This window comes from Coenobita brevimanus, chromosome 45 (genome assembly GCF_032717465.1).
Source record: "Coenobita brevimanus isolate Jiangsu-jjx chromosome 45, ASM3271746v2, whole genome shotgun sequence".
NCBI lineage: Eukaryota > Metazoa > Arthropoda > Malacostraca > Decapoda > Coenobitidae > Coenobita > Coenobita brevimanus.
In genome coordinates, this window is record NC_136998.1 from 26964386 (window position 1) to 27036474 (window position 72089).

The window sequence follows — 72089 nt, forward strand, 5'->3', positions numbered from 1 at the left end:
TGAGACAGCCCTAGCATGTATTCAATATGGACGGTGGGTGTTAGCGCCGAAGTGGTGACATGTAGAGAGGTGTATGGTATGTAGGAGGACTACTGGGCCTTGAGAGCAGGCTGTGAAGCCTATGCCCAGAAGTCGGACACATAAAAAAAAAAAAAAAATGTACCATTTTCTTACTTGTAATCCAACTATTTTGTGAAAAAAAATTTACTCCTCTCTTCCTGTGATCTTTTTTCACTTTTTGTTTTTTTCATCCCTCTTCTCCTTTAGTGACCCCAAGTCCTTCTGAATTAGGCAACATTTTATCCATATTTGTTAAAATTTCCTCTGCAGTGTTCACTCTTTAGAAGGTTACTTTCAGAGGTCTTGGTTTATTTATCTCATTTTTCCCTAGCCTTTTATGTTCCTTTATATCTTTATCACAGATATCCTCCGATACTTCCTTCAATATGTTTATTATAATTACCATCTCCTCTTTGTCTCTCGAGATGCTGTTTCTTATTTCTTCCTCGCCAATACCAGTGAGTACTATAGATTTATTGATCTCAGCTGATTCTTTGACCAGTTTGGGGTTGTTTATTATTATTTCTTTCATTTCTTTACTTATGCTTTTTTCTTCGAGTTTTGTTTGTAAATCTTTCTTTACTTTCACCATTTCAGCATACGTAGTTTCTACTTCATCTTTGCAATTTCTCATCATATCATTCACCTGGGTTATCTTCTCTTCAGTATCACTGCTTTGCTCAGACTGCTTGCTTGCCTAAGTGCCTCTGTATCATTTTTGAACTGCTCCATAATACACTAATGGTTGACAGCTGTACTTCCCATTTCACAAGTCTTCTTTCTCAGTGAAACTACCTCAACTGACAGCTCATCTGTTGTGTCTTTTCTGTTTAGTTCCTTTACTGATTCTTCATTTTGTTCCCTCTGCTTGCGTAATTCCTTGTTAATTTCCTCCATTTCCATTTGAAAAGTTTTCTTTAGTTTATCCACGTTCTCCACTGATTTATTATAAGTTCCCATTTCAACCATCTCTGGGTAGAAGACATAATCCTGTTTTCTACTTTTTCCCTCCTCTTACCATCTTCTAAAGCCACTTTTCCAGAGTAATTCATCTTGCAGGAAGGTAATCTCTACTTACAGTCTGGCATATCTCTTTGCCGCGTCCGCCCGCCTTGGTATGTTTTGTCTGTCAACTTAGCTTATCTCAGCGAATTTCTTGGACGCTGATTTTTGATGTTTACATTTTTTATACTACATTGTTTTGCTATTACCGTACTTGCTGTACTATGCTGAATCATCACTTAATTTAGCCTAATAACGAGCATGATTCATTTAAATAGATGCAACTTAGGTATGCCAAGACTGAAACGAGTCACTATGCGTCCGACCTCTTCCACTGTTCTCTCTCTCTCTCTCTCTCTCTCTCTCTCTCTCTCTCACACACACACACACACACACACACACACACACACACAAGTATGTGTGTGTGTGTGTGTGTGTGTGTGTGAGCGCGTAGGGGCAGACGGAAGGACGGTAATGGAGAGCTTTGGTGAGGAAGGAAGAGAGAAAGGCAGAGGAATTTGGTGCAAGGAAAGGGATTGTTTTGGATCCGAATTCCGTATTATTAATTAGGTGATACAAAGGGCGAGACAGTGATACAGAATACATAAGGGTGAACAACGAAGTAAAGCGAGAACGATTATCACCTTAAGTTCGACGATGTGTTTGTTGTCTTGCTACCCTTCAATGATTATATTCAGCTTCAGAAGAGAAATCAGTCTGTGAAAGGACCATGGACACTGTCTCTAACCCTGTCACCACAAATAAAGTAGATGTGCAGTGTCTTCCTGTTCATTTAGAGACAACATGGAAACTGCACACCCAATCCTGTTCCATGTATGCCTATTTTGTTGAGAGCCATGTGCTCTCCTTCCCGTATTTCTGGTCGTTTTCAATTCTGTTAGGGAAGCTGACCCTTCAAGAATCATTGGGAGTGTTGTGCTTCCCAATTATCGCATTAAATATGAGAGTCCACTTTATCAGAGCTACATTGTCTGCAATCTTTTCACAAATTCTTAGAGTTGTTAATTTCCCGAGGAGGGCTGACTCCCCTAAAACTCATGGTTGGAAAACTGAATATAGTGATAGGCAGTTCCAGTAATCAAACGGACTCATCTGACTAATGTTACTCAAAACTTTCCCCTCTTTCTGATCGTTTTCTAATTTGTATCACATTACGGATAAGACTCCAGCGTAAAACATGTATTAAGATATCAAAGCCATATCTACCCTCCCTTCACTATTTGCGGGAATCTTTTATTTGGTGAGGGGGATTGACCCACCTGAAAATCATGGCTGGAAAAATGTGTATAGTGGAAGACCTTCGAGTAACGAGACGAACTCAGCTGGGTTTATTCAAGTCTTTCTCCTATAGGCCTATCTGATCTTTTTATATACATATTTCAAGTGGCGGCTGACCCCACCATGAATAGTGGGGGAGGGTGTCATACTCCCCACATATAAGCGTACAATTTCTTCTTGTGCATTCAGAGAAAACGTGGAAACTGCATACCTACTCCCTCGATATGTTTGCTGATTTCGTTGATATGCATGTGCTCATTGTCCCTTATTTCTGATCGTTTTTATTTTTGGGAGTGGGCCGACCCATCCAAGAATCACTGGGGGTTCACGCTCTCCAAGTATCGCATTACGAATGAGAGTCCATCATATAGGTACTAAGATATCAGTGCCATATATGCGCTCCTTTCACTCTTTCTGAGAATTTTTTAATTAGGTCAAAGGACCTGACACCATTAAAAGCCAGGGTTGGAAAGTTGTATACAGTGCAAAACCTTTTCAATAACCAAACGAACTCTCCTAGGAAGTTTCATTCTAGTATTCCCCCCATTTCTGACCGTTTTTATTTTGGGGAGGAGGCTGACCCCCAACAATCATGGGGGGGGGGGAGACGACGCTTTCAAAATATCGCATTACGAATATTAGTCCATTGTACAACATGTACTTACATATCAAACTCTTATCTGCCCTACTCTCCCAATTTTACATCCTTGACAAGTTTGGGAGGGGGGCTGACCCCCTGAAAAATTGTGAAAATTTTTATGTAGTTGAGGACATTATCAAGTAACCAGCCAAACTGTCCTGAAAATTTTCACTGAAATCCATCTGCTCACTTTCCCGTATTTCTGATCATATTTATTTTGGGGAGTCGGGTGAATCCCCCCAAGAATCACTGGGGGGGTCACGCTCCCCAAATATCGCATTACGGATAAGAATCCATTGTACAACATATGCTACGACATCAAAACCATATCTGCCTTGTTTTAATTATTCCTGAGAATGTTTTAGTTGGCTAGGTTGCCTGACTCCCCCCTCCCCTAAAATGATGGTTGGAGAATTGTATATAGTGGAAGACATTTCCAGGAACCGGACGAACTCACCTGGGAAGCTTCATTTAACTCCATCAAATAGCCTAGGAGTTAAAGTACACACACACACACACACACACACACACACACACACACACACACACACACACACACACACACACAAGCTGAGTATAGCGCCACGGTATAGGGCGAGTTGCAGAAAAATTAGACCATCTTGCTTCACAGAATTAATGATTCATCCAAAGCTTTTACAAATTTATCTGGATGTTGCAATAATACAATAAACTCTTCAAACTGAACACGTTCATCAGAAAGAGTATCATTAAACTGTCATTAAAACTTGAAGCTGGTCAACATAATTATAAGTTGAAAGAGAGTACTTCACCTCTAAAAGAATAAGCTAAATACATGGCTTTGCCTATAGATTAACGTCCTTAATTGTTTCGCCATGGAGAGGCTTTGGAATTTGATAGGTTAAACGTAGTCTTCAAAACTGTTTTCACTACTAAGGCGGTTTCCCAATCCGAACAGATTTTTCTGGCAGTTGCAAGAATGGAATGAGAAATACATTACTGGACTCATGTCGTTATGACGAATAAAATGAAATAAAGTATATTATCGTAGTGACAGGGTTAATGTGTTTACTGTGATTACTTCTACATAATGCTCTTGATATTTCCAAACGATTTTACCCAGGCTTGGAAATATGTTTCGAACTGTTTGCGTTACTTAAGGTTAGAGTTAACTTTCATTATCTTCATCACTAACAGGAGGAGTGATCAACCGGCTGAGCGCGATTACGTCACCGGTATTCAGTTCTTGTTACCACCTGAGGAAATTACTCAGAGTATAAGACACACCTGGTACTGAAAGCAACGGAAACCAAATTAATTCATCCCTGCTTCTATGCGATATTTTCAAAAAGTTTAATATATTCGTCTAGTGGCAGACGGAATGAAGTACCTGTATAAGGGTGTCATCATGGCGAATGGCATAAAGAGGGAATGCTTGATCCACGAGACTGATGTGCTGAACATGACTGGTGATGCCCCTCCAAGTGCGGCATGCACGGGCATCATTCTTTCCATCACATCCGTGCCGTACAGACTCCCTTTGGGTTTTCAGACACAGATCCTTGACTAAATGTCTGGCGGATCATTCATTCCGTCACTCGCTCTCCTTTGCTGCACGGATCACCCGTGGGTGTTCTGGCGCCGCCCTAAGATAAGAGGATAGGGTCCTTAAGTTCCCGAAAATACGGTCCCTAAGTTCTCGAGAGTACGGTCCCTAAACTTATTAGAGTACAAGTCCTAAGTTTTCATGAATACAGTTCCTAAGCTCTCAAGAACACAGGTCCTAATCTTTCGAGAATATGGGTCCTAAGCTCTGTAGAATTCGGTCCTTAAACTCTCAAGAACACGAGGTCTGAGTTTTCAAAATGCGGATCCTTAGCTCTCGAAAATACAAGCTCCTATCAAAGGTCATCTGGCTGGCTGTGCCCCAACTCACTGTACCGTTCATGTTAGCAGTCTTGCTCACTCTGGTTTGATTGGGAACGGGAGTTCTTGTTGAATCAATAATACTGTAGGAAAACTAGAATATACTCAGACCACTGACTGGTGGGGAGGCGGCAGCCGAAATGGTAGAGAGGTTGTCTGCAGTCCTAATGAGCCCAGGTTCAGATCCTGGCTGGGGATGGGAAAAGTTAAGAGGTTTGAATTTCATTGAAGCAAGCTTTACTGATCTACCACAAGTCCCGCTGACGTGTCATAAATATATCCCTGCTAATACCAACACATCAGTTCTGCATGAGACAGGCCTAGCATGTATTCAATATGTACGGTGGTGGTAATATCAAAATGGTGACACATGATGGTGTATGGCACGTAGGGGGATTGTTGGCATTGGGAACGGGCTGTGACGCCTATTCCAAGAGTCGGACACATGAAAAAAATAAAATTGCCCTCCGGCTGGTGGTGTGCCGGTGCCCATACACATTAGTAGGCTCATTCACTCACCTTTGGCTGGGGACAGGAGGCACTGTTAAACCGATAATACAGTTTGGTAGGAAACTGGAATATGGTACTTAGGCAACTGTTAATACGAAAAGTTTATTGGGAAGTTGGAATATCCGTTAGTAAAACTAAAGAATAACAAGGAAAGGTTTATTATCCGTCTTGTCTGTTCCCTATGTGTGGTATGTGGAGGGGGATGCAGAGGAGGGAAAGGATCATGGGGGGACTGGGGAGGTGAAGAGAGGTGAGGAATGCTGTGAGACTCTCCCTCCTCCTTCATTTTTTTTATCCAAATTCTCTCTCTCTCTCTCTCTCTCTCTCTTTCTCACACACACAATAGTACGTGTGCTGCAGGAATAGTAATAAGGTAAATGCTCAAAAGAAATGGGGAGTAGAGTAATAAAGGAAAGGAAGATTCCTGGTGCTATGAAGATGCTGATATATAGATAACCACAGTAAGAACTGGGAAAGGGGGTTCTGCAACTTCCACCTCCCTTGTCCATAAGAAACAAGGCTTAGAATCAGTGCATGTCAATTTCACGATGGTCGTTACGGATGGCATTCACTTATAGCCAAGTCCCATCCTTCTCTCACACCACGATACGCTCCCGTCCTGTTTTTGCTCTAGATACGAACAGGTTAAGGGAAATAAGACCACGGCCAAAGGTTTCATTGCTGGCATGAGAATCGAACCCGGGACTTCTCGGTTGTGGACTATGTATTCATTGTTTATAATAGCACCAATCCGACCCTCTAGTCCAGTGAGTTCTCTAATTTTTTACTCCACACCTGGACCCAGACTAAGAGGCAGAGGGATTGAGAACTGATATAAATGAACAGTCAGTTATGTCTTTATGGTGACAACGATGTAACTGGAAGAACACTCGACCCTCAACCTAGTCCAGTTTCAATTCCCGATCACGCCTTCAGACCTATGACCACGATCTTCTTTATCTCAACATGTTCTTACCCAGAACTGGACCTCGTATAAGATTTACTAACAAACTTGCGATCAGTCCCGTTACGTAACTCAGGATCTTATTACATTACGAACAAGAGGTGCATAGGAACTTTTTCAACAATTGTACTGTCCTTGTCTTTTCAATAACAATAAACTGTTGCTCATGGTAGTTTCCTCTCACAACTCAGACATATTTCTTCAGGGACAACGAGAGACGTGGGAAGAATCAACACTCTCCTTTCCTTGTCTTTCCTGGAAAAATTAATGCAATTTATGAAAAGAATTGGATAATAAGCTTGTCTGTAAATCCCCCCGCTAGACAAAATTTAATAGCTAGGCGTCGTAGTCTGAGGAAGATGGAGATTTGTCTGCCTTAGTGTCCCTTGCGTGGTCGATAGGCATTACACTAAGCCTTCTTTTCTGCTGATCATGACTGTAACAAGTTGCCAATGATCTAGCTGTGTACGCAGCAAACATGAACGAGACGAAAACCCGTGATTCATAAGATAACCTTTCTTTCTATCCTACTGTGCTTCTTACTGCATTACCACCAGCCTAGATCCAGAGAACTTTCAGGAAAAACTTACCAACAATGGGTCCAAGTCTGTCCATCACAAGCCATCGTTCCTATTCCGTACAGTCAAGGACAAATTCCGCCTACTGTTCTACTGCGCCTACTTCACACGTCAGCATAACCATCACTTTCCTCCTTGGAGTACCAGATCAGAGAGAATCAGTTATAGACAGAGAAACCTACCAAGCTTCTCACAGTTCATGAATAAAGTAGCCAGCAGAGGGAAGTGGGAAGTACAGTTGGGGAGATGAATTATTAAGCAAACTTGTCTCCAGCTACACCACTCCAAGTCGTCTTCCCTCGTGTGTTTTTCTTAATTCTTCCTTCCATCTCGTTTATCGTCTTACTTTCCCCATTACATCGGGGGAAAGAATCTGAAGAAGTGAGGCCATGTGGTGATGTGAGAGACGAAACATGTGGTACGAAAGAAGATAATGTAGCAGTAAATAGAACTCTCTCTCTCTCTCTCTCTCTCTCTCTCTCTCTCCAGCCAACTTAACATCCCCAAACCAATGTCCTTCGCTCTGCTGATTCCACTGAGGATGAGAGTGAAGTGAGGAATGATGAGTGAGAGAAATGTAATGGGGGAGTGACAGGGTAAGACGAGTGAGCAACGTATTGTTAAAACTGATAACTGTAGGGTACTGACAAGCCATCATTTTGTGTCGTAAATTTCTCAAGCACAAGATAACAGAACATGCCTGACGTTTCTGTGTCGATGTTGACAACACTCTATTAAGTATTTTTTTAGCAGAAGATGAACAAAGGAAGGAAAAAGAAATTATAGAAGAAACCTCCATACACTTGATTACAGGTGTCCTCCATTCATAAAACCTCTGTAACAGTTGGACTTGAAATGCTGTAGGTTCAAGTTTAGGGGGAAACTAATCTGAGGAAGTGGTTTATAAAGAGAAGCAGTTCTGGGAATAAAGAAATTCTGATAGACAAAAGTTCCACAGTATGCCAGTGTGACAGTCAAGTCATGGGCGCTACCAGTCTGATCACATCTAATAGCTACAGATATTCGTTAAATGGATGTTACAGAAAGAGCTTGGTAACACTTCCCTTCTGTCATCTGTAGTGAAACGGACTTAACAAATAATAACTGCGAGTACGGGGTGAACTAAAAGGGAGAGTAATATACCAGAATAAGTGACGGAAAGTGGAAGAAGAAGTGCATAAAATTAAAAAAAAAAAATGAGAAAAGAGAATACAGTGAAAGATACATTAATTATTAGTATTCTATCACAATGGCGCGGGACCTCCAGATATCCTACTGATATGAGACTTACAGGTTATTTGCCGTTACCACAGACGCTCGACAGTTTTTTTTTTTCCCTCATTACCTCATCATCGACCAGTCTACTCAATTTAGTTGAAATCGGATGGAAAATGGTGGTTATGTTCAAACACACACAGACACACACACACACACACACACACACACACACACACACACACACACACACACACACACACACACACACACACACACACACACACACACACACACACACAGCCCCTACTCGCGCTCTGCAAGCACTGGTGTAACAAGGAGCACTCAGAGAGGGCAACACCCTCACTAATCTGTTGGTTGAAGGGCCGAAAATTAGACTTTGCCCTGCGACCTTAACTTTCGACTGATTGCTCTCAAATTCGAAGGAGTCATTCATGGCTAACTCTTAATTATTCCTTCAAGTTTTTTTTTTTTTTTTAATGCGAGGAAGAAGGAACCAAAGGCCATGAGCCCGCAGTAACAGTTCCCTCCAAGAGAAAAACAAAATACAATAGAGAGCCAAATTCAAGATCCAATCATTTTGAGATGCCTGGACACACTGCGTTTGAAAGACTGGAGATCATAGGCAGCAGGAAATACAGACAGAGGGAGACAGTTCCAGAGCTCACCTGTTGCATAGATGAAAGACTGGGAGTAACGGTTAACTCTTGCATTAGAGACTTGGACAGAAAAGAGATGAGAGTTTCCTGCCAGACGGGTGCTACGCGCCCGTCGTAGAGGTGGAGGAATGCAAGCAGACAGTTCAGAGGAGCAGTGACCATTAAGGTAGCGATAGAAAAGAGATAAAGATGCAACAGTGCGGCGAAGAGACAGAGGTTGAAAGGAGTCAGTAAGAGGAGGAGAGTTGATGAGACGAAAAGCCTTTGACTCCACCCTATTGAGAAGAGCTGTATGTGGGGAGCCTCCCCACACATGAGAGTTGTACTCCACACAGGGGCGGATAAAACCCCTGTATAGAGTCAACAATTGTGCAGGGGTAAAGAAAGAGCGGAGTCGGCTTAGCACACCCAATCTCTTGGAAGCAGATTTTACAAGAGATGTAATATGATCTTTCCAAGATAAGTCCCGAGTAAATGAAACCCCAAGCATGTTCAAGGATGATGCAGGATTAAGCTGAATATTATTAAACATTAATGGGTATACCTGTGGAAGATTTTTGTGTATTCTACATCGGATCAGAACTGTGTGAGTTGACTTTGCTGTGTGACCATGGCATTTGACCTGTCCCCGTGGCTTTAACGTTTGGCGGAGTGACCTTAAAGTCTAATTACCTAGCCATGAACCCATCCTCAATGTATGATCCACATCGGATGAAAACAGGATAGGTTGGTCCCACCATGTGACCCTGACCATTGACCTTTTGTACTCAAAAATAACAGTCCAATCCATTGGCCGAACCTCAATCCTTTTACGAAGTTTGGTCTGATTCAGACTGACTGTTTCAGTTAGCATGTTCACACTCAGACACACAGGTCGATCTTTGGCCATGCCCTGTGACCGTGAGCATTGACTGATTCATCTCAAAATTGCTCCCATCCATACTTGCATTATTTTCAGCCCCTAACACAAAGTTTAGCGTTAATCAAGTTAACATGTAATAGGCGTCCACACTGAAAGTGTGGAACGTGTTCGAGCGAGCGAGCGAGCGAGTCAGGCAGTGCTGAATATTGTCTCATGTGGCTCATCATCTTCCTGTGATATCCTGACCTAAAAAGACTAAAAAGAACTTATTAGATTACACCAAAAATATTCCGTCACATTTCCTAAAACCAATACTCCACTTGTATTAATTTTAGGTCCAGAGCTTGGGACCTAGCAGGTTAATAATGATTTTGCTTTTTGCTCACTCACAAAAATTACTTTCACCAAATCTCTCGGTTTGCTCCAATTCGAATCAGAAATCAGAAATTCAGAGTTTCTTTCGTAAATCAGGGTATTGTATTAGTCTGACTGGGATTCAGTTAAAAATGTCCCAAAAAAGCCAGACAGAAGGTATTGTTTTGAAAAGGCAAAACCTGGTTGCTCTCAGCAATCGTCGGAAAATACTGCTGCGCTACTCAAGCTACCTTAGACCGTTACTTCTTGTGCAGCCGGCTGTTACGCTAATCTGCCTTTTAAAAAATCGTTTCCTCGATTTACGGAAAAACTATTGGGAATTACGGGTTGTCTATGAAATGAAAATAATTGAGGATTTTTATGCGATTTCCAAATTGGTGTCTATCTTTCTTGTAACTTCAAAATTGGCTGAGATATCCAAAAAAGTTCGCTACTGTACTACAGAGTTTTCCTCCCGACCCCTGCCCCCATTTCTTGCTGATGCGATAAATCTTTCGTTCGGGTACATATGTCGGGGGTCCAAACTGTGACTAAATATCGTGCTATTGTCAGGCCGATTTTTGGCCTCTGTGACCCTGACGTTGTAGTCTATCATTCGAAACATCAACAGGTCAACCCCATGTCTGTCTGAACTCTTACACCGAATTTCGTTAAAATCTGAGAAAAATACCTTTTTTTTTTTTTTAATAACTTTGCTCACACACACACACACACACACACACACACACACACACACACACACACACACACACACACACACAACGGCAACATAATATCTGCTTTTGCTTTGAGAGCGCTGGTATCAGAATATCGGTACACACTGATGTGGGGAAGGCTTCAGAGCGGCCATAAACCTTAATACATAACATCGTTCCAAACTTCCAAATTACAAGATAAGAGTGACTGAAATAATCATTAAAAATAAAAATAAGATTGAGCTAAAACTGGGGGGCATCTAAATAATACAAGAACTTAATGATATGAAAGAGTCTAGTGAAAAATGAGAGATAACGAAAGCAATTAACCCTCTTACGGTCGGGATAGTTCTTGATAAGATTCAGTTAAGTTGTGAGTATAGGAAATGAGGATGCTAATACTGTCACCATTAACGCTTTCCTGGTCGGGACGACTCCAGTGTTTTATTCCAACCAGTACAAAACGACTTTATTGACTTTAATGTAAATCTTCGAACCTGACAGTGGTACTTTAATGGCGTGGGAAATATATAAATGAGAACGTGAATATTATTGAGATGAATAAGAGTAGATAAATTTATACCCTCCTGAGTCGGCCATACTCTTGGTCTTTTTTCCCACCATCAGCATAAATGAGGGCCTGGATTTAAAGTCGATGGTTGCGCATCCTCTTCTTGGGGAAGACTGGAACCTAACAAAAATTTATTATCTGTTTTAATTTCGTCGGTACGGGGACGATAATTCGATTATTTCTTGCTACCGCTACGCAGTTCTGTCCAACAAAAGAGACACTGATCCAAGAGGTTGTACAGTATATAGCCTTTATTAACTCCCTCAGTACAAAAGGTGTTTCTTAAATCTTCTGGAAACAGGACAATAATAACTATATACATACAAAGGAAAAGGGGAAAATAGAGGTGTGTGGTAATCATACGGGCATTTGTCTGCTTAGTGTAACAGGAAAAGTATATGGTATGATACTTATTGACAGAGTTAGGGAAATAACAGAGGAATTAGGTGGAGAACGGCAGGGAAGTTTTAGGAAAGGAAGAGGTTGTGTAGAACAGGTTTTCATCCTTAGATCATTAGTGGAAAGCTTTCTAGAGAAAGGAAAGAAGTTGTGTGGCCTTCATGGATTTGGAGAAGCATATGACAAAGTGGATAGAAAAGGAATGTGGAAAATATTAAGAATATGTGGAGTAAACGGGAAGCTTTTGAATATCATGAAGAGTATGTGTGAGGGTGCTAAGGCTGCAGTGCATGTGGATGGTGAAAGTAATGAAGTTTTCAATCTGAATGTTGGACTGAAAGACGGGTGTGTCTTGCCTCCATGGTTGTGCAATCTGCATATAGATGGAGGTACGTACAAAGAAGGTACTGTACAAGAGAGGACAGCGGATGTTGGAGCGGCACTAATGAGAGAGGACAGCGTTTGGAAGCTCCCTGTACTGTTGTTTGCAGATGATACTGTACTGTTAAGTGAAGACGAAGGGGAACTGAAGGGTTTTGTGAATGAGTTTGGGAAAGTGTGTAAGAAACGGAATCTAAGATGAGTGTAGGAAAGAGTAAAGTAGTCATCGAGAGAAATTATGTCACTGAATGCACAGTGAGGTAGGATGGTGAGGAAATGGAAATGTGAGTGCATTTAAGTACTTGGTTAGTGTGATGAGTAAGGATGGAAGTTAAGAGGATGAAGTGCTTGAAAAGGTATAACAGGGAAGAAAGGCTGCTGATTCTTTGACAGCAGTGATAAGAAATAGGGAAGTGAACATGGAAGTAAAAACGTCGCTGCTTAATGGTATTGTGATAGCAGCTCTAACATATGGAAGCGAAGCTTGGACCTTGTTGGAAGGACACAATTCAAGAGTTAAAGCAGTGGAAACGATTTATTTGAGAGAAGCGTTAGAAATAACATGGAGAGACAGAATGATAAATGAGGAAGTGAAGAAGCACTGTGGTGTTAATGTGCGTGTGACGGAAAGTTTTTCATTCTTTCATTGCCAGACGCCATGTATCCCAAACGGGGTGGCCAAGGGCTTAGAGTTAATTGTTTTACAGGGAGGGGCACTAATCCTCCACCAACCCCACTTGACACGTAGGGAGAACGTTATGCCAACAGCATCTGGTGTTCCCAGGCGGTCACCCATCCAAGTACTAACCAGACCCAACGTTGCTTAACTTCGCTGATCGGACGGGAAGCGGTGTACTCGACGTGGTATGGCCTTGCTGTCCTATATAACACAAACTAAACCAATTTTGAACACATTACCTGGAAAACCAATCCCTAACACATTACAATAATCAAGAGACACAACCATCTTGTGAACCAATGTTTAGAGGCAACCTTTATTCAAAAACTGTCCAAAGTGCATGTTTCTTATGTGCTGATTACAGCTTTTTACAGCCTCATTAAGGTGCTCCTTGTAATTTTGAGTTAAAATATACACCCAAGTTCCAAACAGAATTCATTGGATGAAGTTGTGACTTGCTAATATCAAGAGTACGGGTATTCTCAGAGTCATCACCCTCTCTGTTTCCTCGAATAATGATCATTTCAATTTTGCCTTTTTTTTGTGTGTGTGTGTGTGTGTGTGTGTGTGTGACGGAAAGTGTTAGAAGAAATACTCTGAGGTGGTTTGACCATGTGGAGAGGATGGAAAGTAAGAGACGAACGAGGAGAGTGTATTTGAATGAGTTGGAGGGGGAGAGGGAGGTGGGGGAAACCGTGGATGAGATGGACAGATTGAGTGGAGAGGTTTATGAGAGAGGGGGAGCGTGAGCTGGGGGAAGGGCAGTGAAACAGCAGGGGACAGGACGACATGGAGGTGATTTCTTTGTGGCCATCCTTTATGGGATCAAGACGTCTGGCTATAGATAGACAGAGATATATAAATCCAAGATTATAGTGTCGAAGCTCTTGCGTGGTAGATATTCTTCCTGAATTGAATAAATTAGTCTGATGGAAGCCAGAACAACAGCAAAAACTCGTCATGGCAGTTTAGCCCCTAAATGGTGTGCCACTCCCCTCTCGTAGTCCAGTTAGGTTTAATCCAAAGATGTTGAAAGATGAATAACGGAGATTTATTTAGAGGAGAACTCCACACATGTACTCCGTTCGGTGTCCAGCCCCAGCTGCCCGAGGCGAGGCAGAAGCCGGCTGGTGCTTGCAATGCGATTTATGAAATTAGCTGATACCTGCATTGTTGATATGATCACGTACACAGGTTTAAGACATAATGAATGTATGGTTATATAGTATTGTTAGAGTTATATTGTATGGTTACAATAATACAGTAGTCATAATAATATAGTATGGTTACAATACTCCCCCGGTTAATGAAAATGGTGTCTCCTGATACAATGAGGCATTGTAATACAGTTGATTAATTTATATAATTTATATAACTATTGAAGGGGGGGGGATTTACTAGATATATAAGTACTTGGTGTGATAATGATGATAAGATAGAATTATTCAATAGAAGCTGTAGGAGGGAAAAGGGATACAGTATATACAATACATGGCCATGTGAATAAAGTAAGAAATCTAATAATATGTAAATTGAATAATATGTATACAGTGGCTATATACTCGTATATAGTTGAGACAGTATTACTTGCAAATATATAGTTCAGCAGCTGTTATTACACAAAGAAGTCCATTGTAAATAGACATAATAATAAAAGAAAACTTGGAATAGTGATATTTCTGTTGTGGGGCACACAAGTATTGTCTGGATCAAGTCCATTATATATAGAGATGGCGTCCTTTTCTTTTCTTTATGTCTTTCTCTTGTCTCTCTTATTATTTATTTATTTGTTTCAATATTGTCACACGTGAGTATTGGTCCTCGTTATTTTTACACATTTAGTACTGTTCAAATTATTTTGTATTTGTTTTTCTATGCTACTAGTGCCATAAATGTGTGCTCTTGTTCTTTACTATTGTTCTTTTCTCCTTGTAAATCTGACTATTTCAGTGTAGTCAGTGTACTCTTTTGCTTGTCGTTTCAACTCTTTCGTTTTTTTTTTTTTTTTTTTTTTTGCCAATTTTTCAGTCATCAGATGTTATCTGATTCATTTTGCACTATTAGTCACCATATGTGAGGACACTAAGGACGACCAGCTTCAACCTCTTGTGGAAGCCGCACTGTTCCTGTTGCGATTCTGATCTCGTGCAATCTGCGTTCCATCTTCCTGACACAGCAGTGCACTGCACAGACAGTGAGAATGAAACCTATGAATGAGATAGCCACTGGGGAAAACACAAAAACCAGATGTACCCATGAACGGCTTAAGGCCAAGGAGAACTGATCCATAACCAAGTCACTTTCATTGAGAAACGTCAACACGCAAGTTGGCAGAGGTGATGGAAAGATTATCTAAAGGTAGGTTGGAAATCATGGTGATGGTCTGAAAGATGTCATATGTGTGACTGCGTACTGCCTGGTGGTAACGAGTGACATAGGTGATGACAGACTCAGACTTAACTGGACAATAGTCAGGTGCCTTATAGAGACCATTAACAGGTACTGAACGAACAGAAGAACCAGGACACATGATGCAAACAGAGATGAGGACAGTGAAGAAGAAGTACTGGACGTGGTTCAGATGAGCGTGATGCACTGGAAATTCTGGAGGTGGAACAAAGGAACAGGCAGAGTGTACAGAATGGTTGCGAACTAAGGCAGACTCACAGGGTGCAGTGCTACTAGGGAAAATAGCCAGAAGGTGAGCAGCACAAAGACGAGACTTAGGGGTAAGTTTGTTGTTTGTTAAGATTCGTCCATAAGTCTCAATAGAGTGGACATGGGCAAGTGAAGCCCGTCAGGGGGGAGATTCTAATAAATCAGGGGGGGTAGGGGATGTCTAGTGGGGTGGAAGATAGTAGGACACAATGGAAAGCAGAACTGAGATGGGGGAGAGAGTGACAATCTTGGCGGCAGTGGCGAGACGAGACACTCGTCTGACGAGACAGTCACATAGCGTGAGGCGAAGAGTATCAGTGGAAGGGCAGTCAAGGAGATAATGTAGGAGAGGCCACCCGTCATATTGATGACAGTGAGAGTGTGGGTCTGGGGCTTGCCCAAGAATTTGGGAATAGCAAGGGTACCCCAGTCGTAGGCATCGCAGGTGAATGATGAGTAAGTTAGGGGTGTGCGGGGGTGGAACGAGGGGCTCTTAGTGAGTGGCTCGTGCGTACCAGGTGGCTGATCATGAGCTAGCAGGAACCTGATCCTCATGATCATCAAACATAAGTCTGACAGTGGTGGTGTGAGCTCTACGTTTGATTGGAGCGAGTGTTGGACTGAGGGGGAAGATGACAGATGGGACAGCAGTTGCAGTGCATGCTGCAGTGTCGGCCAGCTCATTGCCTTGTATTCCCACATGGCCTGGTAGCCAGTTGAGAAGGATGTCAGTGTCAGCACATGATATAGCATCAGCCACTGTGGAGATAGAGGTCAGCAGGCCAACGTTGTCTGTGATACGTCGAGACTGGAGACTGTGCAGAGACGTTAGCGAGTCTATGTGTATAATGACGCACCTGTGGTGATGTTGAAAGGTGTCTCTGAGAGCACAGAGGATAGCGACAAGCTCTGTCTCGTACACAGAGGCCCCAGTAGGGAGCCCCCAGGTCTCGACACAGTCTTCATAGTAGAATGCTGCACCTACTGACCGTCAACAGTGACTGAACCATCAGTGTAATACTCGACTGCCCCTGGGACTTGGAGGTTTGCCATCTTCCTGAGCGCATCTTGCCGTAGAAGGGTGGGGATGGATGCTCTCGGGGAGGTGCCAGGAGTGGCAAGACTCCAAATCACAGGGGGCAGTCACAGTGCTGGGGGTGAGTAGTCAGGGTGAGGGAGGTCTGGGCCTTCCTGTAGGGCATCTGTTATGCCGAGGTTGAGACCAATGGAGGCCACAGCGCATGCCCAGTCCTTTCTCGTACAGTCATGATGGGGCCTAGCAAAGGAGTTTTGCAGCAATACAGACACAGGAAGCTGTGGCCTGTGTCTGCAAAACTGGGTGGCAACTGCTGTCGAACGACTCCATACTTGGTGTTTGAGTGATGGCAAGCTTCTCTCCATCCTGAGATTTTCGATATGCTTCCATGGGGGAACTCCTAGCACAACATGTAGTGCAGAATTTTGCAGGACTTCAAGGGACCGTGCTTGCATCTCTGACAGCCCCACAAGACATATCGCACTGTAGTCAACAAGTGACCGGATGGTGTGTGTGTTGAAGGTCCTGAGGATGTGAGGAGAGGTGCCAAGATTGCGGCAGGAGAGGGCTTTTTGTGCTGAGATCCTGGGGATGACCCTCTCTCGTAGGTACCACACTTGCTTGGAAAAGGTCAGATGACTATCAAGCCACATGTCCAAGTACTGATGACTGTGAACGATATCTAGCTGGTGCCCTCCAAGAGAGAGTGGAAACTCAGGGGGCCGTAGACTGAAGGGCATGCATTTTGTTTTCTAAAGATTGATCTTGAGGCCCAGTTTGCGGCATCTGTCATGGAGGCGGGTTAGAGCAGTCAAAGCATGATCGTAGCAATCCCTACGAGAGAAGACGAGTGCAAGATCATCAGCATAGCAGAGCAGCATGATGTCCCTGCCAAAGTCGATTGACAGCAGGTGTTCGACTAGAACGCTGAACGTGAGGGGACTGAGCACACTTCCTTGAGGTGTACCATTGACATGGGGGTAGGGAGGGGAGAGCCACCCCTGAAAGCAGACACTGGTGGAGCAGCCAACAAAGAAGTTATGTAACCAGGAGAGGAGCCTGCCACGAACTCCCTTGGCTAGCGTCAGGGTTGACTAGCTCAAAGGCCAAATTTCCAGGCAAGGCGAGAAAGTATGAGGCATTCAGCTGTCTTTACAATGCAGCTGAGAAGAGAGATAGGGTTCATCGCAGCGGGATTGCATGGCTTGGGGATGGGATGTATAATGACAGTCTTCCATGATGAAGGGAGGCGTCCTTCCACCCATGAATGGTTGTGTAAGTCAAGGATGAGGGATTTCCTCTCTGTACCAATCATGCAAGGAGGGAGTAAGGCCATCAGCTCCAGGAGCTGTGTCTCTCCTGCTGTGAAGGGACGTGTCCAGTTCATTGTCAGTAAAGAGCATGTCAATATAGTTAGGGTGTGAGCAGGCGGCGCCTATAGCAGCACTCCTTGGGCTGCTGAGATGGTCCTGAATGTCCCTGAAGGACTGGGAGAGCATGGTGGGCAAGGTCCTTCTAGCGAAATGGGAGGCGAGGTGAGAGGCCTCTCCTGCAGGATCAGGATGAGAGGGAGGCGTTGGGAGACTGGTTACCTGATATGTTCCTGATTTTCATCCACATCTCCTTCAGGGGGGAGTGTGAATCGAGCGATCAGCACCTCCGTATCCAGGCTTCGTCCCTTAAACGCTGTTTTTCCTGGGAGGCATGGTGCGCTACTGCAGCCAAGAATTTCCTGGTGGTAGAGGAAGGGCATCTCCGATGGGCCTTGGAAGCTGCATTGAGGTGGTGGTTCAGCTCGCATACCCTCTGATCATAGAACCAATGGTCTTTGACAGGAGTGGTAGGAGGCCTGGAGAGCGGGATCCTGTTTGTAGCAGTGCGTCCTAGGGTGGGGGCGACATGTTTGGCATGATGCTCGAAGGATAATGGGGATGTAGCATCACCTATAAGGGGCCCCAACAGTTCGCTCGTTGTCTCGCCAGTGAGCTAGGTGTGTGTCCCAGTGAGGGGGGGGGCCGTGGCAGGGGTGGCAGGGGCGCCGCCTGTAGTTCTGTCACCGTAGCGAAGTGGTTGCTGGTGAGAAATGGATACAGGGACCAAGTCGAGGTACCAGAGAGAAAGGAGATGATCGTGAGTTTCCCACCTCTAAAGTGGGTGGGTTCGGCGAGATCGCTGAGTAATGTGACTCCCGGTATATCCTCGAGGATCATGGCGAGGCGTGCCCTGCCTCATTAGATGGGTGGGGCATGGAGAGGATAGGGTGGTGGGCATTCAGGTCGCCGCCTATGTAGGTGGATTCTGCTTCAGCAAGAGTCAAAATCTCACCCATATCGAGTGTGCTGCCCCAGCTCCTGTACACGTTGAAGACATTAAGGGGGGTGGTGGCGAGTTGTAGGACGACGCCCTACACTTCGACACCCTTCCTGCAGTGTACAGGAGGGACATAGTCAGAGGAGGGGATGTGATTCCTGACTAGGATGGCACATCCCAACGTGAGACCTCGGTCCTGGGGAAGAAAGTGACTCCTAAAGCCACTGAGTCTAAAAGTGGATTCCTGGGGGAGGAGCATCTCCTGCAGGAGGATGACATGGACATCCTCTCTAATGGCCACCTCTCTGAGGTGGGCGAGCTTGCTCCAAGCCCCTAGGCAGTTCCACTGCAAGACTTAGAGGGGGGCTGCGGGGAGAGCATTGGTGGGGGGGGGGAAGGAGGAGAGGCCGTCCCTGAGGGGAGGCTGAGGGTGCACCATTTCTCCTCTATCCCTGCTGTGGCCAGCTCGAGTCCTGGCTGGGTGGCAGGCGGCATTGGCTGGGGGGACGGTGTGGGAGGAGTGGGTGGCTGGGTGTAGAAGGAAGCTACTGGCTGAGATTGGGCGGTGGCAGGTGGGGGGGCATTGAGATGGTGCTTTGCCTGGACCTCCTTCTGGATGATGGCATCCACTGCTTTTATTAAGGGTTTGGTGTCGATCTGGAGACCCAGGGCTTTCCTCAAGTTCTCCGTGACACACACCAGTATCTGCCTCCCGAGATCTTGCAGCTTCTCTAGGGAGTAAAAGTGACTTTGTCCGGGCCCGCCATTTGTTGGGTGGTGAGGGGCAGGTCGTGGGAGAGTGTGGGAGCAGGAGTTTGAGGTGTGGGATTGGTGGTGGTTGTGGCGTGGGCAGGGGTGGGGGGAGCTGCGAGGGGTGGGAAGGCCTCAGGAGCGAGAGTGTTGGGGGGAGGTGCTGAGGATTTGCCCTGGGTTCCCCAGATGAATGTTCCTGCAGGGGTGGGGTGGTAGGTCTGGCACTCCCGGACCCAGGCAACCTGACGGTAGCAGCCCTGATCCACAACGGCTAGCTTTGATGGGCACAGCGGGTGCCAAGCGTGGTGCCAGCAGTTGCAATTTGGGCAGCGGGCCACCACCGCTTCCCCCACCTTGAACTTCGCGAAGCAGACATCGGTGTTGTGGCTTCCACTGCACAAACTGCAAACTACTGGCCGTTTGCAAATGGTTTGGTGGTGCTTGTACCGGTGGCATCTGAAACATCTCAGAGGCTCTGGCGTGTAAGGGCGAAGATGGAAGATGCCCCAATTCCCGAGGGTAAGCTCCGGGATTAGTGGGCCACAGAGTGTGATCACCACCTGCCTGGTCTCTTCCCAGGTCCTGGTTTGGCAGCGGCTAGTGGAAAACACCTGTGGGTGTCGGAGGAGGTCTGGGTCCCAGCTTCTCGTAAAGCCCATCACCACCACCTTGGTGGTGCGGGTGCCTGGGGTGAGTTCGACAGTTCGGATGGGGGAGGACTCATCCTGAGAATCGGCATGGAGAAGCTCATGCAAGCCCTCCTCCAGCGGCTGAATTATCGATCTCCTGTCCGTCACCATGGTGTTGCTGCAGCAGAGATCCTTGAGTGCTGCCTCAATGGTAGTCACTGCCTCATAGCTGCAGTCCTGTCCCTGTTGTAATGGGACTCAGAAGGCTAGGAAGGACGAGGCAGGTGGAGGACAAGTTGCTATGGTGACGGTGGGGCAGGGAGCTTGGGAGGCTTGTTTGGACACCTCTGCGCCCTGTGCTGAGGTGGGGGGTTTCCCTGCCTTGCCCGTTTGTTTCTACCAGTGACGAGCGTGAAGCCTTCTTCGTCGGTATTGTCGGAGGTGGTGGTGTCAGCGGCAGAGGAAGTACTGGGAGTGTCAGTGGCAGAGGAAGTGCTGGGAATGGGGTCGGTATTACTGTCATACCCAGTCTCCATCTGTTTATTAATACGAACAGATTTGGAGGGGTGAGATGCTGTAGTGGCAGAGTTGTGGGCAGCAAGGGAAAGGGATGGTGAGGCCATCAGGATCTCTGCTGGTTGCTGGGGTGGGAGACACATCTGAGGAGTCAGAGCTGGAGTTGGAGTGGCATTGCTTCTGTTTGACACCAGGGGGGCAGCTGTTCGGGGGGGGAGCGGTGGCAGACGACATAGCTGCAACAGCGGGAGTGGTAGTGGGGAACCCAGGTTTGGTGGTGGGGCCTCGGGGCCAGGCCGGGGGCAGCATCGGCAGCAGCAGCGACGGCGGACTGCCTCACATGGACTTTAGGCGCCAGGGTGGTGGCAGGCTGAGGCCGGCTCTGTGGGGCCCTATGATGGGGGCTAGGCATCGACCCGAGGGGTTGACAGGGCCAGGACGACTTGGCTAATTTCATGTCTCAGAACAGCCTGGTCAGCAAAAAAAAAAAAAAAAAAGAAAATGGAGAGAGAGGAGATAGAAGAAAAATAATGAAAAGAAAAGAAATGTAGAAAAATGAACTAAGAAATGGCAAAGGAAAGGAAGGGAAAGGGAGGGAGGAAACACTAGCTTTCCAGCAGTTCCCTACAGTGACAGGGGCCTAACCTCCCCACCCTCTATACAGTGTCAAAAGAGACCACATCACTGCCCCTTGAGTGACTTTCCTAACCTATCCCTAACAGCAAGCCACCCTTGCCACCTTCTGTAACCAGGCCTCTAAGGCCCCCCCTCGGGGAAGTATCCTAAAGGTACCCCTTCAGAGTTTGGCGTCAGAAAGCGGTAGGGACTCTAAACATCAGCCGGAGAGCAACAAAACGAAAAGAAAGTACGAAAGGAGTGAGTAGGCTGACTATACCTCATACCAATTAATCTGGCCAGGCATGTATGGCAACACTGTTCCTGCTGAGATTCTGATTGGCTGGAAGTGTTTGTTCGATATCGTTGTTGCTTAAACCGATACTCTATTATCAGATGTGATAATGAATTTGTCGACAATACAATCGTGAAAAGCAATAAGACATCCGTTATATACTTAACAACAATGAAATTTTCGTAGGAAGATAGAGATATGAGTCAACAAAGTATTATAACAGTCCAAGTCAAGGTCAGCATTCGAACAATTCCTTTAAATCTCTGACACTCCTTAATATAACAGAAAATTAAGGAAACCTGCTTAATCTAAGCGTTGGTATAACACACATTTATATTTTAAGATCAGTCCGCACCCTTAAATCGTGCCACAACTTTGAGTAATTAAAAATTCTAATGAAAACACGAGTTCTGCGGGGAGGGAGGTTTGAAAAAATTGCGAAAATCAAAGTCGGCTAAAGGAAGACTATTTCATTATATATCCTCTAGTGTCACAGTACGGACTGATCTTAAAATTTAAATGTGTGTTATACCAACGCTTAGATTAAGCAGGTTTACTTAATTTTCTGTTATATTAAGGAGTGTCGGAGATTTAAAGGAATTGTTCGAATGCTGACCTTGACTTGGACTGTTATAATACTTTGTTGACTCATATCTATCTTCCTACGAAAATTTCATTGTTGTCAAGTATATAACGGATTTCTTATTGTTTTTCACGATTGTATCGTCGACAAACTCAGTATCACATCTGATATTAAAAGGAATATCGGTTTAAGCAACAACGAAATCGAACAAACACCTCCAGCCAATAAGAATCTCGGAAGGAACAGTGTTGCCATACATGCCTGCCAGATTAATTGGTATGAGGTATAGCTGATGAGGCTGAGAGGGGTGGACAAACTCCAAAAGTCTGGGGGAAATGGAACCCAAGGTTCACTAGTCAGAGAGAAATAGGTGAGAGTGCCACGACAGCCAGACAAGCGCCTAGGAGTAAGGGAAGAACATCTGGCGAGATCACTGGAGGAGATGAAAACAATGGGACGATGATCATGGGATAGGAGGAAATATTCCAAGAGAACAGATGCTTGCAATAAGGAGTTATTGGACTAGAAAGGAAAAGGAATAAGTTGGAAGAGGTTGAAGGTGATGGTAGAACGAAGAGGAATGTGAACTACGGCGTCCTTAGCAAGGAAGGTGGCCTCAAGAACTGGCAAGTAGAATTCTAGAGAGGAGAATGGTAGACTGGAGACAAGTCATATGTAGGGCGAGCCCATTCTAATACAGAGCGAAGAGCAGAGATAGATACTAAGTCTGCAGTGACACAACCATTGACAGCATCGACTAGAATATGAACTAAGGTAGAGACTTGCGAAAGAAGAGAGTCAATGGATAGTTAGAGGTTATCCAAGTGGAGTTTCACATAGAAGAGCTCAGAAACAATGTTAATTTGAGAAATTTGCTTCTTCAGAATTCCTGTGATGTTAAAAGTGTAAGTTACTCCACTGAGGCGAGCTGTGATCTTCTGCAACACAGTGTGTTGTACCTTTATTACTCGATGTTGAGACTCAAGAGCATTGGCTAAGTGAGCTATATCTGACTTCAAACGAGAGAGGTCACGAGCTGTTGTAACTCCAAATAAGCCACTTAGAATTTCACCTCCAGAGTCAAAGAGACCTCGTTTCACACATGAACGACCTACAGGTGTCTGACTGGAATATGTATCATTGAGTTGAGAGAACCTGTCCTTGACATACTCCATTTGCCAAGAAATAAAGAGGGTACCAAAACTGATCCGGGTTGTGTTTCCCCACAGTGGACGACAGGTGGGTCTGGATTTCATTCAATTGGTGTGCCAAGCAAGGTAGGGCGACGGCTACGTCGACCAGGAGCTCAAGATCGTTGTGCAGGGAGACTACATCCTCAATCACCATTACCTCGCCTCCTAAGCCGACTGCAAGGCTCCGAGACATACTCCACCATCGTTCTCACCAATCCCGGACCCTATTAGGGTCAGCATTGCCAGTAGGTAGACCGCAAACATCTTACCTTGAAAATAAGTTTGAATTAATTGGAGAGGTCATGAAGAGGTTTATGTGCAGAACGCAACTTAGATTGATAATCATTGGTTGAAGAAGGGGGAGAAGTTGATGAAGAAAATTCAGACTGAGGAATGGATGAAGAAGGAGAAGGGAAAGGAGAAGTACCAGTAGGTTGTGCAAGTGACTCTTCCAAAACCAGGCCTCCTGGTGCACGCTTAAGATCGTTGGCATGCACCCACTTGGTATCTCTAGTCGATAATTCTTGTATTTCAGACTTGTTACCTTGTCGAGTTATCACATGGTGGGGGCCTGTGAATTTGTCATCCACTTTAGAGGTGCACGTAAATGAACAAGCAAATACTATATCTCCAATGTTGATACTGATAGGAAAGGTAGACTTATGCTGGCATTGCAACATCTTCCCATGAGATGAAGCCAGATTTCTATCTATCTATCTATTGCCTGACGCCTCAATCCCGTTTGGGGTGGCCACAAACAAATCGCCTCCAAGTCGCCCTGTCCCCCGCCATTTCACTGCCCTGCTCCCAACTCACACCCCCCTCTTTTACGTATTGATGGATTTTCTGGAATTTTGCCATTTTCACCTTCATATAATCATCCATAATATAGATGGGATCAGGCCTTGAGGACAAGATGGAATAGGGAGGGTCATTATCGAACCCCTATAAGATAAAGAAGGGAGATTCGCCAATGGATGCATTGATGAAACTACGAGGTGCTACCCATAAGTTCCAGTAATTTGAATATTGTAGGAAAATAAGTTACCTTACCTCCTAGTTCTCACTGTCGCCTACGAAATAGTCCCCATGAGCATGTATACAGTGATCCCAGCGTTTTTTTGACGAGTCCATGCATCCCTGCAAGGCTTCAGGCGTGATGGTCTTGAGCTTCTCCTGTGATTCTATCTGGATCTCCTCAGTTGAGTCAAATCGACACCCTTTCAGTCGTAATTTCAGCTTGGGAAACAGAAAAGTCGCAGGGGGCAAGGTCAGGGGAACAGGGTGGATGGGGAATGACTATCGTGTGTAGTGGAAGCCAAGAACTGCTGGACAACAACTGATGTGTGGGCAGGGGCAGTGTCATGATGCAAGACCCAGTCTTTGTTCTTCCAATGTTCAGGACATTTGCGGCAGATGTTCTCCCTCAGACACTTCAAAATTTCGCAGTAAAACTTTCCGCTGACATATTGACCAGGGGATGAATTCCTTGTGGACAATCCCTTGGATATCGAAGAAAACGATTAACATCGACTTGCCATTGCTGCAAACTTGACGTGCGTTTTTTGGCCTCAGTGAATTGGGACTTTCATTGTGATGACCTCTGCTTTATCTTCGAGTCATAACCATAAAACCATGATTCATCACTAGTTATGACCTTGGAGATGAAGGTGGTGTCATCTCTGACTTGATTCTTGAGCTCCCTGCAAACTGCAACTCGATGTGCCTTCTGCTCGTCACTCGGCAGTCTTGGCACAAATTTTGCACGTCTCATGCCCAACACGTCTGACAAAATGCATTGCACACTCCCGTACGACAGTCCAACGATATCACAAACATCATGGATAGCTCGTCTATGATCTGCAAGGATAGCCTGATGAACATTTCCGACGTTTTCTTCTGTTGTTGCCATTGGCGGTCGTCCAGAATGGTCATCGGCTTCGACAGACGTTCATCCTTCCTTGAACTGCTTATACCAGAAAAATGTTCTGCTTTGGGACATGGCATTGTCACCAAAGGCTTGCTGAAGCAACCGGTGAGTTTCTCCAGTCTTGTTGATCTTGAAGCAGAACTTGATGCAGTTCTTTGTTCCATGAGGTCCGCCATTGCAAAACCACCAAACTACCTACACACCACGTTACAATAGTAAGTGTAGCTCAACAACACATCTGCTCAGACACGGCCAGGGCCACATTGACGCACAAGGGGTGCTGCTGACTCCTCCTAGCAGAGGAGTAGACTGTAGCACCAGTCGAGCAGGGCAGTACTCCCGAGGTGGATGGAAAGCTGATGACAGGGAGTGCTGGAGCTCCCGTTTCATCAGCCCTCAGGACTAGTTCCTGACCATCCCCCTTTGCTGAACTTTTTCAGTGTCTCAGTTACAGAGAGAGTAGGCCAGCATGCTCTCCAGTACAAATTTCTCTATCTATCTTCACCAAACTACATGCACAGTACACACTACACTTCCTATTCAAAATTTACCAAAATGGCGTCAATTCACCCAGCCTCGGAGTCCCCAGGGGGGGGGACCATAAATGCCCCCGCCATCTGCCCCTCTCCCGGTGACGACTCGAGGTGCCTGGAACCACTGTCTGACTCTCTTCTTCTTCATTTCTGCAACATTCGCGGCCTTTCATCTAACTTTCGCTCTGTTGAGCACCACCTCTCCTCCTCTAAACCTCACCTTCTTTTTCTAACGGAGACTCAGCTGTCTGAGGCAACTGACAGCAAACCCTTTTCTGTATCCTCCTACTTTCTCTATACTCATTTCAAAGCCAAAGGTGGTTGTTGTGTATGCATACGCAACGACTTATCTTGCTCTCGTGTTCCTGAACTTGATTCTTCTGAATTCTCCACTCTCTGGCTTCGGCTTTCCTGTCATTCTCTGACTAAATATATCTGTGCTGTTTACTTATCCCCTAATTCTACTGACTATCAAAAATTCTTCCACTATCTTACTTCTACGATGGAACACATTCTGTCCATTTCTCCTTTCTCTGAAATCTCCATTCTTGGAGATTTCAATGTTCACCACCACCTTTGGCTCTCCTCTCCTTTCACGGATCCACCTGGTGAACAAGCCTACATCTTTTCTATCCTTAATGACCTAGAGCAGCTTGTACAGCACCCTACCCGTATCCCTGACCGCCTTGGAGAGAGCTCCAACATACTTGACCTCTTCCTCACAACTAATCCTTCTGCTTACTCTGTTAATCTTTTCTCTCCGTTGGGCTCCTCCGATCACAACCTTATTACCTTAACCTGTCCTATCGCTCCAGTACGGCCTGCGGCCCCTCCAGGGAAACGTCGTCTCTGGCATTTTGGAGCTGCGGACTGGGAGGCCCTCAGGCAGTACTTCTTTGATTTTCCCTGGAATGATTATTGCTTCCATGGCCGTGAGCCATCTGAGTGTGCCTTGCGCATTACGGAGGTTATTCTCTCGGGCATGGAAGCATACATTCCTTTCTCATATCCTTTGACTAACTCAAGAAAGCCTTGGTTTAATCACGCTTGTTCTAATGCTGTCCGCAACAAGGAGAAGGCCTACAAAAGGTACCGGAGCCAACCCACCCCTGAATCACATAATCTTTACGTTTCTGCCCGGAATCGTGCTAAGTCTGTTCTTCGGTCTACTAAAAATAATTTCATCCATACTAAATGCTCTCAACTCTCCAACTCGAATTCTTCCCACTCCTTCTGGCACCTTGCCAAAAATCTTTCTAACAACTTTACCTCATCATCCTTCCCTCCTCTTTTCTACTCAGATGGTTCTGTAGCTATTTCTTTTACTGATAAAGCAGATCTCTTCGCACAGACTTTCTCCTCCAATTCCACCTTAGACGATTCCGGTGCTGTTCCTCCATCACTTCCCCCCTCTGACTTCCTCATGGCTGACATTAAAATTTCTTCAGTTGATGTATTTTCTGACATTACTGGCCTCAGTACTAACAAGGCATATGGGCCTGATGGGGTCCCTCCTGTTGTTCTCAAAAACTGTGCTTCTGTGCTTACACCCTGCCTAGGCAAACTATTTCGCTTTTGTCTGTCAACTTGTACCTTTCCTTCTTGCTGGAAGTTTGCTCTCATTCAGCCAGTCCCAAAGAAGGGTGACCACTCCCAACCCTCCAACTATCGTCCAATTGCTTTAACGTCCTGTATTTCAAAAGTTTTCGAGTCAATTCTTAATAAAAAAATTTTAAGGCATCTTTCCTATCACAACCTTCTTTCCGATCGTCAGTATGGGTTCCGTCAGGGACGCTCCACTGGCGATCTTCTCACCTACCTTTCAGACTCCTGGTCATCCTCCTTTCGGGACTTTGGCGAAAGCTTTGCCATTGCACTTGACATCTCAAAGGCTTTCGATCGAGTCTGGCACAAATCTTTAATTTCCAAACTGCCCTCCTACGGTTTCTATCCTTCTATCTGTACCTTCATCGCTAGCTTCCTTTCTGGTCGTTCTATAGCTGCTGTCGTAGATGGCCATCGTTCTTCTCCTAGATCTATCAACAGTGGTGTTCCTCAGGGCTCTGTCCTATCACCAACTCTCTTCCTTTTATTCATCAATGATCTTCTAAGCTGTACATCTAACCCTATCCACTCATACGCTGATGACTCCACCCTTCACCTTTCCATTCGGTTCCCGCAACGCCCATCTCAACAGTTACTTCAAGAAACAAGGGATGAGGCTATGGCACACCTAATGTCTGACTTGGCTCATATCTCTGACTGGGGTAAAAATAATATGGTTGTCCTTAATGCTTCTAAGACTCAGTTCTTACACCTATCAACCCGACAAAATCTTCCACAGGTATACCCACTAATGTTTAATAATATTCAGATTAATCCTGCATCATCCTTGAACATGCTTGGGGTTTCATTTACTCGGGACTTATCTTGGAAAGATCATACTACATCTCTTGTAAAATCTGCTTCCAAGAGATTGGGTGTGCTAAGCCGACTCCGCTCTTTCTTTACCCCTGCACAATTGTTGACTCTATACAGGGGTTTTATCCGCCCCTGTGTGGAGTACAACTCTCATGTGTGGGGAGGCTCCCCACATACAGCTCTTCTCAATAGGGTGGAGTCAAAGGCTTTTCGTCTCATTAACTCTCCTCCTCTTACTGACTCCCTTCAACCTCTGTCTCTTCGCCGCACTGTTGCATCGTTATCTCTTTTCTATCGCTACTTTAATGGTCACTGCTCCTCTGAACTGTCTGCTTGCATTCCTCCACCTCTACGACGGGCGCATAGCACCCGTCTGGCAGCAAACTCTCATCCCTTTTCTGTCCAACTCTCTAATGCAAGAGTTAACCGTTACTCCCAGTCTTTCATTCATGCAACAGGTCAGCTCTGGAACTGTCTCCCTCTGTCTGTATTTCCTGCTGCCTATGATCTCCAGTCTTTCAAACGCAGTGTGTCCAGGCATCTCAAAATGATCGGATCTTGAATTTGGCTCTCTATTGTATTTTGTTTTTCTCTTGGAGGGAACTGTTACTGCGGGCTCATGGCCTTTGGTTCCTTCTTCCTTGCATAAAAAAAAAAAAAAAAAAAAAAGGCAACAATGCAAACGGTTGGCTCCCTTTGTTCAAATTACTGGAACTTTTGGGCAGCACCTCATATTTATAGAGGCTGCAACTTGGGCTATCTATTCATCCCAGGACGCACTATGTGATCCTAGATGTCTTAGACACTCCAAAACTTTTAGGTTATGGCGCTCTGCGAGGCCATTTGACACTGGATGGTTAGGGACCACATTGTATTTGTTGATTTTGTACTGTTTCCAAATTTCATCCAGGAGTCTTTTGACTGTTGTTAAACTCTGTGCCATTATCTGTAATAATTGTACTTAGTGTAGTAAATTGGCAAATTACCTGGTGTATGAAGGCACACACCACACTCTTCATGGGGTTGTCTGAGAGGGGCAACAGGACACAGAAGCACGAGAAGTAGTCAACTGCTACAAATAAATACTCAGCACCAGATTCTGTAAGAGGGAATTTCAGGTCGAGAGATAGTTTCCCATGGGCGTGATGGAATTGGGTATTGCAGGAGCGGTGCAGGTGACCCCGTTGATCATTTGTGGCGGTTACAGGAAATAGAAGAGTCACAATGTACGTTAATGTCTTGGTGCATAGTTGGCCAATAGTATCCGAGACGTGATTGTCTCAAACATCGATCTTTAATCGGATGAGATGCATAAGGAGTGTCATGAACGATTTGAAATACTGCAGATATTAGGTCAGTAGTTACAACAAGTTGGTGTACTTCCCTATTGGGTAATTCCTTTCCTGTAAATAATGTTTTCCTGTATAAGATACCATCTTTTAGCATGAATTCATCAATTGGCTCTGGCAGAGTAGATAAAGTCGAATTATCTCCCAATTCTAGGAAATAAATTACCTTGGACCATACAGGGTCCTTGTGCTGGCAATTTTGAAATACCTCTGGTGTTAACCCGCCATGTCCCGGCAGATTTTTCACCAGAAACCTCCCCCAATCCCAGCAGATTTTCAATTTTTTTTTTTTGCTAAAACCTCTGCTTTTTATGAGAAACATCGAAAATTCAGAGAGAAATTGCTCACCTGAGCTTAGAAATGCCTGGTACAGGTACCCTTACCTGGTACCATATTCTTTCGAGCCCAGCTCCAGAGAAGACATTTCCATGGGAGGGGTAACTATTCCAAACCACTCAGAATAAGTTGATATTTATTTTTTTGGTATGAATTTATATGTAGTACAAGAGTATATTGGTTTTCACACAGTAATATAGGCAATATAAGCGTTATTTCACTCACAAAACACATCAACATACCGCAGCTTTTTTGGCAATGTTACCTACTCATCACTTCCGCATGTATCTTCCTCTAACACCATGTAAACTTTGTCCTCCACAATGTCATCGATTGGAGAATCACTCTCGCCTTGACTTCTTTCCGGGGCACAACATGTCGTTACTGGCCAGGTCACTGGTAACAAGTGAGTTGCCGAGACAATGCTGTGCCGGGGGGGGAGGTCACACGGGGTAATGCATTGTTCCCACCTGGCCTCGGATGGAGGAAGGTGTCCCGCGTATACGTACCAAAAATTACGCGCGAAATTTGAATAATGTGCAAATGACAGACCCTGCAATTGCAGTGCATTTATAAACTTCAACGGGAGTCACAGTAACAAAACATTTGGGCGCATATGTACGTCAACGGGATGTGGCGGGTTAATGTGGCGTTATCTGCTTTGTTTGGCTGGAATGGTGTGACTGCCACTGCTACATTGCGTGAAAGTGCGTCTGCGACTACATTCGATTTCCCTGGCACATACTGATAAGTTGGATTGAAGTCCTTGATGGTGAGTGACCATCTAGCTAGCCTACCTGTAAGGTTCCATCCCTTGAACAAATCACACAGAGGGAGATGGTCTGTCTGACTATGCACTGGGTAACCATACACTATATCTCTGAAATGTTTCAGAGACCAGACCACTGCTAGGGCTTCCAAATCTGTAACACTGTAAATACCTTCAGCGGGGTTGAGGGAGCGACTAGCATACGCTCTTACACGCTTCCTTGATACTCGATCTAGTTGCATCAAAACTGCACCAAGTCCTGCGCCTGATGCATCCGTGCATTGAAGAAAGGGTTTTGTATAATCAGGGAAAGCTAAAAATATAACATTTACGAGGGCAAATTTTAGCACTCCAAAGGTTTGTGACCAATCTTTAGTCCACATGAAAGGCGCATTTTTCTTTAGCAGTTGAGTCAGAGGAGTGGCGATCTGTGCATATCCTTTGATAAATCGTTGGTAGTAACCGTTCAATCCCAGCAAACTCTTTGCATTATCTGTACTGCTAGGTTCTGGGAAGTTGAAGATCTTATCTTCAGTGGTATGAATACCTTCAGCGTCAACTACATGCCCTAGGAATTCAATTTTCTTTCTTAGGAAGTCACATTTGCTGAGGTTAATCTTCAAACCAGCCATCTGAAGGCACTCTAGTACTTGTTGAAGCTTAGCAAAATATTCAGGGATGGATTTGCTCACCATAAAGATATCTTCTAAGTAAGCAAAAAGAGAGTGGCCAATCATGTCACTGAAGACTGAATGGATGAGTCTCATGAATACTGAAGGGGCATTCCTTAATCCGAAAGGAAGCCTCTTAAACTGAAAATGTCCAGAAGAGATGCTAAAGCTGTTACAGGGCTAGATGACTCCTCCAGTAGCCACTGAGTAGGTCTAGGGATGTAAAGACCATGTTGTCCTCACCTAGTGACTAACAAATTGGTTAAGACTGGCAATGGAAAACGATTGGGTACAGTGACAGAGTTTACATTACGATAGTCTGCTACTGGTCTAAATTGGCCGCCATTCTATGGAACTAGGAAAAGTGGGCTACTCCATGGACTGACAGAGGGTTCAATAATGTCCTGATCTAACATGTTTTATACTATCTCGTCCATCTCTTTTCTCAAGTTGTGAGGCAGTCGATACACTGGTATGTAGACTGGCTGAGTACCTGACACTAAGTCAATGTGATGCTTAACCAAGTTTGTCCTTCCCATAGGTTCTCCGGGTACGGCTACAACATCTCGTTAAGACTGCAGTAGACGGACTAATTGATCTTTATGCTGTGGGAAATCGCCAGAAGATACACTTGAGAGAAGGTCAAGTGAAAGAGTCGTAGCAGATCACTTAGAGTTGATGGCATACACTCCATATGGTTCATCATCATCATCATCTTTTTTATGAGGTATGGAGAATGGTATACCCTGGCACACCTTTATGGCCGATGAGTAAACCAGGAAGTACCCAGTCTTTATACAACTTTTAAGCTTAAGTGGAGCATTAGTAACATTTAACAAGTACAGGTAACACAAGCTATCCCTCAGAACAGCACACAATGCCGACTCATAAGTTAAGTCATTCAAACAAACACGACTCAGGTAGTGTTTGTGCATTCACATCTACTTTTGCACCCACAGCACGAACAGAGACTTTGGTAAACTCATGCGGTAACAAAATTGTGCACTGATTTGTTACTGCACGTCTCAACCCCGTGCATTGTAGAATATCATTCAAACCATATGAGGTAGGTAAATGAGACGTGTCGAGTAGACTGTTGTGTCATTGTTAGAGGGGTTGTCATGATCCACTATTGAATACTTAGAGGGTGTATCACTAGATGTTAGTGAATTTACTTCTTTACTCTCGGGTAGTGGTGGATTTACCTCTTTACTCTCAGGTAATGGTGGAATTACGTCTTTACACTCAGGTAGTGGAGGGGTCAGGTGAGACTGAACGACTGAGTTTATTTGGGAAAGTACAAGACTTGGGTATTCCATGCTAGATACTGGGAACCCTTTAATGTCTATAATACCACAAGCAGGTAATAGGGCAACTGATTATTGAGCCATGGTAGGGTAAGCCATTAACAGTATCTGCTGGATATCTGGGGTCGTTTGTTACATGAAATTCTGCAATAAAATGTGTCAAGGCTTTATCAAGTTGTCTATACCTCTAAAGTGACTCTTCCCTTGCCCTTAAACTCTGAGCCATCCACGCCAAATAGACGAATGTCAGATGGTTAGAGGATCCAGACCTTTTACTTGTTCCCCTTATGCTGTTTAGAGAGATATCAGAGATTAAATTTACCATAGATCCTGTGTCCATGAAATACGAGGTTTGTACCCCTTCGCTCCATCCTAGAATAACTAAGCCTAAAGAAGTTATAGGCCCTACCTGGTGAATTGGGAGCTGAGCTTTTGTTGTTATGTTACATTCTTCTGATACAGGCGTATCTTTTGATGTTACGTTACATTCTTCTGGCAAGAGCGTATCTTTTGTTGTTACGTTACATTCTTGTGATACAGGCACTCCTCTTCCCCCGACTGGCGGCTCTTAAGGAAACGACACCACTCAGTAGAGTGAGTTGTATTGTTCTTGTGTTATTTGCATGTAGGACGACGGGATCGCGAAGGTGTGCGCTGTTACCCTTGTGAGCAATGCCGCCCTTGTTTGCAGTAACAACTGGCTTCTCGATGACTGGCGTTACCGCATTACTAGCAGACAATCGTGGATTGTTTGCCCCGTCGCACATTGGAATGGTCTCGACCACTGGCTGGTGATCGGTACCGTGAGCGGGAGCGAGTGTTAGGTTTCCCCCTCGTAGTCGATCGTGAACGTGAGTAATCCGATGAAGTGGCGAAAGTGTGGAATACTTTCGCAGTGCCGTCCACCGAGTGAGAGGCTGAGGTGCAAGACTGGCCTGACGAGTGAGGTTTAATCCCAATCTTTCTTGTAATGCCTTTGAGATGTTAATTTTGTCTCCTGGATTAAAACCTACCTGTAGGGCTATCTCTCACTGTCTAAGGTAACCCAGCAAATCTGCAAAATTGTCAAGTGTAAGCATAAGATATCCATTAACTTCTGTTACCCACTGAGTGTCATGCAACAACTGGCGCATCTCAGAACTTATAGCTTTCATCGCAGCAGCTGCCTCAAACAGTTTTGCGTCTTTTACTGATATTTTCGTATCCTCCTCTATTTGTTTGGGGAGACTAGTTAAACCAATGAAAGACACGGCATTGGAATATTTACAACAGAGCTGAATTAATTGCCGGCGGAATAGCATCGAATGTTTGACAATCCTCAAAATGCCCCGCACAAATCGCGGCTCCTATTTGTGATTTGCCTTGGTGTAATTAACCCATAAGATATGAGACTTTCAGGGGTTCAGCTGTGATTTGACGATTGTGAATGTCTGTTTCGACCTCTCTGAGGAAGTCGTAGACTGATATAGAGCTATCCTCCCCAGTGAAGTTTGGGCAGTTAGCATCGTCCAAATATATGGACTGTGGAGGGGGGGGGGGGCTGGATTCGTCATCGTTGGAAGAGTGTGAGGTTGGGGAAGTGTGGAAGTGACTGAAGTACTGGGTTGAGAGGTAGAGGAAGTGGTGGTAGTTATTTGTGTTAGAGTTGGGATGTGAGTTGTTGTAGTAGGAAAATCAGGGAAAGTGGTAGGAGAAAAAGTAGATGGAATTTCTAGAAAGTCATTCAGAGAGGATGGTGTATCTGTATTTATTTTATCTGGAAGAATATTATCTGGGTTCTCAAGAACAGTAGTAGTAGTAACAGTAGTAGTGGTAGTAGTGTGAAAGAGTTTAGTGGTAAGTGTTGTATGAGTAGAGGAAGAAGAAGGTTTGGGGTATGACCTGCCACTACAAAGACAAGTCGAGGTATCTACATCACCGGATCTACTTCCTCACTTTCAGTCGCCAGTCGTTGGTAAACGGGAAAGAGATCAGTTCTTGGGAAGTATGTCATGTAGTGAAGTAAGAAAACTTATAAATAATTATGAGAATGAATGTGTTTATTATACAGTAAGAATGAAAATGTTTAATATAGAATGAGTGGGCGAAGGAATGTGAAATATTTCCAGTGATGATGAAGGGGGATATGCACAATGAAGGTGAATATGAAAGAAAATTACTTGGGTGAAGGAACTGAGGTATGAGGTGAACGTGACAGGTGAAGGGGGTGAGAAGTAAAGTAAATGTAGGAGATGCAAGATAGTGAATAAAGGGAGATAAATAGTAATATCAGGCACAATCTATTTAGAAAATCCGTAGAATAATCTCAATAGAAAGTCAAGGTATGGACAGATGAATATAAACTATATATATATACATATAGTTAAATATCGAAACGTTGCAGAATGAAGCAAAGTCAGGCTGGCTGGAGAATACTTGAGAAGGTACTTAAATAAGAGGTGTTTATCCCAGGCAGGGGAGGCGACGCGGTGGGGGAGAATGACGTCACAAGGGGAAGTTGACCAATGAGATGCGACCTGGAGCGTCTGATGATCACCACCAAGATCTTGACTGGGGAAGCGATGATGACGTAGAGATCACCGATAGGCTAGCCACAGACCAAGGGGGAGGAGGTGAGATGGTGGGGGGTTGCTTTGCCTGGTGAGACAGGGGGGGACTGGCTGGTGGGCGATTTTGCTTGGTCAGCGAAGTTTGAGGTGGGGTTGAGAGAGAGGCGGTTGGGGTTGTAGCGGGGTGTGGTGGGGTGATGTATTATTATAATTTTCCAAAACAGGAGGGGTGTGAAAACTGTAACTCGACAGTGAATGGCTTACTGACTGCTTGCAGATTTAGGTAATGATGGGGGTGAAGACCGGTGTCAGTTTAAACCTCGGTGAAGTGCAGTAGGAAGATCTTACCCGAGAAAGGTAGGCGACACAAACACAAGGCAGGTGAACGTCGAGGCGTTTTGCAGGTGTGTAGACTGGAATTAAAACAGAACACCGGCACAAACAAAGTGTGGTTGGGTCACTAAGAAATCACTGTGCGGAGGCGATGAAAAGAAGATCCAACTCAACACTGCCACCAATTTGTGCCACTCCCCTCTCGTAGTCCAGTTAGTAAATCTAAAGATGTTGAAAGATGAATAACAGATTTATTTAGAGGAGAACTCCACACATGTACTCCGTTCGGTGTCCAGCCCCAGCTGCCCGAGGCGAGGCAGAAGTCGGCTGGTGCTTGCAATGCGATTTTTGAAATTAGCTGATACCTGCATTGTTGATATAATCACGTACACAGGTTTAAGACTTTATGAATGTATGGTTATACATTCATAATGTTAGTATGGTTAGTATAGTTACAATAATACAGTAGTCATAATAATATAGTATGGTTACAGTGGTCGCCGGCATCAAATGGCGCTTTATTGGGGCATGGCCAGTGGCGATGGTGCAGTTTGGTCTGTAAAAAACTGCAAAGAATTTTACAAGGGACTGAAGGTCTGGGAGATGTTGACACTGACCTACTCTACCCTCTAAACCACTCAAATGGTTAGTACATCTCGTGAATTAGTCATGAGTGAACGTCGATCTTTTGCTTCCCTCAAGTGTTAGTGAAAGTACGAATAAGAAAGCAAGTAAGTCAAGAAACGAAATAAGTGTGTTTCCCAGAAGTGATTGCTTATCAATGTTTGCTTTTGACCTGGGAAAGGAGGGGAGAGAGATAACCATCCCTCGCCCTCACTTGCTTTCCCACTCTTCACCCCACAACCTTACAAGCTTAAAAGTAAGTTTGTTTTTTTTCCTTTACTCATTTCATTTGTGTCATTATTTCTTTTATTGTATTTTTTTCCTCCGATTTTTTCGTATTTGTAGGAAAAATTTTCATATTCCTTGTTTATTGTTCTTACAACTTACAACCTCACCATCCCTTACCTCTGCCTCCCCAGCCCACCGTGCTAGTCTGTGGCCTTATTGTTTTTTTGCCACTTTTGTCCTCTCATTCTCTTTCCATGCACAGAATACCACCCAGAGTAAAAATACAACTTAAGAAAGGAAAAAATAATATAAGCATAAAATGGAGGGAAAACATTCATAACTTTGATAGTGTTTTTTTTTTTTTAATTCTAGGAAGAAGGAACCAAAGGCCACGGGCCCGCAATAAACTGTTCCTTCCAAGAGAAAAACAAAATACAAGAGGGAGCCAAATTCAAGATCCGACCATTTCGGGATGCCTGGACACACTGCGTTTGAAAGACTGGAGATCATAGGAAGCAGGAAATACAGACAGAGGGAGACAGTTCCAGAGCTGACCTGTTGCATAAATGAAGGACTGGGAGTAACTTATTCAGTACACATATTATGTACTGAATAAATTCATATTACAAATTTCTTGTTTTGCATAAGCATTTCAGCAATATACGACGTGTTCCAGTGGTGAATGTATGGGTGTAAACGCTTCCCTTCCCTTCACACTAATTTCCTCAGGCGAGGTGCTAATCTCAGGCCGTATCGAATCTTGGCGGTGACAGAACAGCCCATACACACACAGCAGCACCCAATAAATTGCAGCAGGCTAAAAATAGCATCCTTCTCTCATTCCATATCCATTGTTCCATCCAGAGGATTTAAAAAAAAATCCATACAGGCATAAACATTATGAACATAAAAAAGAGGGAAAACATTCATAATTATGATATACTTATTCATAAGTATACATATTATGTACTGAATTTGTTCATTTTACATATTTCTCGTTTTGCACAAGCATTTCAACAACATTAGAGGTGTTCTCATGGCGAATAGAGGAATATAAAATCTTTCCTTCCTTTCGCGTTAATCCCTTCAAGCGAGGTGCTAATCGCGAGTCATATCGAATTTTGGCCGTTGCGGTTCAGCCCACACACACAAAAGAGCACCCTTATCTGGTTAGAGTCTTAAAAAAAATAATAATAATAAAAAAATAAAGCATCTCTCGCCTCTCTTTTGGTACAAATTACACCAACCAGACCACAAAAGTAGCTCGATATTTTCGTAAACACAACAATCAAAAAATGTTTTTAAAAAATCATCATAATGATTTTTAATATAAAACCTCCCACATTATGTACTGATTCCTGTCGTAATACATATATCTAGTCATTTCAAGCAATTGCAGCATCACTGAATTGGGGGGCGGGTGTAAATATGGATATTTCTTAGTCCGATGTTTTGGTGCTCCTCTGCTTTATTTTCTCCGGCGTGCACATGGTCATTTTGTGAAATTTTTTGCACTTCACTGCGAAGCACAGGATGGGTTTAGGAAGCTAAAATGTACATTGTCAGGTGCGCCAGACGATTTAATTTCCGGAGGCACGGCCAAGGAGGGGTTAGGAATTAAACTGAGGTTACACATTATGATCAGTATGGGATAAAACCTCATTCCAGTGACCTATCTTTTCAAGTAAACAAAAACGAATCACTGACTGGAAGCCTGCAAACAAAGTATTCTTTTCGAAGAAAAATTGACTAATAAATATGTACTCTAGATCCATTCATTTCGAGATGCCTAAACATTTATAATTCAGGACATTTAGAAGCAAAGGGAAATACGGATGAGGAAAATAGTTCCACAGTTGACCTGTGTCATACCTGAAGGACTGATGACATTGTTGCAACCATTTTTATTTTTTTAGCTCTAAAAAGACTTTTTGTATCGAAGGAGTGATACGTAGCCATTATGAACTCCAAAAGCACTATAGTTAATAAGATCGCTTAGTGGTAGTAAAAATACAGTAGAAATATCGATCATTAGGTTAAAGGGCTTTAGATTTGTGAAATACTACGTGAAATGAAGCCCACTATAGTAGTGGTATATGTAAAATGAAACACATTATCAGATGCCTAAGTGAGAGGAAACACAATGAGTGACATGGAGTACGGTGGGTTACATCTTTTCTAAGTTCGGACATTATTTTTTGGATTAGTGGGGATATCACGAACTGTGGGGATTAGATACAACCATCATTATCCTTCCTCACTATCAACTGTTTTCGTAAGATGAGTAGAGTCGTTTCAGAAAAAAAAAGTGCTAAAAGTACGTCTTCATGCTAAACGTGTAGAGTGAGATGTAGAGTAACATGAGCGAAATGGGTTGTATAAGTAAAACTATATACGTATATGAGTACCACAGGCTCCGCACAGTAAATTACTGAATTGCGCTAAGTATATGAACACACACACACACACACACACACACACACACACACACACACACACACACACACACACACACACACACACACACACACACACACACACAGAAGAGAGATGAAAGACGATAAGTAACTTTAATCTGAATGAAATAAGAAGTAACGTGAGGTATTATGCATCTGTCCATCGTCCGTCCTTTATTGCTTTGGCAAGAGTATTGGGGTCCGGGGCTAGGGTACTCAGTGCAGGCATTTAAGCTTAAAGTTACCAGTCGCTTTTCCCCGAGTGGTATTTTGTGAGCAGTAAACCCAGTCATCCGACAGACTTACACTTATCTTACAAGTTTAACCTGATCATCTTCAGGCTCAGATGTTATCATCTGGTTTTATTATTATTCAGTTTTTCCTGCCGAAAATCGTGATGATATATTGGAAACTTCGTGGACGTTTCTTAGGGAGGCCTCTCTCTGCCCTCTAAAAGTGTGTCTGTCTGATTGATTATCCGTCATAGAAATTAAGAGGCAAATATCTAGAGGGCTCCATAGGGGTCTATCAAGGGTTACTTTTACGGGGAAGGTAATGATGTGGTTTAATGTTGCTAATGTGGTGCCCCTGATTGCCAGAAGTAGAATTAATCACTTCAACATTATGAAACTTGGTTGCCAATTACCAATGAGTTTTAAACTTTCACCTACACCCGTATCATGTTACAACTTACAAAATCATTATATTTCAGTGAAGGAGCTTAGTGACTGGGTGTGTAGGAAAATTGGCAGATGCACCAGGTGAATAATTGGATGAGTGAGGTGGGCAGATTTCGTGGGTGAGTAGGCAGTGCAGGTGGGTGGGCAACGTGAGTGGGCAAAGTGGGTGAGCGGGTGAGGCAAGTAGGCAGGGTGGGTGAGTGAGTGACGTGAGTGGGCAGGGAGGGTGAGGTGGATGGATGTGAAGAGGCAGCGTGGGTGAGTGAGTGGGTGATAATAAACACATATCAATAGAAGGGCAAATAAAACTTCGTCTGGTAATTTTCAATCACTGTAGCATCAATATACTTAGCTGTGTACACGTCACGAGCTCGTTGGGCCTTTTTTTTTTTTCTTTCTTTTATGTGTCCGACTCTGGGCAAAGGCTTCACAGCCTGTTTTCAAGGCCCAGTAGCCCTCCTACGTACCGCACACCTCTACATGTGTTTTTATATGTTTTATGGTAACTTTTTCTTTTTATGCAACAAAGAAGGAACCAAAGACCAGGAGACCGCAAACTCTTCCTTCCAAGAAAAAACCAAAAACAATACAAAAGAGAGCCAAATTCAAGATACCTTCATTTCGAGATGCCTGGACACACTGCGTTTGAAAGACTGGAGATCATAGGAAGTAGGAAATACAGACAGAAGGATTCAGTTCCAGAGTTGACCTGTTGCATAAATGAAGGACTGCGAGCAACGGTTAACTCTTGCATTTGAGAGTTGGCCAGAAAAGGGATGAGAGTTTGTTGCTCGTCGTAGAGGTGGAGGGATGCAAGCAGACAGTTCAGAGGAGCAGTGACCATTGAAGTAGCAATAGAAAAGAGATAAAGATGCAACACTGCGGTGAAGAGACAGAGGTTGAACGGAGCCAGTAAGAGGAGGAGAGTTGATGAGACGAAAAGCCTTTGACTCCATGCTATTGAGAAGAGCTGTATGTGAGGAGCCTCCCCATATATGGGAGTTGTACTCTAAACAGGGGCGAATAAAACCCCTGTATAAACTCAACAACTGTTCAGAGGTAAAGAAAGTACGGAATCGGCTTAGCACACCTAATCTCTTGGAAGCAGATTTTACAAGAGATGCAATATGATCTTTCCAAGATAAGTCCCGAGTGAGTGAAACCTCAAGCATGTTCAAGGATGATGCAGGATTGAGCTGGATATTATTAAACATTAGTGGGTACTCCTGTGGAAGATTGTGTCGGGTTGATAGGTGTAAAAACTGAGTTTCGATGCATTAAAAACAAGATTATTTTTACCCCAGTCAGAGATACGAGCCAAGTCAGACATTAGGTGTGCCATAGCCTCATCCCTCGTTTGATGAAGTAACTGCTGAGATGGACGTTGTGGGAACCGAACGGAAAAGTGAAGAGTGAGATCAAATTTGTAATATAGATGTTTAATCCTTATAGACCAATGCAGGTGGCACCCTAACCAACAAGATACAGTACTTGTGCATCACAGAAAAACAGGCATCATGAAGTACAATAAATGTGGAAATTAGTAAAATGAAGAGAGAGAGACTTAATCGCTGAATTAATATCAGAAACTAAAATTAACATTTCATGCTCCCTCACTCAGTCACTGCTGAATAAAAACTTCTGGAGTAGCTGGAGTAGAATACTAGGCTTGTCCACATCATGGAACTATTGGCCAACTCATGCTGCCCTTATTGTTAGTAGCGTTTTCTTGCTTGGTTTCTTTCTTTTGGTCTTATTTTTGTCCAGCCCCATTGTTCCCTTATTGTTGGTGGCGTTTTCTTTCTTTCTTGTAGTCTTTCTTGTATTCTTTCTTTCTTGTGTAACTGTGGCAGGCATTTCTACCCTTTAGAATAAACCGATTCCTACCAAACCTAGACACAATGACCAGCCTATGACCTAATTGTGTCTGTAAGGCTTTGCTTGCTAGGCAACTACTCGTTGCCTAGCAATTAACAGCCGAAAAAACTTTTTTCCTCGTACTTCACGTTTTGAGCTGTAGAAGCATTACCAATGGACGTAGAATGCAACGCCCTAAAACTTCTCAAATCGTGTCTTTCACATTTTGTGCCGCTGAAGCATTACTAATGGGCGTAGAAAGCTCTGACTTCTTAAATTATTCTTCAGGTCATTCCCTATCAGAAGTGTTCCATACATATTTCAACTTTCTCCTTTAGTTTTCGATTGGCAACCCTGCGATGATTGGCCTCAGCATACCTAGCTGTCTTGTTTAATTGCAGCAAGCACTTCTACCCTTCAAAATTAACCGATTCTGACCAAACCTGGACACACGGACCAGCCAATGAACTAGTTGCGTCCCCAAGGTTTTAGTTGCTGCGCAACTATTTGTTGCCTTGCAATGGCCCCATTGGCCCCTCCATGGCCGTGGGTCCGAAAATTGTCGGGACCCTGGCACCACTTTTCCATATTTCGAAAATCGATTTTTTTTTTTCTTACCAAATTGGAGAGAAACGTCTTGCGCACCAGGCAGTTCACTTTTTTACCTCCTAAACCCATTTATTGCTTCACAATGAAGCGTTAAAATTTTCGCAAAATGGCTGCGGACAGACTGGTGAAAAATAAGCCGAGGTGAGAAAGAATATTACACTAAGAAAAGATGTCCACATTTTTACCCCCAAAAAATCTCACACGTGCTGAAATGGTGTGAAATGACTAGGTATATGTACTGCGAACAAAAACAGTATATATAATCTAGGAGGTTTCATAAAGAAAAAAAAAGTATTTTTTTCATATTATTTTATGTTTATTGTGTTTATGCAAGTATCAAATTAGTTCTGTCGTCTGAGTGGTTTAGTTTGTTTCCAAAGAGAGATGAGAGATGGTATTATCAGACTCTGACCAGATAACGGCCCTCCTTTGTGTTTACAGGCTGAACAGTAGCGGCTAAAGTTCGATAGGCCTGCTTAGAGCTGGCCATCGTTGCCCACTGGCTTGTCTTTTTTAATTATGGCAGGCACTTCTGCCCTTCAGAATTAACCGATTCGGACCAAACTTGGAAACAATGACCAGTGTATGACCTAGTTGTGTCTGCAAGGTTTTGGTTGCCAGGCATCTACTCGTTGCCTAGCAATAGCCAAAACAACTTTTTTTTTGTACTTTTCACGGTTTGAGCTGTAGCTGTATTACTTATTGGCGTAGAAAGCTCTGACTTCTTTATGCGTAATCTTGAGGTCATTCCCTATTGGAAGTGTGCCTTCCATTTTCCTCTCTCCTCAAGTTATCGAGTGGCAACCCTAATGTATCGGCTGGGGGGGTTCCCGTAGAAATTTTTTTATACCCTAAGTTCCTCTTTTAATTCATAAACTAGACCATCTGGGGTGTCATAAAAACGAGGGTAGACTTTTGGCATGATGGTCAGTTGGCAGAAATTCAGGGCTTTATATGAGGCAACTGTGGCTATAATCGGACCCAAAAATTGAGGGGTGGGAAATTCAATGTTGTATACCTCCATCATAAATCACTGTATAATAACGAATCACCTCTCAAAATGTTTGTATTTAGAACCTCTACACAATGGTATATGATACATGACATTATATTTCACAGGTAGGTCACCAGAGGTCAAAAGGTCATGAAAATTTAAGTTTGCTTATATTTTGAGTATCCCACCAATATTTGCCATTCTAGCTCAAATGCAAGATTATTTTGGACAATTATTAGCTAAATCCTTTACTTTGGACTTCAGTACACATATTCCAACATCTCATATTTCGTTATTACCCAGAATATAGAAAAGGTACAAATTGAAAAAAACTGAATTTCCATAAACAGAAAAATAAGGCCATTTTATCCGCTGAAATTGTGTATGCATTCTATTTCACAATTATTATGTGCTTTCACTTATATTAGGATTCTATTAAACTATTGAAGATGTTTTATTTAATATTATTTATGCTTCAAAGCCATGAATTTTTACTGAAACTCTTTATTTCAGGTTGTTGAAGAACCATGGCTGAAAACACTGTGAAGTTAACCGGGTCGTCGTCCGCTGCTACAATTGTTGGAGCTTCCAAGTGTATAATATGTCAATCATCATCTGGAGTAACTACAAGCAGTGAAAATGGGAGAAAGAGGATCAGGGAAGCAGCAGAAATCCGAAATGATTGTGTTTCCAAGAGACTGAAATTGATAACTAGCGATAATTTTGTTTATCACATGAATAACAAATGTTATAAGACCTACACCTTACGCAAAACTCTTGACACAATTCAGGCGAAGAAATCTGACAGCCCAGAAAAGGATTATGAAGGAGGCAGGGCTGAAACAGCATCTGTTCATCACTTTAGATCACAGAGCACCCCTCGTGCTGTTCACAGTGGGCAGAGTTCAATGTCTCAATCCAGAAAAACGTGTGTGATATGTGGGAAAATTAAATGCCAAGGTATATTTGCGAAATATCGGATATCGGAGAAAGACAGAGCATCTAGGTTCCTAGAAGCAACAGTTTCCCTGCAGGATGATGTATATAGAAGGACCTGTGACCTTCAAGACATAAACTCTGTTTTCGGTGCAGATTTGTTGTGTCATAAACGGTGCATTAATAGAGATTTGGTGGAGTATGAACGTTCAAGTCTTAATTGTAGTGGAGGTCCAGTAAACAGAAAGAAAGAAGTCTGGTTAGAGGTTATTAAGGAGATTGAAGCACGTTTGTCTAATGGTGAAGGATTGGAACTTAGTTATGTTCGAGACCGTATGAATGAAAAGATCCCTTCAGGTAACATCACAAACCAAGAGGTGAAATTATTAATTATTAATCATTTTGGTGAAAATGTTAAGTTTACTTTGCCAAAACAGGTGAACAGATCTCTGTTGTTCTTCAGTGCTAGTGTCACCCAGTACTATTCCATGCCATTTTTAAGTCATTCGCATCACAAAACCGATCTGTCAAATCAAAATCAACTGACATCAGACATTCTCTAATTACTTCAGCACACTCCCGGATAGGGTCTGCAGATCGTATCGTTTCAGCTAAAGTCTCTTGGGTGACACTAGCACTGAAGAACAACAGAGATCTGTTCACCTGTTTTGGCAAAGTAAACTTAACATTTTCACCAAAATGATTAATAAGTAATAATTTCACCTCTTGGTTTGTGACGTTACCTGAAGGGATCTTTTCATTCATACGGTCTCGAACATAACTAAGTTCCAATCCTTCACCATTAGACAAACGTGCTTCAATCTCCTTAATAACCTCTAACCAGACTTCTTTCTTTCTGTTTACTGGACCTTCACTACAGTTAAGACTTGAACGTTCATACTCCACCAAATCTCTATTAATGCACCGTTTATGACACAACAAATCTGCACCGAAAACAGAGTTTATGTCTTGAAGGTCACAGGTCCTTCTATATACATCATCCTGCAGGGAAACTGTTGCTTCTAGGAACCTAGATGCTCTGTCTTTCTCCGATATCCGATATTTCGCAAATATACCTTGGCATTTAATTTTCCCACATATCACACACGTTTTTCTGGATTGAGACATTGAACTCTGCCCACTGTGAACAGCACGAGGGGTGCTCTGTGATCTAAAGTGATGAACAGATGCTGTTTCAGCCCTGCCTCCTTCATAATCCTTTTCTGGGCTGTCAGATTTCTTCGCCTGAATTGTGTCAAGAGTTTTGCGTAAGGTGTAGGTCTTATAACATTTGTTATTCATGTGATAAACAAAATTATCGCTAGTTATCAATTTCAGTCTCTTGGAAACACAATCATTTCGGATTTCTGCTGCTTCCCTGATCCTCTTTCTCCCATTTTCACTGCTTGTAGTTACTCCAGATGATGATTGACATATTATACACTTGGAAGCTCCAACAATTGTAGCAGCGGACGACGACCCGGTTAACTTCACAGTGTTTTCAGCCATGGTTCTTCAACAACCTGAAATAAAGAGTTTCAGTAAAAATTCATGGCTTTGAAGCATAAATAATATTAAATAAAACATCTTCAATAGTTTAATAGAATCCTAATATAAGTGAAAGCACATAATAATTGTGAAATAGAATGCATACACAATTTCAGCGGATAAAATGGCCTTATTTTTCTGTTTATGGAAATTCAGTTTTTTTCAATTTGTACCTTTTCTATATTTTGGGTAATAACGAAATATGAGATGTTGGAATATGTGTACTGAAGTCCAAAGTAAAGGATTTAGCTAATAATTGTCCAAAATAATCTTGCATTTGAGCTAGAATGGCAAATATTGGTGGGATACTCAAAATATAAGCAAACTTAAATTTTCATGACCTTTTGACCTCTGGTGACCTACCTGTGAAATATAATGTCATGTATCATATACCATTGTGTAGAGGTTCTAAATACAAACATTTTGAGAGGTGATTCATTATTATACAGTGATTTATGATGGAGGTATACAACATTGAATTTCCCACCCCTCAATTTTTGGGTCCGATTATAGCCACAGTTGCCTCATATAAAGCCCTGAATTTCTGCCAACTGACCATCATGCCAAAAGTCTACCCTCGTTTTTATGACACCCCAGATGGTCTAGTTTATGAATAAAAAGAGGAACTTAGGGTACAAAAAATTTCTACGGGAACCCCCGCAGCCGATGGACTACCCTATGGAGATGGCCTCACTGTCCCTAGCTACGAGTACCTGTTTTCAAAACTGCCCCCTTAGTTCCCCAGTGACTTCATGGAACTAAATGAGATTTTGCATGATTATAGACATTGACTAATACTACAACTTTCTATTGTACACCTACAAGTATGTGCCACATTGGTCAGGTCAAAAGTCAGAGGTCAGCTCATGCAAAATGCTAAGGCACTGAGGATTATTAAGCCAGGGCCGTGATTCTTGGATGGAATGTTGCACTGGAGTACCTCCATACAAAAATGACATTTAGTGTCGAAACTCACTTCCAGTCGCCGGAAGCGCCACCTAGAAGTTGTACCTCTGTTGGTCCATTCTGTGAATTTCAAGTTCCGTAGCTCCACATGCTCCTCCCAGATAACTCATTTCCACTGCTCTCACTTTTGACTTGTGTTCTTCCAACAACGTCCAAGCTTCACTTCCATACATTAAAGTTGTTATCATAATACTGTCATGCAGTAACTTTTTCACTTCCATGCTCACTTCCTTGTTTCTTATCTCTGCTTTCAAAGAACCGGCAACCTTTCTTCCTTGTTGTACCCTTTCAAGCACTTCACCCTCTAAACTTCCATCCTTACTCATCACACTACCCAAGTACTTAAATGCACTCACATTTTCCATTTCCTCCTCATCCAACTTCATTGTACATTCAGTGGCTTCATTTCTCTCGACGAGCATAACTTTACTCCTCCTTACATTCACCTTTAGATTCCCGTTTCTTACACACTCTCCCTAACTCATTCTTCAAGCCTTGCAGCTCCCCTTCGTCTTCACTCAACAACACAGCATCATCTGCAAACAACAGTACAGGGAGTTTCCACACAATGCCCTCTCTCATTAGGGCCACTCCAACATCCACTGCCCTACCTTGTATGTCTTTTATAACCTCATCCATATGCAGATTGAACAACCATGGAGACATGACACAAGCCCTGTTTCAATCCAACCTTCAAATAGAAAAATTCACTTAGTTCACTGCCCACATACACTGCAGCCTTAGCACCCTCATACATACTCTTCACGGCATTCAGCAACTTCCCATTTACTCCACATATTCTTAATACTTTCCACAATCCTTGTCTATCCATTCTGCCATATGCTTTCTCCAAATCCATGCAGGCTGCATACAACTTCTTTTCCTTCTCTAGAAACTTTTCCACTAAAGACCTGAGAATGAATATCTGATCTACACAACCTATTCCCTTCCTAACCCCTCCCCCTTCTTCTTCTCCAACTAATTCCTCTGTTATTTCCCTAACCGTGTCAGTAAGTATCCTAACATATACTTTTCCTACTGCACTAAGAAGACAAATACCCCTCTGATTACCACACACTTCTTTTTCCCATTTTCTCTTGTACAGGGGAATAATTATACCTGATTTCCAATCCTCCGGGACTCTACCTTCCTCCCAGGCCAATCTGCACATCTTTCATATCCATTCTACTACTGTCTCTCCCCTACACTTCAGCATTTCACCACAGACTCCATCAATTCCTGGAACTTTCCCCATTTTGACTTTCTTCATTGCGTCCACAACTTCCATCCTGCTGCTTGTTTCTTCCTCTCTTCCTAATCCCTCCTTCTCCCAGCCATTCCCCAGCCACTTATACTCGCATTACTTTCATTCTCTGTGTTCAGCAATTCCTTAAATTGTTCTCTCCATCTACTCACTCTTTCTCCCTTCTCCATTAGTAATCTACCATTTTTTATCTTTCACTCTCCGACTATCTTATCATTACCTCTTTCCACAATATTTTCTTACAGTCCCTCCATTTTACACTCAAATTCCTTCCAAATTCCTCAGCCACTCTCTTCTTACTCTCTCTTACTAATCTTTTCATCTCTCCTTCCTCTCTGCATATGACTCTCTCTTCTGTCTCTCAAATTCTTCCACACCCCTGTTTCTCATCCACTGGCTATATGCTTTCTTCTTTTGTGCCACAACCTCTCTCACCTCTTCATTCCACTATGCTGTTCCTTGCACCCCCTTTCGTCTTCCCTTCAGCCCCACACACCACCTCACATGCTGCACAGATTTCTTCTGTGAATATCTTGCACACACCTTCCACGTCCCCCATCTGCTTCTAATCATATTTACCCAATCGTTCCTCCACTTCTGTCTTATATTCTGCCTTTTTTCCATTATCTTGCAACCTTTCCACCCTCCTTTTGGAACTACTTCCTGTCCCTTTCTTCTATTCCTCCACTTCATTTTAACCTCGACTTTCCCCACCACCAAGTGGTGGTCAGAAAGTCCACTCTCCCAACCTCTATATGCTCCTGCATCCATTACACACCTTCCCATTCTATCACTGTCTTCCGTTCATTCAGTTCACCACCCACCCTTCTCATCACTCGCCACATATGCATGTTGATCATTTTGTGCCAAAAGAGGGTATTGGCTATCACCAACCCCATCTCGGCACAAATGGCCACAAGAGCACTGCCATTCTCATCCACTTCTGCAGGCACACCCCACTCACCAACTACTCTATCCACCTTCACATTCCTTGCTTTTCCATTCACATCTCCAGACAAAAACACTCTCTCATTCCTTTCAAACTTTTCCATGCATGATTCCACATTTTTCCAGAACTCTTCTTTCACTCTGCTTGCACAATCTTGCGTTGGCGCATACACATACACACAGTCGTCCACATTTGTAGTCCAACTTTCGATCTTACCCACACAATTCTTGAGCCAACAATTCCATGCTCTCTTATACTCTCCTTCCATCTCTTGCACACAACAATACACACTCCTTCTTATGCCCTCTCATTCTCACCCACTCACGCGCATACACCCCTTCCATACTCCCACTCTCTCACACTCTCACCTCCCCATATAATTTTAGTCCACATACATCCACTTATGCACCCTCAAGCACCTGGACAATCTCTCTCTCTTTCACCTCATCATTTGCACCCCTTATATTCCATGTCGCAATCCGTACCTGAATAACATGTAAGAAATCGTAGAGTTGGTAAACAACTCTGTTGCAAAAGATGCATTTAAAACACTTCCCACGACCAAGTTCCAGTCTACAGTGAATGAGCTATATCGTGCTGTAGCTGATGAAGCTGTTGAAGTCTTTGCTAATGCTCCCGAGAACCTACCTGTGTGAGCAAGGGTTTTCAACGCTGTTGAACATGAAAACTAAACAACAAGCACGGCTTAATGTGGAGCATGACCTTCGAATATGTCTGACTAACACTGCTCTTCGAGTCGTGAAACTTGATTGCACAAAACAGGCACAGCCTTCACACTGAAGTTTAATACTGGTTATCATATTTAAAACATGATGGTAATGCTTAATTGCCAAATGAGTAGTTATAATTTCGTTAGTCATAGTCAGTCCTACAAATGCCAGTATAGTACCAGTCTACACTGAATTAGTGCCACTTTTTCTTTTTCATAATGTTAGTTCAGTTTCACTCCTGTGTAGTACCATTGTACATTGACCATGCTGTTAACGCTTAACTGCTTAATAAAGTCACTACAATTTCAACCATTTAATAATATCGGATGCAGTACCACTGCATATTGAATTTTATATTTTACCATTCTATATTCAGTGTCAGATTAATAAGGGTACGGGTGGATGGTCTCATACTTCATTGGGTACTTGATGGGAAAAAGGTTGAGAACCCCTGGTCTAATGGAATGTTTTGGCTAGGACCACATGAGTTTATTCAGTTAAGGGTGAGTCACAGAAGGAAGAAAGGGTTAATACTGCATTCATCTGCTTTCTTACATTTGTGTCATTTGTGCTGGTCACGTTGGCTAACACCAGGTTATTTTATTCAGTTGAGGGTGAGTCATACAGTCCTGAGGGCGTTAAGTTGCATGAAACAATATAAGTAACCTCAACCCTTCAGTACGATGATTTCTCTTTTAAACCACTTCCTTGTATTCAGCTTGGTGCAGAAATGTCTTGGTGGACGGGTTAAAAAGAATTTTCGTTGGCTGTCTCCCAGAATAACTTTCCTTTGCTGATTAAGATGTCCGGTGTTATAATAATATAAAATGCAAGAAAGCGTCACCGGATAGAGAAAAAAAATTAAGTGATCAAACGATAAAGCAATATCTACCTACAAATAAGCTAACTGATTTTGTTTTACTGTGGCCAAGACAAGACGATTTAATTTGTACTAGGGAGGGTCTATCGCACTCAGGGGGGTACAAAAGAGCTCTCAAACCCTTCACTACGAGGTTCCATATCCATCTAAACTCAATAAAAATCACCTGGAGGTAACAAAAACAAAATGCACAACGCATCATCGAACTGATAGATTTGATGCGATTACGAAAGATATGAGAGAGAGAGAGAGAGAGAGAGAGAGAGAGAGAGAGAGAGAGAGGAGGGGTGGAGGTGGGAAGCAGATACAGCACGTGAAGGATTTTGAGCACTTTAGTCTCTTCATTATAACTCACAAGTCGTTCCATTTGATGGGATTTATATGCTCTTGCCTGGCCAATGCTTTTGACAGTCATGCAGTCATTAGACAAGGTCAGCCAGTATACATTCTCTCTCTCTCTCTCTCTCTCTCTCTCTCTCTCTCTCTCTCTCTCTCTCTCTCTCTCTCTCTCTCTCTCTCTCTCTCTCTGTTAAAGCTTTGTAGCCAACATTTTTATATATGTAACTCTAAATTCCTGTAATAGGTGAGTCTTGAGTTAACTGAAGAGCAGGAGGAGTTAAAGATGAATACAGTGAGTTGATCTTGATTTATTATCTTCAGAGAAAGTCTAAGTTGAGCAGCGTATGCATTATACAGAGACTTGATATACTAAGTCTAGTTGGACCCCTCTTCTTATTCACTCTCTCCACTACCTGCCGGTTCTATGGCCAGTCTCCTTCTCTCCACCACCTGTCGATTCTAAGGCTAACATCCTTCTGAGCTCTGCTTCCTAAATTCCCATTTTAGCAGGCGTCGTGTCACATGGAATATACTGATGTGAAGTTTCTAGAAGCCTGTGTGTGAGTATGTGTGTATGTGTGTGTATGGTCACGAGGCGCTGTTCGTGTGCCTACCAAACATTCCTTGAGTTAGAGTGTGTAAGCATGTTTACCATTGCTCGATTCTTGCTGACACTACCTATCTCATCCCCTGACTTGCTGCTTCTGTCTGTCTATCTATCTATCTATCTATCTATCTATCTATCTACCTATCTATCAATCTACCTATCTATCTATCTATCTATCCATCATGCTATCTCTTATTATTTGTCATTATAATATGGAGTCCTGACATCGCTCAGTCACGTAGCTGGTGGTCCTCCGACAGCAATCATCATTGACATATGCTAATCTATTAATACATAATAGTCTTCTTCAATTTTAATACATAATATTGATTATAATGTACAGGCATAATATTCATGATAATATTGTAATGATTCAGTAATATTACATTTTAAAGAAGTTGTATATATAATTGAATATGGTTAAAATGGTTACTGTATTACATTTTGTAAAATGTGTATGTATAATAGTAAAATGCATATATGCAAAAAAATATAGTTCGAAGTTAAAATTATGGTAAGAGTTATTGATATTTCATATTGAGATAATGATACTGGTATACTTCTATATCTTCTCTTTTTATTTATAAAATTAATACTATATACAAAATATGTACACTTCATACAGGGGGGTTGGCATCGATGCTTACTCTACCCCCACTAAATACTGACTCCAAATTTGCAATTCTTGCATGCATTCTGTGCATTGCGAACAGCACTACTGCAAATACAATACAGAAGATTATAAAGACAGTAGGTGCTGGGCTATTCACATAATATGGGTTGAACACACTCAAACTCAAATCTTCCCAGGGCTTCATTGTTTCATTCATTAGTTGCATAGTTTCAAACTTAGGTGAAGTCAACTTAATACTTGTGCTCATGTTTAAGTCCATATCAGGCAGTGGGTGGAAATGTTTGTGTATGATTGAGGATGCCATAGTGATTGATGGTGGATAAAGTGGACATGGATGGTGTAAATACTGCACAGTAGTCTGGTGCTATGTATAATCCTGATGCTGAAGTATGAGATGGTGGTATATCTGGACAGACTATGTAAACTGAGGTGTTATGAGTGAAATAAAAAAACTGTGAGTGTCCGATGCGTTGATGGTGTACAAGCTTATCTGGAGCAAAAGTGAAGTTACAATGATTATAAATATAGTTATTTCTTATGACAGCCAATTCACAAGGGACTGTAACAGCAGGCTGAAACGTGAAAATGTACGCAGGACAAAGGTGAGCAGCATGTGATGATGTGTGGCACTTTCGTTCAATCGTTGAATCACTGGCGAAAGTGACAGTGTTCCGTCTCTTGCAGACCATGATGAGTTCGGTGTCTGTGTTGATGTTGACGATGACCAAAGTGTTATTATTCTTAGAAGGGAAGGGGTGTATTTCGTATACTGTGAACAGGTCATCAGTTATGAATGGTACATGAACTACTACTGATGTTGGTGTTAGTGTTACTTCTAAATATGGATAATATTGCATGAATTCCCTACTTCGGAACAAAGGCTTCAATTTATGTTTATGTATGCCCTGACTAATTATCTGACGTAGCTCATGAACTGGAAGTAAGTCAGTTGTGATCTTGCCATCAACGGCATTCGAAATTCCTTGCATAAGTGCCCTGTAACGAACTCTAGTGTTGTCTAACTGGAGAAGAATTGTGTCAATGTGTTCTGTGATGATGGAGAAGTGTTGGAAAACTGTTATGTTTCCTTCCATGTCATTTATTTTACCTACACTTTCGAGAGCTATGTTTTTCGCCTTTTTCAGATTTTTCACGATTGTCTTCATTGCTGAGTTATGTCCTGTGATGAATTTATCTTGGTATGTTAGTACCTGAGCTATTTTATTAAATTTGTTGTTTATTTCTTTAAGGTCTTCCTCTGTAGCCAATCCAAAGATGTTCCCAAGAACTGCGCCACCCAGGTCGAACAAACCGCGCTTTTGGCGAGGACGTGTGATGTTCCTGTCGCTCAATACCTCCGTTCCATGAGATGGGAGATCTTGGATCATGATGAGCATAGTTGACTTTGCCTGTTCTATTTTCCATTTCGCTAACTTCACTATATCATCCACTTCCTTTGTGTTATGTGCTTGTGAAACATAGCCTCCTGTCATGAAGTCCAGGGTTCTCATTGGTCTTGCGATATTTTCTAGATAAGAAGGTAATTCATATAAGTAATCCAGACTTATTTCAGTACTCATGACATCTTTTACGATTGACGTCGTGGCCGTTGGAGCCATGAGGCACCCTTGCCGTGCTATGTGTTGGGGGTCTAAGTGCGCATATCCTCTTGCTATATAGAGGAGAATCCATAGCATAAGTCCCTTCATCGCTACCTACCGACAAAAAAATCTATTAATTTTCTAATATGGTCATGCTGTGGTCGATGATAGTGACGATGTGCGTTACGGTTGACTAACGTAGAACAATAACTTGATTATTTCATTTATTGAAGGAGTTTATAAATCTCGTAAATGATGTACTGTAGATTTTATTGGAACAGGTGCACCTATGTTTGATTGTTTGGTATATGACCTTAATTTATTTTTGTAATTATTGTTGTTTCCTTGATTGGTTTCATGAGTTATGTTCGCTTGTTCGGTTGTATCCGAGGCTGAATAATTATTGGATAGTTCCCTTGAAAATCGTTTTGAATGGTCAGTATGAACTTGTTTCTCTTCGCCACTTGACGGTGACTTAATTAAAACTTTGTTTGCTTTTATGTTAATTACTCCGTATGGGCCATCAAATTTTGGGGATAATTTATTGTCTCTCGTATGAATGATACCATAAACAATGTCTCCTAAGCTGATAGGCGAATCTCTTGCCTTTTTATTAAATGCCTCCGTCATTTCCTCCTTGGACATTTTGCTTTTTGTCTCTTTTGTGTATGTCCTGGAATTCACATAAACGGAGTTTAGAGTAATCATCGTAATTGTATATGGGCAGGCTGTCACCTTCTAGGAGTTCATATGGTAGTTTTTTATCTGTCCCATATATAATGAAATGTGGTGTGTCACCTATGGATTTATTTATAGATTCATTAATTGAAGCTTCTACTCTAGGAATCCAGTCATCCCAGCTTGCATAATTTTCACTGAGAATGTGTCGTAGCACATCTAATACTTTTTTGTTTTGTTTCTCTACTAACCCATTCGATGCTGGGTGATAGGCTAAAACCTTAACCTTTTTGATGTTGTATTGTTTACATATGTCTTGTAAGATATCAGAATTAAATTCTCCTCCATTATCACTTATTAATACCTTTGGGGTAGTAAAGCGACATATTACATTATCTATTATTCCCTTTGCTACTGTCTCTGCTGTTTTATCTTTAATTGGGGCTAAAATTACATAACATTAATAATGATCCGTTGCTACGAATAGGTATTGGTTATTATTGTATGATAATGGTATCTTGAGTAAATCAACAGCGACAACGTCCCATGGTTGATGTGGTACAGGGTAATTACCCATCGATGCAGGTGAAATTGGGTATCCTTTGTGTTTTGCACATGATTCGCATCTGTCTATATGATTGTTTATATCTTTTCGTAATGAAGGCCAGTAATATAACAACTGGGCTTGTGTGAATGTCCTATCCTTTCCAGCATGTCCTGCATGTGGGCTATCGTGTATCGTTCGTAATACTTGGGATATCATGCCATTAGGTACTACCAATTCGTTAGTATTTCTTTGGCGTTTTGGTTGTTCTGGGTTGATCCTGTATAAGGCATTATTAACTATTGTGAACTGTTCTAGTGGTACATGTAGTTTGGGTAATTATATGTCATCTCCACTTTCTAACTTCTATATAATTTTAGAGCATATTGGATCAAGTCTTTGTGCTTTTGCGATATCATCGTGGGTTGGGATGTCTCCTTTGAGATCTAAAGCCGCGACCTGAATTGTGTTCGGGTTCCTATATAATGCGTCGGCTACTATATTCATTTTGCCTTGTATATAGTGAATATGTAGGTACACTGTAGTTTTCGACTGTACATTTCCATCTTGCTCTCCTCCCAGAGACGAGTTTTTCTTTAAACATACCCACTAGTGGTTTATGGTCGGTGAATAAGTGTATTTCGTAACCATATACCAAATATCGAAACATTTGTAATGCAAAAACCACTGCAAGTGTCTCTAAGTCTGTAGTGCAATAATTTTTCTCTGCACCTTTTGTTTGTCTGCAATTGGTTGATTCTTTCCTCTTTTATCTTCTTGCATCAGTATAGCCCCTAATCCTTTAACTGATGCGTCTGTACAGATATTAAATGATTTTGTGAAATCCGGATATGCCAAACAAGGTGCATTTGTTAGTTTAATTTTTAGTTTTGTAAATGCTTGTTTTTGTTCTTCTTCCCATTGGAATAGAGTAGTTGGAATAGAGGAAAGGCTATATGAGAGAATTGTGGTACGAATGACTTATAGTACCCAGCTAGACCTAAAAATTGTCTAACTTCGTCAGTCGTAGTGGGTTCAGGAAAATCTCTCACTGCCTGTATTTTGTCATCAGTGGTGTGAATACCATTAGAACTTAATTTGTGGCCTAAGAAATTTACTTCCTTAAAGCAAAATTTGCATTTAGAAAGCTTAATTTTTAAACCACCATCACCAAGCTTTTGTAAGAGTAATTCTAATTTCTTGAGATGTTATGTGATATCTTTCGTTGCGATTATAATATCGTCAAGATAAACAAATATTCCTTGTCCTAAAATTCTGGACAATACGTAATTCATAAGAGGCTGGAATGTGCCCAGGGCTGTCCTCAGTCCCATGGGCATCCTTCTATATTGATAGTGTCCTCTATTTGTGGAAAAGGTAGTGTATTTACGTGACTCCTGTTCTACCGGAATTTGATAATATCCACTTAGCAGATCGATTGTGGAAAATACATTATTTTCTGGTCCAATATTCTGTAGGATGTCGCTTAGCAATGGCATGGGAAATCGGTCTGGGATTGTGTGATTGTTTAGTTTACGGTAATCTACTACCACACGCATTTCTCCATTTCGTTTGAGCACGAAATATAATGGGGCATTCCAGGGGGAGACTGATGGTTCATTTATTCCAAGTTTGAACATTTCAGCAATATACTGGTTTGCAAGTGTACGCTGAGATTGTGGGATTCTGTAGAATGGAATGAAAATTGGTGGTGTACCTGGGTGCACATTAATCTTGTGATTAATCAAGTTAGTACACCCTAATTATTCTCCGGGTAATGCTACGGTGTCTCTGTGTGTTTCCAGCAGGGTTAACAAATCATTTTCTTCATCAAATCCACCTGAGTGAATTAAATTCTCTTTTATGCTTTATCCGTAGATTTTATCTCACTTGTCACTCCAGCTATAAGTATTTCCTTCACAGGGGTGGGACATTTTTCAATATTAACTATGCAAGACCCCTTTTTCAACTGTACTTCCCCATTCATGTGATTAATTATGAATATCTGAGTTTGCCCTTCGTCGTTCATCTGACATAATGAGTTTTCTACTGACAATTCCTTTACTTTACATTATTCTTCTAAGACAAGAACAGTACTACTCCGTAATTTGCTTTTTATGGCAACTTTCAAATAGGAATTAGATGGTATAACTAAATCATTGGTGAGATGGGCAGGAAAACCTGATAAATCAGTACTGTTACCTGGGTCTCTAATCCTGGAGGCTGGGGCTGGTGGTGTGAATGGATCTATACACTCATCTGCTTGTGTATGTTTGTTTAAGCATTTAATATTACCAATTCTAATTTTTGGTTCTCTTTTACTAATCAGTGAGGGCTCTGATGGTATTTCCTCTATGAATCCATTGTCAAAGTCTATTCCATTCATTTGTGGGAGTAAAGTTATTTTCTCTGTTCTCATGCATCTTAAGCCCAGTAGCATATGACCTTTAATTGCTAAGTTTTCAACGATATAGGAAAATGCAGAGAGTGGTCTTGTAGTCTCTGTGAAACTGATCTTTAACCTTATCATACCTTTTACTGTGATTTGTTTTCCATCTACTGCATATAAACCTAAATCAGATTCTTCCAGAAAAGTTACTTTCTTCTTATTTCTAAAAATTCTATCTATTTCTTCTCATGTTATTAAGTTCACTGGAAAGCCTGTGTCTAAAAATAAGGAAACGTTTTGGTCCTCACATACAGCTGGTATCAAGATACACTCATTTCCCAACATGCCTCCTATGTGAATTTTAGACTTGCTTTTCTTTACGTTTGTTCGTTTTTTGTCATGACTTGGTCTTCCCCCGATTTGAACATAGACACTAATTTTTCTGCTGTTTTGCAGTTACTGGTCCAGTGCCCTTGGCACCTATGATGTCTACAGAAGGGACCAAATCCTTGTGTCTTTTGTCTATCCTCCTTTGTTTTCATAAAGCATTCATTCCTAGTGTGTCCTGGTTTTGCACAATAATGACATAGAATGGACCTATCTCTTGACTGTGATCTATGAGGTGACTTCCCATATTTAGTGGTGTCTTTGGCGCGAGATCTGCTCGGGCTGCGCGGAAACTTATGAAACTGCCTGTAGCCTGGTGTTTGTGATCGTACCCTTGACATGTTTAGTTGTTTGCTCTGCCTGCTTTCGGCTCGTGATCGATTTTGTTCTCTGTTTGGGGTAGTTGTAGCTGTTTTCACAGCTGATATTGTCTCAGACACCCTCAGTCTACTAGAATGTGATTGTGTTTCAACCATCCCTGCTTTGCTACACTGCATCTCTACCTCGTTCATTAAGTCTAGTAAGCACATGACGGGTGTACGCGATCGTCTTGGCAATCTTAAGGATCCTATCAGGTAATTTACACAGGCCAGCTACATAACCAATGATGTCCACGACGAGGTCTGGGGACATCTTTCCATCTCCTATCATCCAGTTTGAGTTTTCTAAGGTAGCTAATAATGTCCTTTTGATCGTGGAGACATCAGCAGTTATTTCACTGAGCACATAATTTGTAATGTGCTCCCTTACAAGATCTACAATCTTATGTAATTCTGTGATTATACCTGGCAAGAAGTTCATACCTCCAGAAAATTTCTTCAAAAATTCAGTTTTAAATTCATCATAAGTCTTAGCCTTGAGGAGCTTATCTGACCTTAGTAAGTCGCTTGCCGGGCATCTTTCCTGGCCAATGCAAGAGGAAAAAATAGCAATTTTCTCTTGTTCATCTTTGATATGTCGTTTGATGTAGATCTGTTCGCACTGATTGACCAATGAAATGACGTCAGTACGATCTTTCTCTGTGCCAGAGAATTTCGGGGCAGTTTTATTTTCATGATAAACAAATATCTGAGCTTGATCTGTGGTGTTCATTTTCACTGGTTGCTCTGATAATTTAACTTGGACTTGTTTATCGTTGTGTGAGGGAATAGTGGAAAAGAATTTGCCAGAACGATGAACCCTGTTAAGTATATTTTCAAAGGTATGCAAGTGAGAGACAAAGTCCTCACTTGCCACATCAGAGGGAGTTTGCCACTCATCATCTAGAACTGACGTATTTGTTTCTTGATCTTTAGTTTGTGGTGAGTTTTGTACAATGGGTGTGTTGCCTTGGTGCTCTCCTAATTGTGTATCATCTGGTATTAACACGGGTGGGGACGAAAATATCCCTGTCATATCACTTAGCTAAAAAAAAACTCATGTTGCTAAGGTATGGTGTTATGAAATACGTCTTTTGTTTATGTCCTTACTAAATAGATGAGGAAATGAGTTGTAATAAATGATAGTGAGTGTATAAGTGTATATTTAAAAATAAGTAAAGGAGTTGAATATACCTAATTTTAGCACTGAGAAAAAATGAGTAAGTATAATTACACCCACTTGATACAGATCGGAGAGGCGTGTCGACGCAACTGTCGATCTCAGAAGATACTGTAAATGCAGGGTTGAATGAAGATCTCCTCTCGATAAGTCTAGGGCTGTGTTGATGGACGATATTACTCAGGATTTTCCATGGCATGGTGCATGTAGTGGTTAACAGCTGTAGTCACAGGCGAACCTCATCATAAAACATCGAATTTCCAACTCAATACTGTGGAAATAAATGAGTATGAGTAGGAGCTATGTGAATAATGAGTAATGAGTAGTGGGTGATAAGTGCCTGGTGTCAGTCACACATTGATTGGCATGGCGTTGTCTCAGCAAACACGCATGGTGATGTCGTCTCAGCAGATACACATGGTGATGTCGGCTTCCCACACTTGTAGCTGTGGTGAGTAACTGAGTAGCGATGAGTAACCTGGATGAGGAAAGGTGAGTAAGATGCGTTATAAATGTGGCTCTGGTGTTTTGCTGTGTCTTGACCTCTGTGTCAGCGATGGAGATAGGCGGGAGAGAGTGTTGGGTTTTTTGAGCTTGTTGCTCTGGTCTTTCTTTTCCTTTACTTGCTTTGTTTTTTAATCTTCTTGCTGCTGCTTGAAGATGCGTGAAGATTATAGAGTTGTCTTGTAGACTTGTTATTTGTAGTTAATCGTAGAGCTTGTTGATCCTCACTCGTAATTCGTCGTTGCTACTGTATGCTCGTAGACTCGTTGGCTCGTAGACTCGTAGACTCGTAAGCTCGTAGATTCGTAGGCTCGTTCGTTACTGCCACCATTTAATGTTAAAGCTTTGTGCCAACATTTTTATATATGTAACTCTTAATTCTTGTAATAGGTGAGTCTTGAGTTAATTGAAGAGCAGGAGGAGTTAAAGATGAATACAGGGAGTTGATCTTGATTTATTATCTTCAGAGAAAGTCTAAGTTAAGCAGCGTATGTATTATACAGAGACTTAATATACTAAGTCTAGTTGGACCCCTCTTCTTATTCACTCTCTCCACTACCTGCCGGTTCTATGGCCAGTCTCCTTCTCTCCACCACCTGTCGATTCTAAGGCTAACATCCTTCTGAGCTCTGCTTCCTAAATTCCCATTTTAGCAGGGGTCGTGTCACGTGGAATATACTGATGTGAAGTTTTTAGAAGCCTGTGTGTGAGTATGTGTGTATGTGTGTGTATGGTCACGAGGCGCTGTTCGTGTGCCTATCAAGCATTCCTTGAGTTAGAGTGTGTAAGCATGTTTACCATTGCTCGATTCTTGCTGACACTACCTATCTCATCCCCTGACTTGCTGCTTCTATCTGTCTATCTATCTCTCTATCTATCTACCTACCTATCTATCTATCTATCTACTTATCTATCTATCTATCTATCTACTTATCTATCTATCTATCTATCCATCATGCTATCTCTTATGATTTGTCATTATAATATGGAGTCCTGACATCGCTCAGTCACGTAGCTGGTGGTCCTTCGACAGCAATCATCATTGACATATGCTAATCTATTAATACATAATAGTCTTCTTCAGTTTTAATACATAATATTGATTATAATGTACAGGTATAATATTCATGATAATATTGTAATGATTCAGTAATATTACATTTTAAAGAAGTTGTATATATAATTGAATATGGTTAAAATGGTTATTGTATTACATTTTGTTAAATGTGTATGTATAATAGTAAAATGCATATATGCAAAAAAATATAGTTCAAAGTTAAGATTATGGTAAGAGTTATTGATATTTCATATAGAGATAATGATACTGGGATACTTCTATATCTTCTCTTTTTATTTATATAATTAATACTATATACAAAATATGTACACTTCATACAAGGGGGTTGGCATCGATGCTTACTCTACCCCCACTAAATACTGACTCCAAATTTGCAATTCTTGCATGCATTCTGTGCATTGCGAACAGCACTACTGCAAATACAATACAGAAGATTATAAAGACAGTAGGTGCTGGGCTATTCACATAATATGGGTTGAACACACTCAAACTCAGATCTTCCCAGGGCTTCAATGTTTCATTCATCAGTTGCATAGTTTCAAACTTAAGTGAAGTCAACTTAATACTTGTGCTCATGTGTAAGTCCATATCAGGCAGTGGGTGGAAAAGTTTGTGTATGATTGAGGATGCCATAGTGATTGATGGTGGATAAAGTGGACATGGATGGTGTAAATACTGCACAGTAGTCTGGTGCTATGTATAATCCTGATGCTGAAGTATGAGATGGTGGTATATCTGGACAGACTATGTAAACTGAGATGTTATGAGTGAAATAAAAAACTGTGAGTGTCCGATGCGTTGATGGTGTACAAGCTTATCTGGAGCAAAAGTGAAGTTACAATGATTATAAATATAGTTATTTCTTATGACAGCCAATTCACAAGGGACTGTAACAGCAGGCTGAAACGTGAAAATGTACGCAGGACAAAGGTGAGCAGCATGTTATGATGTGTGGCACTTTCGTTCAATCGTTGAATCACTGGCGAAAGTGACAGTGTTCCGTCTCTTGCAGACCATGATGAGTTCGGTGTCTGTGTTGATGTTGACGATGACCAAAGTGTTATTATTCTTAGAAGGGAAGGGGTGTATTTCGTATACTGTGAACAGGTCATCAGTTATGAATGGTACATGAACTACTACTGATGTTGGTGTTAGTGTTACTTCTAAATATGGATAATATTGCATGAATTCCCTACTTCGGAACAAAGGTTTCAATTTATGTTTATGTATGCCCTGACTAATTATCTGACGTAGCTCATGAACTGGAAGTAAGTCAATTGTGATCTTGCCATCAACTGCATTCGAAATTCCTTGCATAAGTGCCCTGTAACGAACTCTAGTGTTGTCTAACTGGAGAAGAATTGTGTCAATGTGTTCCGTGATGATGGAGAAGTGTTGGAAAACTGTTATGTTTCCTTCCATGTCATTTATTTTACCTACACTTTCGAGAGCTATGTTTTTCGCCTTTTTCAGATTTTTCACGATTGTCTTCATTGCTGAGTTATGTCCTGTGATGAATTTATCTTGGTATGTTAGTACCTGAGCTATTTTATTAAATTTGTTGTTTATTTCTTTAAGGTCTTCCTCTGTAGCCAATCCAAAGATGTTCCCAAGAACTGCGCCACCCAGGTCGAACAAACCGCGCTTTTGGCGAGTACGTGTGATGTTCCTGTCGCTCAATACCTCCGTTCCATGAGATGGGAGATCTTGGATCATGATGAGCATAGTTGACTTTGCCTGTTCTATTTTCCATTTCGCTAACTTCACTATATCATCCACTTCCTTTGTGTTATGTGCTTGTGAAACATAGCCTCCTGTCATGAAGTCCAGGGTTCTCATTGGTCTTGCGATATTTGCTAGATAAGAAGGTAATTCATATAAGTAATCCAGACTTATTTCGGTACTCATGACATCTTTTACGATTGACGTCGTGGCCGTTGGAGCCATGAGGCACCCTTGCCGTGCTATGTGTTGGGGGTCTAAGTGCGCATATCCTCTTGCTATATAGAGGAGAATCCATAGCATAAGTCCTTTCATCGCTACATACTGACAAAAAAATCTATTAATTTTCTAATATGGTCATGCTGTGGTCGATGATAGTGACGATGTGCGTTACGGTTGACTAACGTAGAACAATAACTTGATTATTTCATTTATGGAAGGAGTTTATAAATCTCGTAAATGATGTACTGTAGATTTTATTGGAACAGGTGCATCTATGTTTGATTGTTTGGTATATGACCTTAATTTATTTTTGTAATTATTGTTGTTTTCTTGATTGGTTTCATGAGTTATGTTCGCTTGTTCGGTTGTATCCGAGACTGAATAATTATTGGATAGTTCCCTTGAAAATCGTTTTGAATGGTCAGTATGAACTTGTTTCTCTTCGCCACTTGACGGTGACTTAATTAAAACTTTGTTTGCTTTTATGTTAATTACTCCGTATGGGCCATCAAATTTTGGGGATAATATATTGTCTCTCGTATGAATGATACCATAAACAATGTCTCCTAAGCTGATAGGCGAATCTCTTGCCTTTTTATTAAATGCCTCCGTCATTTCTTCTTTGGACATTTTGCTTTTTGTCTCTTTTGTGTATGTCCTGGAATTCACATAAACGGAGTTTAGAGTAATCATCGTAATTGTATATGGGCAGGCTGTCACCTTCTAGGAGTTCATATGGTAGTTTTTTATCTGTCCCACATATAATGAAATGTGGTGTGTCACCTATGGATTTATTTATAGATTCATTAATTGAGGCTTCTACTCTAGGAATTCAGTCATCCCAGCTTGGATAATTTTCACTGAGAATGTGTCGTAGCACATCTAATACTTTTTTGTTTTGTTTCTCTACTAACCCATTCGATGCTGGGTGATAGGCTAAAACCTTAACCTTTTTGATGTTGTATTGTTTACATATGTCTTGTAAGATATTAGAATTAAATTCTCCTCCATTATCACTTATTAATACCTTTGGGGTAGTAAAGCGACATATTACATTATCTATTATTCCCTTTGCTACTGTCTCTGCTGTTTTATCTTTAATTGGGGCTATAATTTCATAACGGGAATAATGATCCGTTGCTACGAATAAGTATTGGTTACGGTATTATTGTATGATAATGGCATCTTGAGTAAATCAACAGCGACAACGTCCCATGGTTGATGTGGTACAGGGTAATTACCCATCGGTGCAGGTGAAATTGGGTATCCTTTGTGTTTTGCACATGATTCGCATTTGTCTATATGATTATTTATATCTTTTCGTAATGAAGGCCAGTAATATAACAACTGGGCTTGTGTGAATGTCCTATCCTTTCCAGCATGTCCTGCATGTGGACTATCGTGTATCGTTCGTAATACTTGGGATATCATGCCATTAGGTACTACCAATTCGTTAGTATTTCTTTGGCGTTTTGGTTGTTCTAGGTTGATCCTGTATAAGGCATTATTAACTATTGTGAATTGTTCTAGTGGTACATGTAGTTTGGGTAATTATATGTCATCTCCACTTTCTAACTTCTATATAACTTTAGAGCATATTGGATCAAGTCTTTGTGCTTTTGCGATATCATCGTGGTTTGGGATGTCTCCTTTGAGATCTAAAGCCGCGACCTGAATTGTGTTCGGGTTCCTATATAATGCGTCGGCTACTATAATCATTTTGCCTTGTATATAGTGAATATGTAGGTACACTGTAGTTTTCGACTGTACATTTCCATCTTGCTCTCCTCCCAGAGACGAGTTCTTCATTAAACATACCCACTAGTGGTTTATGGTCGGTGAATAAGTGTATTTCGTAACCATATACCAAATCTCGAAACATTTGTAATGCAAAAACCACTGCAAGTGCCTCTAAGTCTGTAGTGCAATAATTTTTCTCTGCACCTTTTGTTTGTCTGCAATTGGTTGATTCTTTCCTCTTTTATCTTGTTGCATCAGTACAGCCTCTAATCCTTTAACTGATGCGTCTGTACAGATATTAGATGATTTTGTGAAATCCGGATATGCCAAACAAGGTGCATTTGTTAGTTTAATTTTTAGTTTTGTAAATGCTTGTTTTTGTTCTTCTTCCCATTGGAATAGAGTAGTTGGAATAGAGGAAAGGCTATATGAGAGAATTGTGGTACGAATGACTTATAGTACCCAGCTAGACCTAAAAATTGTCTAACTTCGTCAGTCGTAGTGGGTTCAGGAAAATCTCTCACTGCCTGTATTTTCTCATCAGTGGTGTGAATACCATTAGAACTTAATTTGTGGCCTAAGAAATTTACTTCCTTAAAGCAAAATTTGCATTTAGAAAGCTTAATTTTTAAACCACCATCACGAAGCTTTTGTAAGAGTAATTCTAATTTCTTGAGATTTTATGTGATATCTTTCGTTGCGATTATAATATCGTCAAGATAAACAAAAATTCCTTATCCTAAAATTCTGGACAATACGTAATTCATAAGAGGCTGGAATGTGCCCAGGGCTGTCCTCAGTCCCATGGGCATCCTTCTATATTGATAGTGTCCTCTGTTTGTGGAAAAGGCAGTGTATTTACGTGACTCCTGTTCTACCGGAATTTGATAATATCCACTTAGCAGATCGATTGTGGAAAATACATTATTTTCTGGTCCAATATTCTGTAGGATGTCGCTTAGCAATGGCATGGGAAATCGGTCTGGGATTGTGTGATTGTTTAGTTTACGGTAATCTACTACCACACGCATTTCTCCATTTCGTTTGAGCACGAAAAAAAATGGGGCATTCCAGGGGGAGACTGATGGTTGATTAATTCCAAGTTTGAACATTTCAGCAGCATACTGGTTTGCAAGCGTTCGCTGAGATTGTGGAATTCTGTAGGCTGGAATGAAAATTGGTGGTGTACCTGGGTGCACATTAATCTTGTGATTAATCAAGTTAGTACACCCTAATTATTCTCCTGGTAATGCTACGGTGTCTCTGTGTGTTTCCAGCAGGGTTAACAAATCATTTTCTTCATCAAATCCACCTGAGTGAATTAAATTCTCTTTTATGCTTTATCCGTAGATTTTATTTCACTTGTCACTCCAGCTATAAGTATTTCCTTCACAGGGGCGATACATTTTTCAATATTAACTATGCAAGACCCCTTTTTCAACTGTACTTCCCCATTCATGTGATTAATTATGAATATCTGAGTTTGCCCTTCGTCGTTCATCTGACATAATGAGTTTTCTACTGACAATTCCTTTACTTTACATAATTCTTCTAAGACAAGAACAGTACTACTCCGTAATTTGCTTTTTATGGCAACTTTCAAATAGGAATTAGGTGGTATAACTAAATCATTGGTGAGATGGGCAGGAAAACCTGATAAATCAGTACTATTACCTGGGTCTCTAATCCTGGAGCCTGGGGCTGGTGGTGTGAATGGATCTATACACTCATCTGTTTGTGTATGTTTGTTTAAGCTTTTAATATTACCAATTCTTTTTGATTCTCTTTTACTAATCAGTGAGGGCTCTGATGGTATTTCCTCTATGAATCCATTGTCAAAGTCTATTCCATTCATTTGTGGGAGTAAAGTTATTTTCTCTGTTCTCATGCATCTTAAGCCCAGTACCATATGACCTTTAATTGCTAAGTTTTCAACGATATACAAAAATGCAGAGAGTGGTCTTGTAGTCTCTGTGAAACTGATCTTTAACCTTATCATACCTTTTACTGTGATTTGTTTTCCATCTACTGCATATAAACCTAAATTAGATTCTTCCAGAAAAGTTACTTTCTTCTTATTTCTAAAAATTCTATCTATTTCTTCTCGTGTTATTAAGTTCACTGGAGAGCCTGTGACTAAAAATAAGGAAACGTTTTGGTCCTCACATACAGCTGGTATCAAGATACACTCATTTCCCAACATGCCTCCTATGTGAATTTTAGACTTGCTTTTCTTTACGTTTGTTCGTTTTTTGTCGTGACTTGGTCTTCCCTCGATTTGAACATAGACACTAATTTTTCTGCTGTTTTGCAGTTACTGGTCCAGTGCCCTTGGCACCTATGATGTCTACAGAAGGGACCAAATCCTTGTGTCTTTTGTCTATCCTCCTTTGTTTTCATAAAGCAATCATTCCTAGTGTGTCCTGGTTTTGCACAATAATGACATAGAATGGACCTATCTCTTGACTGTGATCTATGAGGTGACTTCCCATATTTAGTGGTGTCTTTGGCACGAGATCTGCTCGGGCTGCGCGGAAACTTATGAAACTGCCTGTAGCCTGGTGTTTGTGATCGTACCCTTGACATGTTTAGTTGTTTGCTCTGCCTGCTTTCGGCTCGTGATCGATTTTGTTCTCTGTTTGGGGTAGTTGTAGCTGTTTTCACGGGTGATATTGTCTCAGACACCCTCAGTCTACTAGAATGTGATTGTGTTTCAACCATCCCTGCTTTGCTACACTGCATCTCTACCTCGTTCATTAAGTCTAGTAAGCACATGACGGGTGTACGCGATCGTCTTGGCAATCTTAAGGATCCTATCAGATAATTTACACAGGGCAGCTACATAACGAATGATGTCCACGACGAGGTCTGGGGACATCTTTCCATCTCCTGTTATCCAGTTTGAGTTTTCTAAGGTAGCTAATAATGTCCTTTTGATCGTGGAGACATCAACAGTTATTTCACTGAGCACATAATTTGTAATGTGCTCCCTTACAAGATCTACAATCTTATGTAATTCTGTGATTATACCTGGCAAGAAGTTCATACCTCCAGAAAATTTCTTCAAAAATTCAGTTTTAAATTCATCATAAGTCTTAGCCTTGAGGAGCTTATCTGATCTTAGTAAGTCGCTTGCCGGGCATCTTTCCTGGCCAATGCAAGAGGAAAAAATAGCAATTTTCTCTTGTTCATCTTTGATATGTCGTTTGATGTAGATCTGTTCGCACTGATTGACCAATGAAATGACGTCAGTACGATCTTTCTCTGTGCCAGAGAATTTCGGGGCAGTTTTATTTTCATGATAAACAAATATCTGAGCTTGATCTGTGGTGTTCATTTTCACTGGCTGCTCTGATAATTTAACTTGGACTTGTTTATCGTTGTGTGAGGGAATAGTGGAAAAGAATTTGCCAGAACGATGAACCCTGTTAAGTATATTTTCAAAGGTATGCAAGTGAGAGACAAAGTCCTCACTTGCTACATCAGAGGGAGTTTGCCACTCATCATCTAGAACTGACGTATTTGTTTCTTGATCTTTAGTTTGTGGTGAGTTTTGTACAATGGGTGTGTTGCCTTGGTGCTCTCCTAATTGTGTATCATCTGGTATTAACACGGGTGGGGACGAAAATATCCCTGTCATATCACTTAGGTAAAAAAAAACTCATGTTGCTAAGGTATGGTGATATGAAATACGTCTTTTGTTTATGTCCTTACTAAATAGATGAGGAAATGAGTTGTAATAAATGATAGTGAGTGTATAAGTGTATATTTAAAAATAAATAAAGGAGTTGAATATACCTAATTTTAGCACTGAGAAAAAATGAGTAAGTATAATTACACCCACTTGATACAGATCGGAGAGGCGTGTCGACGCAACTGTCGATCTCAGAAGATACTGTAAATGCAGGGTTGAATGAAGATCTCCTCTCGATAAGTCTAGGGCTGTGTTGATGGACGATATTACTCAGGATTTTCCATGGCCTGGTGCATGTAGTGGTTAACAGCTGTAGTCACAGGCGAACCTCATCATAAAACATCGAATTTCCAACTCAATACTGTGGAAATAAATGAGTATGAGTAGGAGCTATGTGAATAATGAGTAATGAGTAGTGGGTGATAAGTGCCTGGTGTCAGTCACACATTGATTGGCATGGCGTTGTCTCAGCAAACACGCATGGTGATGTCGTCTCAGCAGATACACATGGTGATGTCGGCTTCCCACACTGGTAGCTGTGGTGAGTAACTGAGTAGCGATGAGTAACCTGGATGAGGAAAGGTGAGTAAGATGCGTTATAAATGTGGCTCTGGTGTTTTGCTGTGTCTTGACCTCTGTGTCAGCGATGGAGATAGGCGGGAGAGAGTGTTGTTTTTTTTTAGCTTGTTGCTCTGGTCTTTCTTTTCCTTTACTTGCTTTGTTTTTTAATCTTCTTGCTGCTGCTTGAAGATGCGTGAAGATTATAGAGTTGTCTTGTAGACTTGTTATTTGTAGTTAATCGTAGAGCTTGTTGATCCTCACTCGTAATTCGTCGTTGCTACTGTATGCTCGTAGACTTGTTGGCTCGTAGGCTCGTAGACTCGTAGACTCGTAAGCTCGTAGATCCGTAGGCTCGTTCGTTACTGCCACCATTTAATGTTAAAGCTTTGTGCCAACGTTTTTATATATGTAACTCTTAATTGTTGTAATAGGTGAGTCTTGAGTTAATTGAAGAGCAGGAGGAGTTAAAGATGAATACAGGGAGTTGATTTTGATTTATTATCTTCAGAGTAAGTCTAAGTTAAGCAGCGTATGTATTATACAGAGACTTAATATACTAAGTCTAGTTGGACCCCTCTTCTTATTCACTCTCTCCACTACCTGCCGGTTCTATGGCCAGTCTCCTTCTCTCCACCACCTGTCGATTCTAAGGCTAACATCCTTCTGAGCTCTGCTTCCTAAATTCCCATTTTAGCAGGCGTCGTGTCACGTGGAATATACTGATGTGAAGTTTCTAAAAGCCAGTGTGTGAGTATGTGTGTATGTGTGTGTATGGTCACGAGGCGCTGTTCGTGTGCCTATCAAGCATTCCTTGAGTTAGAGTGTGTAACCATGTTTACCATTGCTCGATTCTCACTGACACACTACCTATCTCTTCCCCTGACTTGTTGCTTCTATCTTTCTATCTATCTATCTATCTATCTATCTACCTATCTATCTATCTATCTTTCTACCTATCTATCTATCTATCTATCCATCATGCTATCTCTTATGATTTGTCATTATAATATGGAGTCCTGACATCGCTCAGTCACGTAGCTGGTGGTCCTCCGACAGCAATCATCATTGACATATGCTAATCTATTAATACATAATAGTCTTCTTCTTCAATTTTAATACATAATATTGATTATAATGTACAGGCATAATATTCATGATAATATTGTAATGATTCAGTAATATTACATTTTAAAGAAGTTGTATATATAATTGAATATGGTTAAAATGGTTATTGTATTACATTTTGTAAAATGTGTATGTATAATAGTAAAATGCATATATGCAAAAAAATATAGTTCAAAGTTAAGATTATGGTAAGAGTTATTGATATTTCATATTGAGATAATGATACTGGTATACTTCTATATCTTCTCTTTTTATTTATAAAATTAATACTATATACAAAATATGTACACTTCATACAGGGGGGTTGGCATCGATGCTTACTCTACCCCCACTAAATACTGACTCCAAATTTGCAATTCTTGCATGCATTCTGTGCATTGCGAACAGCACTACTGCAAATACAATACAGAAGATTATAAAGACAGTAGGTGCTGGGCTATTCACATAATATGGGTTGAACACACTCAAACTCAGATCTTCCTAGAGCTTCATTGTTTCATTCATTAGTTGCATAGTTTCAAACTTATGTGAAGTCAACTTAATACTTGTGCTCATGTGTAAGTCCATATCAGGCAGTTGGTGGAAATGTATGTGTATGATTGAGGATGCCATAGTGATTGATGGTGGATAAAGTGGACATCTATCTATCTATCTATATACCTAGGCTGCTTCCCCCAAGGAAAGGGAGGCAGCCGAGACAGGACGACTCACTCTCCATTTACTCATCCATTCAAACACATTCATTCGCATCTTAGCCCCAGAGGGGAGAACGGACAGATCCTCACCGCATCACACCGCACAAGGGTCAACTGCGCAATGCAATCAGTGACATCCGCAGCAGGGCCCGACAGCAGAACTGGTTTACCCCTGCCACATCATAACAGACCCATCCCCTTACCCGCACCTGACCTGACTAGCTGATCAGACCAAATGCGGGAGAATATCCCCTCAGGCCTGCGTCATCACTTATTCATTCACAATTTCTCTCCATTTATTTCTGTCACGCACAGCCACTCTTCCTTGCTCAACAGACATCCCTCTCACATCCAGCGCTCTCTTCACACTGTCCATCCATCCTATTCGTGGTCTCCCTCTCAGCCTTACACCTCTCACATCAGATCTAGTTATCTTTTTCACCAGTCGTTCATTATCCATTCTCTCCATATGCCGAAACCATCGCAACACCCTCTGCTCAACTCTAGCAGCCATCTCCCGAACAACTCCAGTTCTCCTTCGCACTTCATCATTTCACACTCGATCCATACGCGTCACTCCACACATACTCCTCAGACATCTCATCTCCATTACATTCAAACTTTTTCTCTCTGCTACACCCACATTCCATGTTTCAGCCCCATATAATGCAGTCGGTACCACAACACCCTCATACAGCCTTCTCTTTACATCCATTCTAAGCGAACGACATTTAAACCCTTTTTTATTCCTCCCAGCACCTTTCCTACTTCATTTATTCTAAACTTCACTTCTGCATCTATTCTTCCATCCACAGCAACAAGTGACCCTAGATATTTAAAACAATCTACCTCCTCAAGCAACTCACCATTCAAAACTATATTCATCCCCCTACCATCTATCAACCTCGTACACTTCATCACTTTACTCTTATTCTCATTTACTTTCAATTTCCTCCTTTCACACACCCTTCCAAACTCCTCTACCAACTGTCTCAATCTCTCCTCTGAATCAGTCACCAGTGCAGTATCATCTGCAAACAGCAGCTGCTTCAGATTCCACTCTCCTCCATCAACATTTACCAGACTCAGACCACCTAAAACTCTTGCATTCACCTCCCTTACAACACCATCCATGTAAATATTAAACAACCAAGGCGACATCACACATCCCTGTCGCAGCCCCACTCTCACGGGAAACCAATCACTCACAGCATTTCCCACTCTTACACACGCTCTACTATTTACATAAAAACTTTTCACCCCTTTTAGTAACCTACCATCAAGTCCATACAATCTTAAAACAGTCCACAAAGCCTCCCTATCAATTCTATCATACGCCTTCTCTAAATCCATAAATGCCCAAAACACATCCTTGCCTTTCGCTAAATACTTTTCACACACTTGTCTCACAGCAAACACCTGATCAACGCATCCCCTCCCTCTCCTAAAGCCACACTGCTCATCACTAATCACTCCCTCTGTACCCTCTCTAACTCTCATAATTAACACTCTACCATACACTTTACCTACAACACTCAACAGACTTATACCCCTAAAGCTAGTACATTCATACTTATCACCCTTGCCTTTATACAACGGGACCACACAAGCACTTGCCCAGTCAATTGGCACCATACCTTTCTCAAAGCACACATTCAACAATCTTACTAACCAGTCAACAATAGTCACTCCACCACCCTTCAGGCA

The 72089-nt window shown here is 41.9% G+C and overlaps 1 non-coding gene across 1 annotated transcript; it reads right to left on the reverse strand.

Moving 5' to 3' along the window:
* Positions 1–12895: 12895 nt before the first annotated feature.
* LOC145398570 (5S ribosomal RNA) lies at positions 12896–13016 on the reverse strand. Its single transcript, XR_013897158.1, has one exon. It is a non-coding gene; the product is annotated as a 5S ribosomal RNA (ribosomal RNA).
* Positions 13017–72089: the final 59073 nt, after the last annotated feature.